The sequence below is a fragment of the Lathyrus oleraceus genome, chromosome 4 (assembly GCF_024323335.1).
Source record: "Lathyrus oleraceus cultivar Zhongwan6 chromosome 4, CAAS_Psat_ZW6_1.0, whole genome shotgun sequence".
NCBI classification, from domain to species: Eukaryota; Viridiplantae; Streptophyta; class Magnoliopsida; order Fabales; family Fabaceae; genus Lathyrus; species Lathyrus oleraceus.
The window spans coordinates 466,248,269-466,320,357 of record NC_066582.1 but is presented as its reverse complement, the minus strand read 5'-3'; the positions used below and the strand labels follow the sequence as shown (position 1 = coordinate 466,320,357).

Here is a 72,089-nt window from a genome sequence, read left to right as displayed (position 1 = left end):
AGCGAAACTTTACCTCGCCAAGCAAAATCAGGCGGCTAGAACCATTATAAAAAGGGACCAAGAGCAATGCAGAAGGAATCATCTTGTTTGATAAAAGTTTGTAATAGTTATTATATTCTGTCTAAAAGGGTTGTAATAGACACTTAGGGGAGGGAATCGAGGAATTAAGCTGGATACATATCAAGGATCGAGAAATCGTCATTGATGCTCATTCGTCTCCAATTCTTCCTTTTTGTACAAACTACCATGAAAATGGCTAACTAATCTCCTCTCTTACTGGGATTGGAAGAATCTAAAATAATCGTATGTATATTTACCGATTATATTTTTAATATAAACATGGTTTCATGATTATTGATTCTATCTTATTATTATTGCAAATTTTATGAATTTGATTGGTTAATGAAAATTGCTTTCGAACTTATAAATAAAAGATAACGAATTGATTAAACTCTAATTGCTAGACATAGAATTAGTTTTAATATCCACCTCAAATTACTTGATCTTCACTCAATTGGATTGTTTAATCGGTTGATACATCATTGATTCAACAAGCCGATTTGAATCTTGAAACTTTCATGTTGACATACATGTTGTTTTGAAAAGTATGCGGAAGTATGAATGAATACATGGTTATGCCAAAATTAATCAGTACATTGCATATGTAAATGGTAGAAGAAATCCAATCCCTACAAGATAATTTGTCATATTACAATTCCGCTTATTTTATTCTGTTTATCTTACGTTTCGCTATTACTTTCTACCTAAACTTTAAACTTTCCGAAAACTTGAACTTAAACTATATCAGTAATCTAAAATGTTGGTAATATTGCTTCTTTCTTAATGGATACGATAACAAAATACTTCTTTTGATTTACTCAACATCAAAATGGCACCGTCATCGGGGACTGGCGTGTAGATATTACGAACATAATGATTATTGTTATCTTTTAAGTTTGTATATTTGTTAAAAATACTGTATATATATTTACACCTATATTTTATCTTACTTTCTCCTAACATTTGTTGGTTAGAAATTGCAAAGCTTTGTGTATGCGAGGTACGAGCTCAAGGGAATTAGTACCTTTTGATCCCGAGATCGAAAGAACAGCCTGAAAGAACAAAACACGTACAAGGAAGAAAAAGCTATTAACCAAACAAAAGAAGAAGGAACCCACTTCCATTTTATCAACAACTCCTATCACATAAACCATGGCAAACGAGACTGTTAACGGTCCTTGCGCAAGCAGCCCAAGTTGATTGGCCCGTCTCACCAACAACCCAGCCACTAGACAATCTGAAATGAAAATAGGGCTGCTGCATATTATTTATGCTAACCCTTTTGCAAGTTTGGATCATGAATATCCATACACCCATCTCACAAAGTTCTATGAACTGGCGGGTATGTTAGGTGCACCCGAAGTTGAAGAAGAAGTTGATTTCATGAGATTGTTTTTGCATTCCTTAATCGGCAAAGTAAAGCATTTGTATCTTAACCAACCTACTGAAACCATGACCAATTCGAATGTATTGGAAGAGAATTTTCTTAATAGATTCTTCTCTCACAATCGGTTCATGGATGCTAAAACAACCATTATCGCGTTTGCTCAATCTGCAAATGAAACTCTATGTGAAGCTTAGAAACGTTACAAATTCATGCTACGAAAATGTCTAATCATGGTTTTGACAATCTAACACAAATCCACATCTTCCGTAACGGATTGCATCCCCAGCCAAAGCTCTTACTTGATGCAACAGCCAATGGTTCTTTATTAGCAAAAAATGCAGAAGAAGCAGTTTCAATTATCCACTAAATGGCTCTCACCGATCATCAAGTCCAATATAATAGAGGAACTGCACAAAAGAAGTATGGAATTCTAGAATTGGGTACGAACGATGCAATACTAGCACAAAATAAACTTCTCACTCAAACTGTAGAAGAGGTGGGGTAAGCGACGTTGTCCATTGGGGGACCTGCATCTGAACTAAACACTTTCTCTTCTTATCAAGCGACATACCAGTCATATTCGCTACAAAAAAGGGAATAGTATTATTACATAAAGTGATAAACAAGGGGTAATAACAAAAGGTTTTTATCATACCATAAAGCTTACCCAAGTACTTCTCTAACCCTATTACCATCCTTGTAGTCTTATTTAATTAGAGTACGAGAGCTCAAGGGCGAGAATATGAATCATTTCTTACTCTATGGGGAGAGAGTGTTGGTATCTATTCCCTTGATAAGTTGGGGATCTGGCGTCCACGACAGAGGAAAGCAATGGACGCTTGTTGCCCTGTGGTCAATAAAGAGGTGTCGCCCTTCCCCATTACTCGTACGTATCTATCTTTCTAATCCTCATATGGGCGAGCATACAGTTCTAGCAGATGTCTACCTGTTAGATCAAGTAAAGTTATACAACAGATGTTTGGAAGAATCTCCACGCTGAAGAAGGAGAAGAACACCCAAGCAATTTAAAGGACTCCTAGGTTACAACAAATTATTTGGAATGCACTTAACATGATTCGTACGTTAGGGATACTCTTGGAAGGGGCATCGTTAACGACCGTAAAAAATTCCGCCTCAAAGGGGGTAAAAGGTATTAGGACCCCCAAAACTCGTGAATAACATACAGCTGAAAGTAAAACATTCAAAGAAGGTCTCGCCAACATTGTTCATATTGACTCTCTCGATTTCTGAACAAGGCTCCAATATCACATCCTTTTTAGGTCCGATACTAAAAGCCTGAGGCCCCAACGAAATCTGTTAATCATGTTGGGATCAGAGTACAAGGACGTAATATCTCGAACATGAATATGTAATGTTCCTCTTACCCATTTTTTTTATTTCAGGTGTAAAAACAGGAATAACAGTGCTCTTGCCTTAGGAAAGAGAACAAATTGTTCACCCTCCTTGCCCTCATCCAAAGTTGTCTCAAGTCTAGGTATTCTTTTGAGTATGAGAAAAGAGGAAGGAGAAGAGGAAAATAGTTTTCAGAGAGGTGTAACGATTTCATTATAAAAATCCAATAGCACAAGTAATATAGTTTTTTTTACAACTACAAGTAATATACTTACTATCACAAGAATTGGAGAAGTTCTTAAATATGGAAGACACATGTGAGAGAATGAGGCTAAGGTGGTTTTCTCGAGGAGGCTATCATGAGTTGCATTACATGATGTCCACTCTCGTTTTTCACTATAACACTAAAACTTTCACAATTGATTGACATTTTTACGTCTTAAAGATCAATCAAAATAAATCTTAAAGGAACTCAAAAATTGTATTGGGTGAGGGGTTTGAAAGGTTTTGAATGACTTAAAAATAAATTTTCAATTATAATCTATTTAGATATAATATTTCAAAAATAAAAAAATTATTAATAATAAACATTCATTTTTTATTGTATATAAAATTATTCATTCAAAAAAATATTAAAAAATTATTTATTTATTCCAAATTTCTTTCACTCCCCTCCAAACTAAAAGAGAATGACATCCACCTAAATAATAGTTAAGCAATACAGACAGGTTCATCATACTGATAATAAATTGCGATTCAGTTCAGCATTCACTAAAATCTCTAAACCTTCAAATATTTAGAGTATTGATTGTTGGAAATAAACCTTTTTTGTGTTTAAGAAAAATATGTGGGAATATTTTAGGCTTGAATAGAAACTTGGTAGGTAGGAGAATTATTTATGGAAGAGAGAACTTTATATTTTTGCTTGATTCAAAAGTGTTGGATTACATCTCTATTTATAGTACTCTAAAGAGAACTCTAGACACATTAATTCTAGAGAGTTCTCAACTCTAGATATTCAAAGAGTATTCTAGAAAATATTACAATCTTAAAAACTATCTAGATACTCTAAATACTACAAAACTTTTCTAGAAACATTATCCAATATAAACTAAGCACAAATAACTAAGTCCAAAATCAAATAATAAAATTAGGCGCAAATCAAGTTTAATATTTCAACATTGATATCCAAATGAGTTTATGTAATTGAAGATGCAGATATTAAGGAGTCTCAATGGAATTGGGATTTGTTTCATTTGCTGTAGACTAGTTCCATCAAGTTCATTTTTGTCTCTTTTTTAGTCCAATACTAGAATAACATTTGAACTCTCAAACAATATTTAATCAATGTATAATATAACAATCAAATTTGAATATCAAATTTGGACAAATAAAAGTCTACCTGAAAAACAAAGTAAATAATACCTAGAACAGAATTCACCAGCAAAGAAAATTCATTCATATACTAATATTGATGTTCAAATATCATATATTATACCCATTATCAAATGTATAATCAAATCCTCTTACCTTTGAAAAAATTAGCTTTGATTTTTAATATAGTGATCTACAAATTGAAATTGGAAGTAGTTACCACAATAGGGCTCCTTACCACATGTTTCCCATCATTCCAAGTGAGATATCCATAAGATACTTCATTTTTCTTTGTCACTTTTTCGCCCTCAATCTTTAACTTGAAGCTTAATTTCATGTTCTTCTCCTTGAATACCAACTTATTTGGTACAACACTGATGTTAAACCCTTTAATTGGAGTAATGCTAGCAAAATAAGTTGATTTTCCTTCATAAACATTGGTAACTGTTCTGCCAAATTCATGTGTTGTCCTTACAGAAGAATTTCCAGCATTTATGAAAGCGATAAAAGAAGGATAGTTAAGATCTAAGGAAGGTTTAGAGCAATCACTAAAAGGGGTTCTAGTAATGGTAGTGATGTTTTTTTGTGTGAAGTTAAGTGCACATAGAAGATTAACATAATCTTGTACACCAACATCATAAACAAGACCAGGCTCAAGTGCTCTATTAGGGTTAACATGACCGGCCCCCAACGCTAATGGAGTTGCATCTTTGTTGTTATCAGTGTCTTTGATATGTTCCTTAGTATTATCAAATATGTCTGATGTTGTCATTATCGCAGACCTAATAGCCGCGGGGCTCCAATCAGGATGCGCTCCTTTTAAAAGCGCCGCTACGCCAGCAACATGAGGACATGACATAGATGTTCCGGATAAAACATTGAACTTGTTGTAGACTTTAGTTCCATAATCCAACACAGGAACATTTGGGGGCCATGCAGCTAAGATTGATGCACCAGGAGCTGTAATGTCAGGTTTCAACACATATGGACAAGTATTTGATGGCCCTCTTGAACTAAAAGAATCAACCCTAGGTGATGGTTTAACACCAAAGACAGTTATCTTGAAAGAGATGCTTGCTGTAGAACTAGAGTTTTTTGAGCTATAACTCTTTATGTAAGCTTTCACAATTTCTCCATTTATCGGATCAATAATGATGGATGGAAAACTACTGTCTGAATCATCTATGTTTGGGATCTTTGATATGAAAACACCTCCAACAATCTTTGCTTCAACTAGATTATATATTTGATCAGTAATAGTTCCATTATTGTCTTCGCAAACCACAATGTTAGTCTTCACTTTTTTTAATTCTTCAACATTGCCACACAGACCCATGAAAACAATTGGAAAATTGTTAGCAGAGAAATTTCCTATATAAGAAGACAAACCTGTGAGTGAGACTCCATTACCGAGTGTAATATTTCCATGAAACTCACGATCGATAGTACCAGCAGCAACAGTTATCACCCAAGGTGTTCCATTGTGAAGAGATTTAAAGGAAGGTCCATTATTACCTGCTGAAGTGGAAACAAAAATACCTTTTTCCATTGCTGCAAAAGTGGCTATTGCAATAGAATCTTGATATAAAGATACACTGTTATGGCCTAAAGATATCGAAAGAACGTGGACACCGTCCGATATTGCGGCATCAATTGCGGCTATTATATCAGATGAAACTGCATCTCCATTTATTCCCCATGCAGTCTTGTATGTAGCTACTCTAGACATTGAAGCTATTCCTCTTGCTGTTCCATTTGCGTAACCAAAGAAAGATGCACCATCAACTTTGCTTCCAGCTGCTGTGGTTGAAGTGTGGGTTCCATGACCGTCTGCATCACGCGTGCTGTTCATGATTGTTGAACTAATGTTGGAATGTTTCGCCAAGAACCCTTTGTTGAAGAATCTAGCTCCAATGAGTTTCTTATTGCAAAACGATGAATGGTTGGAATTATCAAATTGACATAATTTCCCTTTCCATTTTGAGGGTATTTCAGTCATTCCATCATCTTTGAAACTTTCACTTTCTGGCCAAACACCAGTGTCTATTACACCAACAATGACATCTTTGCCATACTCAGAAGCTGGCCATGCTCCTTTGTAAGGATTAAGGCCAAGGAACTGAGATGTGTGTGTTGTGTCTAGTTTCAAAGGTAAATCGGGTATGGAAGAAACGTAACCATGAGAGTTTTTGAGAGACTCATGATCTTGAGGTGATAGATTAGCACTAAAACCATTCATAACATTAGTGTATGTATAGATCATTCTAGAAGAAGGAGAATTGAGATTATTGTTAGTGGTAGTAACTTGAGAAAGAGTAGAATGATACCAACTATGTTGATCTGAGAATGCTTTTGGCATAGCTGATAAATCCATGTGAATGATATAATTATCAGATTGAGCAAATGTGAAAATAATAAAATGAAGGATTATTGTAAGATAGGAGAACAACGAAAGGAGAGAAATATTGGAAGCCATGATTGAAATGTGTTTGAATGGGATGGCTATCAAAACAATATGGGTGTATATATGAATACAAATTATAAAATTAATAGATAATAATTAATACTTTATTCTTACAGTTGTAAAATAATATTATCTAGAATAATTTTTTATTTATTACTTAGACTTCCTAGTAAAGATTGAATTAAATTATGAAAATTCTTAATATATCTCATATTAAAAATGAATATATATCAGTCAAAAGGTATAGTAATTTTGTTGTAAAATCCCAATAATTGATTTGTTATTAGAATTAAAAAGACTAAAATAACAGCAACTAGACAAAAAAAATGATGGGATAAGATCTCCTTATCAAAAGAAATCAGTCTTACGATTTTGGGTCATTTTGTTTCAGTTTTTTTTAAAGAATAATTTTTTTTATAGTGTTATATATTTTTATTAAAAAAAATTATATAGAAGTTTTTTATATAAGTTTTAGTAAATATTTGATTTGAAGAGTTGTCGTAGATATTTTATTATTTTATTGAATATAATTTTATATTATAATTTTAAAAACTCATTTAATTTTGAACTATTTCAAATAATTTTTTATAAAAATCATTTTGAAATATAGTTTTTTGAAAAAATTATAATTTCGACTATTTTTTTATCTTCAATAATGTATGTTTTATGTTATAAGATCTAACGTCTTTTAATTTAGAAAAAACGAATTTTAAAAAATTTATAATATTTTAAAAGACATTTTTTATATATTTTTTTAAATACAAAAAAAAAATAAATTCAAACAGACATGTTCTTTGTGTAATGTTTTTGACTTAACTTTTTTTTATCATAAAAATTATTAAAAGCTAAAGTTATAAATAATAAATTTAAAGGTAAATTAAAAGTCTTTGTTACTTATTTTTTTAAAATGAATATTATTACAAAAGCTAAAATTTAAAAAGAAAGAAAAAATTATTTTCAAAGTCATTATACTAAAATACATATTATTTTATAAAATGTATAATTTTTTTTAATAATTACATTGAGGAATAAAATATATTACAAAAGATAAATTATTTATAGACAATATAAATTATAGGCTTAAATAGTCTTTTCGTTCCCGTAAGTTTGTGTATTTTTTATTTTAGTCCTTCAATCTTTTTTTTATAGAGTCCTAAATGTTGATTATTTTTGGGGTTAATCCCTGATGTTAAACTTTTATTAAAAAAGATGATGTGGCTAATGATGTGGAATTATTTTTTATATTTTTATCTTCTGACTTTCTTTTATGATGTGGAAAGTACAGTATAATGGTTTTAAAATGGAAGACTAAATCCAAAATGAAAATGATATTTTAAATTGAACTTCTTCTTCGCCTGCTCAAATTCGTCTTTTTACAAGTTGTCATCCATTTCTACACAGTGAGGCATGGATATGACCTAAGTTAGAAACTCTACTTTGTTTCAAATCATAGTGTGTGATTGTAATAGATCAATGGGATGTACATTTAAAATTTCACTGAAAATATTAAAAGGAGATATTGGAAATGTGCAAATTCGGGGGTAATGTTCAATGTTGTCTGTTCATCTATTAATGTTAATGTTCATTGTTGATTTTTCATTATTTATCTTACTTTGTTCATTGTCCAATATTCGTAGGCATTGTCAAGTTGCAAGTTGTTCATATGTGATGATGAACTTGAACACAACATATCAAGTGAACCCATAAATTCAAGCGGTTACAATTGCTTATAGGTTGTAAAGAATTTATGTTGCATTATTAAAGAGATTGAGTTTAAGAAAAAAAATAAGATGAAGATGAAGTTGGAAAACAAAAGGAAAAAAACTAACTTGCTTAAGTTTTTGTTGATTGTTTCATGGAGTTTGTTTTTTACTTACCATAAATGGTTTTGAATATCGTTTTAATGATTCATGTAATTTTTTTATTTTCGTCCCTCTCACAAGGGAAATTTTTGATTTTCATCCCTATAATGGTTATTTAATGAATGAAGATGAAGTTTTGAATTTTATGATTTTCATCCATGTAAGTTTGTGATTTTTGTTTATGCTTTTCATCATTGCGTCTCAATGAACTAAAATCAAGACTTGAACAAACTGATAATGTATTAGATAACCATAATATGTATAGCCTTAAAGGCATATGAACATGTCTCAAGATACAAATTTGTGTTGTGTCAAAATACAACAAAAATACATCATATCTAAATTAATAGGATGGTTCCCGTCTACAAATCCCAAAGGCATAAAAAGGTCTCAAAATACATCATAACTAAATCATAATGAAAATTCACTAAAAAGTTCAATGTCTACAAATCCAAATGTTATGTTGGATCACTTCCTTCTTCCTTGAGGTTTTTACATTTAATGACCCTTGTTCAATCACCTCAACTTAACTCCAATTTCTATGCAACTTTTGGTTTCATTTTCTTTTTCTGCATAACACAAACATCATAATATTATAGGAACATTTTGAAATAATAAGTGTAAGAGTTCAATTTGTTTAAGAAATTCAAAAGGTTTAAGAGTTGTAGAAGTTGCAGAAACAACGACCTCAGGTACATCATGTGCAACATGTACCTCACTTGGAATAGGTGAAGAAAAAATATAACCAGGTGCATAAAGAGTTATACTAGAGTCATATATAGCAGTAGGAACATGTGCAGTTTGAGCAGTTGGAATAGGTGCAGTGTGAGCAGTTGGAATAGGTGCAATTTGAACAGTTAGGGATATACCATCATTCACAATTGGTTGAGGTTGTGTTATCTCAAATCTTGCTACAAGATTTGCAGTAAGCATTTTAAACTCAGGATCAATATAAGTTTGAGATTTAATAGGTTGAGGTTGTTCTTATTGAATAAGTGATTTCAATCATAAGAGGGGGAGAAGGGTGAATAGGTTGTGTGTGTGTGTGTGTGCACGCGTGTGTGTGTGTATGTGTGTATGTGTTCGCAAGTGTTTTTAGCAAATAATCACGAGTTTGAAAGTCTTTGAGGTTAACTTGAAAACCCTCGGGACCAATTTTGCATGAAAAATGTTACTGTGACATATGTGTAAGACATAACTAAAAGTGTCTGGTTGAAGACAATGCGTAAATAGACTTTAAAGACGATAAAGTTGAAATTAAAGTAAAAAGAACTTGAAATAAACGACATTAAATGAAACGAAGTAAATGACAAGAAAATAAAGATTTTCAATTAAAGAAACATAAAAGTACATGATAGAAACGAGACGCAGACTAACATAATTTCTCACAAAATATTTCACTCTTTGGATTGGATACTTCAATTCTAAAGAGAACATATGTGAAAATTTGTGAATCATTATTATAATACATGAGTCTGCTATAAATACCAACTAAGAATAACTGCCTTTGACAGTTTAATTCTATAGAAAATGACACGTCATTCAAATGCCTACAACTCCTGTCTTCACGTCCTCCCACGTTCTCAAGGCTTTGAAATGACTGAAAACCATTATCCTACATTCTCTAACTTCTTAGAGGCTAGTAAATGCTTGCTCATCGAAGACAGTTACTAAGCGCATAAAGCCCTTCATCTTTGGTTTCCTTAATCTTCTAAGTGTCCAAAGTCTTTCAGAGAGTCCTCCTTAAACATGGTGTCGAGTAATAACTTAAGTCTACTCCTGGGACTCCTTCAACTAATTTGTCAAGATATCTCCTTGAGATTTTTACAAACTAACATCTCAAGATGTCAGTCGAGAACATCTAGTCGACGTGCCATCATTGTCGACCCTTGTCTATCACTTGTTACACTTAGTATTTCACCAAATTCAGTATTGACTTGATTTTCCTATTAGACACAAAATCCCAAGTCAACAGATGATCCATTTTCGGTCATGATTGAATGGAAGAAATGTGGAATTTTTAAACTCTTCGACAATGTTCACCTTGTACACGTCACATCAATGAAACATCAATGGTAATTAGTTATTGATGTAGCCATTATGACCACTTTGCACAAAAATGTCATGTCACAAACGTGCGTGCAAATCCATGATGATTACCTCCAATTTTCTAGAAGCTTTAAATAAAATGGAATCATTAAAAATTTCTCTAAATTCCATTTCATCTTTCCCCATGGATGTTATGGTGCCATCAGACACGCCATGTGGCTGAATTCACTTGGGGAAAAAATGAACGGTTTTTCTTTTTGGCTTTTTAACGTGTTTGCTCAAACACTTTTCACTTCACTTCCATCCTTCTTCAACTCAAACACAGAAAGAGAGAAACCCTAACTTTTCTTCTCTTCCTTAAGCTCCTTACTATAACCCATTTATTTTAATGGCACTTCCAATCCAATACCATGCTGGTTTCGCAGTTGAAATCAACCTTTCTCTATTCATCAAGGACATAACTTACTTTCCTGAGCCACCTATGGAAGCTGGAAAAAGAAAAGTAAGGTATCACTTTGCTTTCATTCCATATATCCTCGCTGGTAAGGTGCATGCTTTTATGGGTCCCTTACCGAAATACAATAAGAAATCCCAAGTGCTTTAAGATTTCTTCCCCATTTATGCAGGTTATGAACAATTAGTGTTTCTTGAACCTTTCTATTTCAACTTTTTCAAGAACCGTGTTTTTCGTTCTTGTCCTCCAATTGAAGATGTTAAGTCTATGAAGTATCTTAATAGAGTTGAGAAAAAGAAGCAACACTTTTTGAGAGATTTAGGAATTTCTGACCTAATCCAACTGTCAAGAGTGAGCCTCTCTTGCAACCCTCACATTCTTATTTCTTCCGTATGTTTCTGGGACACATCTGCAAACACATTCCACCTACCTTGTTGGATGTTAACTCCTACCCTTTTCAATATAGCTGCTATAGTTGGCCTTCGACCAACTGAGGTGGATTTTGATCCCTTAAGGAAAACAAGGACCAATTTTGCCTTCAACGTTTCTAGGACTTCTTACAGTTCTTTTATGCAATACATTTGAGGTTCCTCAGATCGAGTCACTGATCAAGAACACATTTCCTTCTTCACCTACTGTCCGTCAAGGTATGTCTCCTGCTCTCGATCTGTTTAATTAGCAAATAAGTATGATCCTTTAGCTACTCAAATCCATGAAGGGAGAAATATTTTCCTGAGCAGATTGATCCTCATGGGCCTTTATGAATCCATGAGGTTGACTGTTGCATACATGACAAGGAAAGAAAACCTCTAGCAACCTTCAAATAGGTGGGTTTATCTAGCTCTTGCAAATGTGGCTTAATTCTACTTTTTAACCCTCTCTGAAAAGTAGAGTTTCTCTCAACCCAGAAGTGGGTGTCGAAGGGCTTAGGTTAGCTAAGCTTACCCCTAATGATGGGAAGGTGGTCTCCATAGAGACCTTTGAAAATTATTTACATATGTTCTACATGTGTAAAAATTTTACTAAGACGATGGCACCATTTTTCAGTCGATGGTGCGGTCCTGATTATTCAGAAACTTTACCCCAATCCTTTCTGACAAGAAGGGGATCAGAGATAAAACACTTTATTCTCCTGTTTCAACCCCACCGTTATGTGGACAAGAATTACTATTGCCAAGACATGTTTGAGGGTGGCTCCCTACCAGCCAAACTTGGTAGCCAGGCAGTTTGGATTGAGTCTGCTGCTTCCCAAATGCCTTATTCCTAAACGAGAATCCTTTTTCCGCTCCATTGACATTGCTAATGAGAGGTGGTTCAAGACAGCCACTCATTTTACCAAAATAAGAAAGGTTTCCTTCATGCCTTCTATTTATACCCTCTCATACCACTGCACTCAGGAATTTGAAGAGTGGTAGGTGCGACATTAGGCTATTGTGTGACCATACCTTGATAACTCAACGTTTGATTGATGTTTTTTCTTTCTTAAGGGAAAGAGGTACGTTTGTCAAATGTTCTAAAACTGATTTGTTTTTTTTACTTTGGATTTTCTTAGGGTAACATTCTTTCTACCCCCTGGTAGGTATTCCAAATAATTCAAAAGTTTTGACATGTGGTTCACAAGGCACCAATACTTTAAGGGGTGGAAGGCTTTATACTAACTCTTTAATTATTCCCTTTTATTTTATCAATAATTTTGTGGTTATATATATATATATATATATATATATATATATATATATATATATATATATATATATATATATATATATATATATATATATATATATATATATATATATATATATATATATATATATATATATATATATATTAATTTTAATTTCATAAAACTAAATGTAACAGTAAACTCATGTAAACCATTTTAAATATATATGTAAAATTAAACATAATATTAAAATGTCTTCAACACAGATATATAAATATTAAGCGAACGATAGAGTACTAGTAAACATCACTAGTACAAAAATAACATTAAAATTATTGATATAATACCTATTTTATTAAAAATATATTAAAATTTATAAATAATGACAATGTTGTAATTAAAATTTTAATTTTAATTTTAATTTTAATGTTAATCATTAATACCCCATTTAAAAAAAATCTAGTGTCTAATATATGTTACTTTTATTAAAAATAAATGTTTTAATGTAAGATAACTGCTTTTAATAAAAATAGGTATAAAATAATATATATATATATATATATATATATATATATATATATATATATATATATATATATATATATATATATATATATATATATATATATATATATATATATATATATATATATATATATATATTCATACCTTCTTTTAGAAATATTAAATATGATCCTAAAATTTAAGTTTGTACCTAATTTGGTTTGAAAAAATTATATACAAAATAAATAAATTATTAAAATTATATACACAATAAATAAATAACTAAAATTGCCACTAAAATTTAGAAAAGTCAGTTTGTAAAATACATTAGGATTTCACAACCATTGCATCTTCTCTCTCAATTCTTCTCTCAATCAATCAAATTTGAAAAGTTCTCTCAAAAAATGTTCTGAATCAATTTTTTTCTCTAAATCAATTTTGAATAATCACAAACGTAATCCTTTCTTTTAGGTTTCAATCGAATTAGAATCGGTGTTCCCTTCCACTTGCCACACGCCGTCGTGTCAAGATCCTTGTGGTATGTCCTTTGACTTATAATTATTTTTCTTAAACCCTCACTCTAATTTAGTTAATTTTGTTTAATTTGTGTTCTTTGAAAAAAAATTCATATCAGTTTGATTCAAAGTTATAACTCTATTATTTGATATTGACTATGTTATTTGATACTTGATTTCTAGGTATTCTTTGTTGGGATTAGTTCTTAAGCAAGGATAACGTATTTTAATTTTCATCATAATGTGTTTTAATAATTTGAAATCTATTTGTCATGGATTGTGATAATTATTTTATTTTGATTTGTTTTTGTAATGCAACTTCATTTCGTTTGCCATATATCTAAAGACGGTAGTATTCTAACGAAATCGAAGAAAGGAGTTGTCCATTTGAACCAACACGTAGGGTATGAAGTTTTAAACATGGTTATATAAAATATTCAGGTTTAGACCTCCTTTTCCAATTGACATATGATATTTAATAATTTAAGTTTTTTATTGGGTCAAATATATTTTTTTTTCAACCATTTCATATTTGTAGCAAAATATTGTATAGATAAAATGTTTACGAAATTCTTCGTCCTAATGTTGAGATTTTAAATATGGTTATGCTTTTAGATAAGGTACTTATAAAAATGTTTACGAAATCTCTCGTCCGGTTCATGTTGAGCTTTTAAATATGTTTACAAAAATTATATAAAAATAAGTTCCATAAATTTGTTTGACATATTATTATAAAAAATTGCAGTTATTAATAAAAAAATTATCAAAGCATTGAAATAAAATAAATTTTATACAAATAAGTTCCATAAATTTGTTTGAAATAAAATTATTAGTAAAAATTGTATAGAAATAAGTTCCATAAATTTGTTTGAAATAAAATTTTAACATGCAAAATTATTTATTAAATTAAAATTATCAAATGTACCCAAAAAAAAGTCATTATCAATCTACTTTTTAATATATAAAAGTTAATTACCACCATAATTACTTAATTACCCTAATTACAATCCATAATACAACTACTTTCATGTTCCTATAAGTTATTTCGTACTAAACTCTATTTAATACTCTAACTAACTCTACCATTTTACAATTTAATAAATTTGCCTCGACAACATAAAAATTGATTCAACTATATATTATATAAAATATAATTAAAAAATTGATTCAAATATATCAAAATACATTAAAAGAGAGTTTTTCATTGGGTAAGGTGATGTATGATATGAGTAATTTCCAATGGGTGAATTATTTTATGGATTTGGGATGAAAATTAGGTGATGTATGATATGAGTTTTTCAAATCGAGAATATGAAAAGAGGGAGAAGTAATATGAAACGGTTTGATGAGAATTAGGGTTTTATTTAATTGAATAAATTGATATTATTATTATTATTATTATTAATATTGTTATTTATTAATATTTATTATCATCATTATTAATCCCATTTACTCATTTAATAACTCAAAATATTCCAAAACCACTATTCCAAAACCACTGACAATATTATACCATTTTAACTAACTCTACCATTTTACAATTTAATAAAAATATATATTTAATTGTATAATTATATGTTATTAAATTATCACTTTAAATTAAAAATAACTATTTAATATAGTTGATTAATATTAATTGAGTAATTTAATATTATTGTTAATTTACCTACCAATTAATTATTATTATTGTTATTATTATTATTGATATTTACCCGCCATATATGATAGGAATATTTTTAAATTTTAAATAGTATATTTATTATTTGATTTGATTTGATTTAATTGAGATCCAAACTCTATAAATTAAAATCGCTTACTTATTATGAACAATAATATAGGGTCATTCCAATGTCAATCTATTATTAATTGAATTTTACATAGATGTAATTTTGCAATAACACGCTGGCATATTGAATCTTATACCGCTGTTATCTTTATAATAAAAGCAATAAAACTGTTTACAGTAAATAAAAATATAGAATAACATCTTAAAATTCTATTCTATATGATTATTCATTTACTTATTACTAATTTATTTATTATATAAAAATATATCAAATAAATATTTAAATATATGTTGTGCCATTAGCGTTTATTTCAACTTTTGATTTATTATTGATTTTTTATTTCAATGAATTTTTCTTTAAATATTTATGATCATGAAGAAATTAGACTATATTTTTATTTACTGTAAACAGTTTTATTGCTTTTGATTTTAATACATTTTTATTATAATTCGGTATACAGAATGTACGTATTTACTATAATTATTCTGTTGAAAGGATAAAATATGTTAGTGCAAAGATAACAGCGGTATAAGATTCAATATGCCAGCGTGTTATTGCAAAATCACATCTATGTAAAATTCAATTAATAATAGATTGAGATTGGAATGACCCTATATTATTGTTCATAATAAGTAACCGATTTTAATTTATAGAGTTTGGATCTCAATTAAATCAAATCAAATCAAATAATAAATATACTATTTAAATTTTAAAAATATTCTTATCATATATGGCGGGTAAATATCAATAATAATAATAATAACAATAATAATAATTAATTGGTAGGTAAATTAACAATAATATTAAATTACTCAATTAATATTAATCAACTATATTAAATAGTTATTTTTAATTTAAAGTTATAATTTAATAACATATAATTATACAATCAAAACGATGTTATATATGTGTAACATCAAAGGTTGGATCCTTTTTAGCATTTTACCACACACCTCTATCAGATTTATATACTCTTTTTTTTCCAGGTTATTAGGTTTGTAATTTTATAGTCATCTAAATTTGCAGTTACATTAATTTTTGAATTTTTTTTAGTGAAAATGAGTAGAAAGGTTGATTCTGTGAAAGACATCAATGACTCAAAAGAAACTTGGCGTCTTGCTGTTCGAATAATGGATGTTTGGAGTGTTGTGAATAATAAGGGTATTGAACATTTGGAGATTATTTTCATTTTGTTAGGGTGATCGGATTCAGGTCCTTATTCGTCATGACCATTTACTGAAATGGAAAGAGGTCATTAAGGAGAATATGACCTGCATTATAAACAATGGCAGTGTCTATAACAATGATTTTCAGTGGAAGGTATGTGATCATTCAAAAAAAATTGTGTTTCTTGGTGGTACCACAATGAAGGCAATCGAACTTCAAAATATTCCACCTAAAGGATATTTCTTTAAAGATTTTGGTGAGATACTTCAAGGCAAATGCAAAACTGATAGACTGGAAGGTAATTTAAATTCTATTATAACTTATATAACTTATATATTTGCAAACACATTCAATAATGAACCTTACTTTAATGTAGATATTATTGGTGCTGTTAGTGAGATAAACCATATCCAATCCAACACTCCGGGGAAGAAAGTTGTTGTTTCTGTTGTGCTGAAAGATTTGAAGTAATGCGCAATGTTTTCATAACTTATGTGTTTGATAAATTTATATATTTTACATTACTGAATTCCATCATATAATATTGTTTATTTATATTGCAAAATAGGGGTAATTGCATAAATTGCAATTTATGGGAAATCTATGGATCAAAATTTTTGGCTTACTACAATGATCCTAAAAACAATAGAGCTATTGTAATTCTGCTCACTCATGCAATGGTAAAAGATGGTCAAGGTATTACACTATCAGACTTTATAAATACATAGCTGATTTGTATTTTTCATTATACGTTCAATAATTTTTATATTAATTATACAATTTACAGTGTCAAATGCATGGAGTGGTTCCAAATTGTTGATAAATGAAGACATCCCTGAAATTCAAGATTTTATGTCTAAGTATGGATTTTATTTATTTATTTATATTCAGATTATTATACATAATTTTTAATTTCAAAAACAATCTTATTTCTATAGGTTGCCTACTAATGAACAGAAGGAGAAGCCTACTCAATCTGCAAAATCTCTTTCTAATTGGTCTAGTGGTTCTCAGTATTCGCCAGTAGAAAGGTTTGTTCATAATGCGAAATATATGTCCTTAAGTCAGTTCTGCAAAATCAAACATGTAAGTTGAATACTATAGAGCCGAATTTATCTTTACTATTACAATTATATTGTTTGCTTTTTGAAATTAATATCATTTTTGATTTGCTTTTAGGAAACTTTATGTGTTACTATAACAACCACATTGAAATTTGCTGTCTCAAAGTATGGATGGTTTTATTATGGCTGCACAAGGTGTTCTTCGAAGGCACCTAATCCTGAAAAAGCTTATGAATGTTCATGTGGGCAAAAAGTCGAACAGCCTATACCAAGGTACATATAATCTAGATGAATTGCAAATAAATTTGGTAATGGATTTGTTATTAATCATATTATTTTCTTCGTTTAAAATACTATAGGTACAAGATTGAGATATATGTTAGTAATGGTGAATCAAAATATCGATTTGTATTCTGGGATTCCGAATGTGCTGCTATACTTGGAATGACTGCTTAATTTATGCATAACTCTATGGTGGAGGTACATTGTTATACATAAGTTAAAATGTTAATAGTTTATCGAGTTGTAAAGTTCAGATTATCACTCATGGTTGATATTTTATTTTTCCATTAGAATGAAGAAGATGATCCAATGGTTTATCCTGATGAGCTTGAAATGCTGTTGAATAAGAAAATGACTTTTAGAGTTAAGGTGCAGCCAACGTTTTCCCAAGCGTCTGTTTGGAAGCTTTATGATGATGAAGCCTTTGTTAAAGAGATTGAAAATGACTACATAGTAGAAGACGTATAATATTCACTTAATTCATGTATTATTTAAACATTTAACAAGTATAATAAATATTCGATGTTTCAATGTGCAGAATCAGTCTAAAACTGAATATGCAAAGTTGGTCCCTAACAAAGAAAATTTGGAAACTTCCAGAGTAAGTATCTTCATTTGTTAACATAATAATTTTCTATGATAAATATTGTATTATTATAATTCATTTTATATCTGACAATTAATTTTTTATATTGCAAGCAAACATTATCTGCATCTGGTGAAAATGATCCAGAATCAATCATTCTAATGACTCCGGCTAAGGATGTTGTAATTGCTGACAAGGGTGAAGAAGTTGATTTTGAAGCGTATGGCGCTACGCAATTATCAGGCACCAAACCATCCAAGAAATTAAAGATAGAACCATCTTCTTAATTAGAATTTTCGGAAATTTGATATTGAAATATATTTTATGATAATGAGTATTTAATTCATGTGTGTGAAATTATTCAAAATCCTATGTTGTTATGTTGAACATTGTGTTTTGTGTGTTCTTTCAACTACAAAATTTATATGAGTATCATATCTTCAAATGTTAATAAGTATTTTAGATTGATAACAAAATACGTTGTCATCTTATGAAATATGTGTATACGACTAAATTATAAATAGATTATTGCATGTCATGTTTGGTTTCAGCATGCCTAATGGTGTTAGAAATTAAAAAAACAATTACATAAAAATTTATTATGAAATCCTTCAAAACTAATTATAGAAAACACATAGAAACACATTTTTTTACAATTTTTTTCAAAGTCTAATACATATGTTAAAATTGCAGGTAGTTCAGAAATGTTGGAGCAATGTTTGAATCTTGCATTCAACTGAATTAAGGATTTATAAAAAAAACAAGGTATAATTATCATATACAGTGAATTGTCTTTTGATTGGTAATGGAAAATCTACATTGTTTGTTTGAAATGATTAAGTTAAGCATGCAACTATACTTTTTACCAATCTCACGTCATCATATATAGTATTATAACTCAACATATTTAAATTATTTATTTGCCAAAATATAGTTGGGGGTTGAAATGAATAATTATGTCCACTGCCTCCTTTCTATTGGCTAGGTCAGTGGAGTATTAAAATAATTCAGCCGTAAGATAATTAATGTTATGCATGATTTGTAATAAATCAATAAGAATATCAATTCTTTATACATTTAGTTGTACAAGAAAATGATTGTAAATAATTAAAGTGGGCTAAGAAAATGGGCCCCACTAAATCCCACTATATATTATATAAAATATAATTAAAAAATTGAATCAGATATATCAAAATACATTAAAAGAGAGTTTTTCATTGGGTAAGGTGATGTATGATATGAGTAATTTCCAATGGGTGAATTATTTTATGGATTTGGGATAAAAAGAGAATTTTGAAATCTTGAATTATGGTATGGATTTGGAATAAGAGGTGGATTTCCAAAATATGGGGTGTTTTGTTGATTTGGGATACAAAGAGGACTTCCATCATTTTGCATAAAATTGGAGCATGTGTTATGTTGATTGAGGTTCATTTTCAAATGAAATGTGTACACACATAAATTAAAATTAAATAAAATAAATTGGTCAAATTTAGACTAGATGTGAGTGAAAAATGTGATAAAATAAATTACCTATTTATACTACTAAAATATATTACCGTTATTTTATTGTTGTTGCAATCTTATCATTTCAAAATGAAATCAATATCCTGAAATCAAATTAGTTATTATTGTAGTTTTTTAAGGTTGCGGGCAGGTTTTGAATCATCACTTCCTAAAAGGTTGCGGGCAGGTTTTGTATAAACCCAGTTTTTAAAGGACCAAAGAATTGTACGAAGTTAAATCATTTTTGTTGCTGGACTTATTTCTCACAATTTTAACTAAAATTGTGAACCTTTTGTTTCAATATCTTTTGTTGCATTAAACCTTACTGTATCAATTGCAATTAATTTCAACATTTGGTAGTATTCATTACTATATTTTAAAACAAATGAGGTTATGGTATTTCTTTTACATGGTTTATGTATTTTGGTTAAATAATCATTTATTATGAAGGTTAATATTTGCGCTTTTATACCTCAAATTAGTAACAGATTGGAAAATTTCATCCATTACTAAATAAATATATTTTTATTTCTTATGTCCAAAATCTCAATGATAAATGGAATGTTTATTCATAACATTAACAATGGAATGTTTATTATATATCAATATATCAATAAATTGTAAAAATATTTTTGTATTATATTTTTTTATTATTTCCTTAATATAGTATACAAAAAAATTAAGCAAATTATATTACTATAAATTAATAATGTTTTACTTTATTATGTCCCAGACTGGAAAAAGTTATTTGTGGAAATTTTTTGAACCCATTTATTGATCATTTAACATCCATTACATTAAAAAAAAACTCTTATGCAATAAATTTGTGTACGTTGATCCAACTATATATATATATATATATATATATATATATATATATATATATATATATATATATATATATATATATATATATATATATATATATATATATATATATATATATATATAAACAAAAAAATATATTATATTTTAATTTTTATTGCACTTGCGCGACCCGTGCGAACGCACGGGTCCTTTACTAGTTTGTTATAAAATTTAATCAATTTTAACATGAGAAATTCAATCAATTTGCTATAAAAGTTACCAAATAAGTTATCATTATAAATTTATTATAAATTTTTAACATGCAAAATTATTTTTTAAAAAGTTATTGATGTTAAATAAAATTTAATCAACTAATTGTTATGCAATAACATTAATTGTTATACAATTAATGAGAAGATAATATTATTCTATGAATACTACTTAAAATTCTTATTAATAGAAAGATAATAGAATTCTTACTAATAAGCTAATATTTAGATTTTATTCTTATTATCAATTTCTACTAATAAATTATTATTTTTATTTCTATTTGTATCTATACTTGTTAATTTCTACACTTTTAACTTATTTATTAGGAAAAAAATTATTTAAATTTTTAAATATCTTTTTACATTTATTTTTAATAAATTTATCTAAAGTTCTCTTTTTATGGTTTAATAAAACTTCAACTCTTTTATTTATTTAGTTTCAAATTTTATATACAAAATTTTGAGTTGATATGATCCTTAATAAAAAAAAATCATATAATAAATAAAAATTCACAAATAATTCAATTAAACAAATAAAAATAATTTAAATTAAAATTGTGAGGTTAAATAAATAATTTCTAATTGTCTTTTCCAATAATTAATTAATTTTTCACATTTATTTTATATATAGTTGTGGATTCTACCTACAAAGAAAAATATAAAAGCATGGAACATTGAACTTACACACTATTTAATATAACAATGATTAATTTCATGTTTTAACTAACCACACATATTTAATTTTAAGGATTATATGAGATAATAACAAAAGATTTCAATGTTTAATAGGTAAACCACATCACCACGGATGGAGCCACATTAAGTGGTAAGGGGGCATGTGTCCCCATTAACTTTTATAAAAAAAATTAATATTATTATGTATTTATATAATAATTGATAAATAAATATTTATTTTAAAAATATTTATTTATCAAATAATTGAAATAGTATTTTGTTATGAATTTATAATTTAAAATTAAATGTAAAATTATATGATATATAGGCAAAATTAAATCAAAAGTCTTTTAAATTATTTTTGTGTAATAGATTTGTCATTTAAATGATTATGTGTAACAACTCGGTCCGTTACACTCGGTCCTTTAAGTTATCAAGTGCATCATTAGTCTTTTTAAATTGTGGATGTAATTAATTTGAGTGGTTATGAAAATAATGAAGTGTAATGAGAAATCTCTAAATGTTCTAAACATGAAGAAAAAGATTTGAAATTAATCTAAATGACCAATTTGTTATAAAAAAACTTTAATGACCAATTTATTACTCAAAAATATTTTAAAAGGATATAAATATATGAATAATTGTTTAGGGTTTCTTTTGTGAATTATTTATTTTAAAAATTAATTTTGAATTTAAAATATATTCAATTAAAATATAGTTAAATTGATTTTTTATTTAATTTTAAAATAATATTTTACTAAAAGTTTTTAAAAAAAAAATCTTTATATATTTTTATTTTAATACTAAGATGTCACTATGTAAAATTACGATCAACTACTCATATCATCGTCAATTACTCATACATAAAAGTAGATAGACAAATATTGTTGTTGATAATAAAGTTAAAAAATTACATAAATAAAAAAATTAAATTTTTTTAAAGATTAATTTTATAATATGATATATATTTATAATTTTTAATTCTATTTGTCGTAGTTATTTATGCTACAAATTCATAAATTAATATATTGCTCCCAGAACATAAAATTTCAGGCTCCGTCCCTGCACATCACTTCATGTTTTAACATGTTTTCATTTAATTTATTTTATTATTTGCATTTGTAGATATATGATGATCCATTATTATATGACAAGGATGTTATTGATAATATTCGCAACTTTAGACTTAATTCTTTTTGCAAATAGTTGAAGAACAACATCATCTTGAAGATAAAGAAACATGGAATTCGGTAAAAGATGACGTTTTATAATAATTAATATTGAATTATTAATTAAAATTGTTTTTTAGTATAACTTTGTTTTTGAATATTGATTTACACTTTTTTTGTATAATTTTTTAAATTTAAACTAAAATTTGTGAGTTTAGTGTTGATCCGTTCAAACAATAATAAATTTTTTGCAGATGTCATATGTGACCTCAACTTGATTTATGATTAAAAAGTTATGTTATGTTTTTTTTCTCATACATGTTAGAGAATAATATTTGTTGATGGTTCATTTAAAATCAAATCACACTCTATATCATTTATAACATTAACTTTAGTAAAGAATAGGTGTGATACATTCGCTATACAAATATTATAAGAAAAGTTTATACACCTAATTTTAGAAAAAGAGTAGGTGTGAAAGGTTGGTTTCTGACCAAATAACTCCGGTAAACTTATAACACCAAATTTTGAAGAAAAATGATATGATATATATGTTCTACATTTTTTTTAATGTAAAAACAAATGTCTTAAGTTGGTTTCTAATCAAACTACTCTTCATTAAACTTTAACACCATTTTTTGGAAAAAGTAAGTACGATTTATAAGTGTTTACACCTCTTTGAAGGAGAAAAAATATGTCAAATTTTAGTTTTAACACCAATATGTAACACTTGTTTATCACCGGTGTTAAATAGATTTACCATACATTTTTTTAAATCGATGTCAAAATCATACTTACAATACCGGTAGCAACAAAACCAAAAAAAATAAGGTATTATATCTCTAAAAAAATTGGTGTTAAATCCCTTATTTACACTAGTGCATGTATAGAGAGAAAAAATGAATCGGTAGAGAAAGAGAATAGAAAAAGGTGTAGTAAAAATGACAGAGGAAAATAATGTAGAAAAGTTGCATTTAAAGGTTCACAATATTTTTAGATACAAAATTTGATTTTTTTAAAAAAAAATTAATATACTTTTCAGTCTCATGTCTTAACTTCAGGGTTCATTTTGGTCTCTTACTTAAAAATATCCGTATTCGTCCCTTAACTCTTGAAAACGTACAATATTAGTCATTTTTATCTAATTAATGACGAATTTAACGATCGATTATTGAAATTTTTTATTGCTAATAAGACAAAAAAGAATAATATAATATATTTTGAAGAGTTAAATGATCAATATAAATCTTTTTTTAAATTAAAGGATAAAAATAAACTCCGAACTTAAGATATAGAAAAAAATGATATTAAATCAAATAGAGAGTTTTTTATTGATATGAACTAAAAAGATAAAAAGCTAAAAGCTAATTTTGTAATATTACTTAAAATAGATTTTATATCTATAAAGATAATGGGTAGGAATATGGATGTATTTGGATCAACTATTTTTAAGTTCAAATTAAAAATAGGTTTAAATAGTCTTTTGATGTTGGTATATTTTTTATTTTCGTTTCTATATGTTTTTTTTTAGAAATAATTCTTAAATGCTAAAATCCTTTTATTTTTAGTCCCTGAATTCAGAGGAATATCCGCATAAATCTCCGGATTTTCCTTTGAATATTTACTTAAGGGATTAAAATTAAATGAAATATAATATTTAATGACTTTATTCAGAGAAAAAAAATATAAGGACGAAAAACAAAAACAAAATAACGTAGAGGAATCAAAAGACTATTTAAACCTTAAAAATAATACAAAGTTTTAGTTTTTTGACATAAATATATTTTTAATACCTATATAAAGACCATAACTCAATTTTAGTCCCAAAATAAAATTCAATCGAATAATACTTCTCATAATATTTTCCAATAATGCTTTTCGACAATTACATTAACTTTCCTTAAAGGAAGCTGATGAGGCATGCTACTAGTTGAAAATTTTGATGATTGGGTGTATGGGTGGCAATGACAACATGGCAAATGTGCTGACATGGCATTTTGCATGGAAATTTTTACTATTTTAGATTTTTAACATTAATTAAGTATATAAGGACGGTAAATCAGTCGTTAAATATGTCGCTAACATAAACATCATACTTAAACTCAGAAATGATAGCTAATCTGCCGCAATTATTAGCAAACACTATTTCTTAAATTTTTAATTTTTTTCAGACTAAAGAGATACTTGTAATTATCTTTTTTTTCATTCAACTTTATCACTTTATAAAGATCTCTTATATAAAAATTAGAGTTTTTTTTTAATAAGACATGAATTAAATATGGATTTTTTTAACGTTAATTTTCTATGAAATTGAAATAATTAAAATTTTGACTTAGGATTGAATTTTGAATAAATATTTTTGCAATCTAAAAACTTTAGTGGCATTTCTACAAAGTCTAATTTTTTTTATCCAAACACATATAAGTGAATGGTTTTTACATGGAAATAAATAAAGAAAATTAAAGTATCCTCATAATGTTACGAAAATTTACATTTCCGAGAAAAAAAATACGCATATTTTTCATGTTGTTTATGTCTTTTAAACACTTGGCACTCAGAAAATCACAATAGATTGAGACATATCACCTATGTTTATGTTGTTTCTGCCTTGTGAAACAATCTCATTGATATGTATTTCAATAGAAAAATCAAAATAAATTGAAGTTTTCTAAAATAGCACGAAACTTTGCATATCATTTCTATGTTTTATATGACAAAATTTGCAAAATACTAGCTAAAAAATCAATCATAGGCTAGAGTTTTAATTATTTATATAGCATAGAAAATCAACAGTTAAAAATTTGTATTTTATTCGTATTTATCATTGCAATATTCTTATTTAATACTAATATATAAAATAGTCAAACTTGCCACAAACTGTACTAAATTTTAATTATGGAATCAATGATTAAATTGGCCTGGAATTGATTCGCATATGAATGCACTATATTTCTTAAAAAATAGTGAATGGTTGATTACATGATTTTGTTCTTAGAGAAATATAAAGATAGTACAACAATACTTGAAGTTTTAAATGTAAAAAGAAAACATTAAGAACCTGAAAGTTTAAAGTGATGAGAGTCATAAATATCATTGTATTGTTTTATTAGTTTTGATTTGATATAATGATCTACCAACTGAACTTTGGTTTAGTTACCTTACCACTATAGGGCTTCTCACCACATGCTTCCCATCCTCCCAAGTGAGGTACCCAAAAACTACTTCTTCATCATCATCAGTTTGTGTTATTGAGCCTTCAATCTTCAACTTAAAGCTTATCTTCTCATTCTTCTTATTGAATACCAACTTATTTGGAATAACACTTACGTTGAACCCTTTCATTGGTGTAATGTTAGCAACGTAAGTTGTTTGTCCTTCACCAACATTGGTAACTGTTCTGTAAAACTGTTGTATTATCCTTGAAGAAGAATTTCTACTATCGCTGAGAGCAATAAAAGAAGGGTAGTTGAGATCCAATGAAGGTTTAGAGCAATTATTAGAAGTGGATCTTGTAATGACAGCAATGTTTTTCTGAGTGTAGTTAAGTGCACAAAGAAGATTAACATAATCTTGAACACCAACATCATAAACAAGACCAGGATCAAGTGCTCTATTAGGATCAACATGACCGGCCCCCAACACTAATGGAGATGCTACTTTGTTATCATTTCCAATGTCTTTGATTGGCTCCTTAGTATTATCCAAAATGTACGACGTCGTCATAATTGCCGACCGAATAGCCGCCGGACTCCAATCATCATGTGCTCCTTTTAAAAGTGCTCCTACACCAGCAACATGAGGACATGCCATAGATGTTCCACTTTTAATATTAAACTTGTTGAAGAGATCACGATCCTCAAAATCGCCCACAGGGATATTTAAGGGCCATGACGCTAAGATATGACTGCCCGGAGCAGTGATATCCGGTTTCAACACATATGGACAACTCTCTGAAGGCCCTCTTGAACTATAAGAATCAACACTTGGTGCTGGTTTAACACCAAGACCGGTTGCCTTGAAAGAGATGCTTGCTATAGAGCTAGAGTTTTTCGAGCTATGACTCTTTAGGTAAGATTGTACAATTTTTCCATTTACTAGATTAGTAATGATAGATGGAATTCTATTGTCTGAATCATCTAGGCGTGGGATATTTGTTATGAAAACACCTGCAGCAACTTCTGCTCTAACCATATTAAAAATTTGATAACTAAGAAGAGTTCCATTCTTATCTTCACAAACTACAATATTGTTCTTCACTTTGTTTAATTCTGTAATATCCTCACACGAACCCATGAAAACAATTGGAGAATTGGTAGCAGTAAAGTTTCCGGGATACAAAGACAAACCAGTGACTGAGACTCCATTACCAAGTGTAAGAACTCCCTGAAGTTCACGATCCAAAGTACCAGCAGCAACAGATGTCACCCAAGGTGCTCCATTCTGAATACTTCGAAAGTACGGTCCTTGATTACCTGCTGATACAGAAACAAAAATACCTTTTTCCATGGCTGCAAATGTTGCTATTGCAATAGTATCAGAATAGAAAGGCGTTTCTACGCCGCCCATTGATATTGAAAGAACATCGACACCGTCTGATATTGCAGCATCAATTGCTGCCAATATATCAGACGGTACTGCTCTTCCATCTGGCCCTGTAGTTTTGTACATGGCTACTCTCGACATTGAAGCTATTCCTCTTGCTGTTCCATTCGCATAACCAAAGAAAGATGCACCATCCACTTTTCTTCCAGCTGCCGTTGTTGAAGTATGCGTTCCATGACCTACTGTGTCACGTGAGCCACCCAAAATGGTTGTACTAAGATGGGAATATTTCGCTAACAACCCTTTGTTGAAGTATCTAGCTCCAATGAGTTTCTTGTTGCACAAAGATGAATGGTCGGAATTATCAAATTGACATAATTTCCCTTTCCATTTTGAGGGTATTTCAGTCATTCCATCATCTTTGAGACTTTCACTTTCTGGCCAAACACCTGTGTCTATTAAACCAACAATAACATCTTTACCATACTCAGAAGCTGGCCATGCTCCTTTGTTAGGATTAAGGCCAAGGAACTGAGGTGTGTGTGTTGTGTGAAGTTTCAAGGGTAAATCAGGTATAGAAGAAACATAACCAGGAGAGTTTTTAAGAGATTCATGATCTTGAGGGGATAGATTAGCACTAAAACCATTCATAACATTACTGTATGTATAAATCATTTTAGAAGAAGGAGAATTGAGATTACTGTTAGTAGTAGTAACTTGAGAAAGAGTAGAATGATACCAACTATGTTGATCTGAGAATGCTTTAGGCATAGCTGATAAATCCATGTGAATGATGTAATTATCAGATTGAGCAAATGTGAAAATAATAAAATGAAGGATTGTTGTAAAATAGGAGAACAACAAAAGAAGAGAAATATTGGAAGCCATGATTGAAATGTGTTTGAATGGGATGGCTATCAAAACAATATATATATATATATATATATATATATATATATATATATATATATATATATATATATATATATATATATATATATATATATATATATATATATATATATATATATATATATATATATATATATATATATATATATATATATATATATATATATATATATATATATATATATATATATATATGAATACAAATTATAAAATTAATAGATAGTAATTAATATTTTATTCTTAAAGTTGGAAAATGATATTACCTAGAATAAAATTTTCATAATAAAAGTAAATATATTTCAGTTATTCTCTTTCCTTATATATAATTCATATTGAAAGTAAATATATATATATATATCAGTTAAAATTACTAAAATAACAGCCACTAGAGAAAAAATAGGATGGGATAAAATCTTCTTATCAAAAGAAATTAGTCTTATAACTTTGGGTCTGGTTCAGATTGTTTTTTTAAATGACTTTTATAATATTACATATTTTTTGTGGAAAAAATTTTACATGAAATTTTTTCAAAAGTTTCAAATTAAAATTCGGTATAAATAATTAGTTTTAAAATGTTTTATTTTAGGTATTTAATTATTTTATTGCATTTTTTTAGATATCAAAATTTCAAAAAATTACTTAATTTTGAAAGTATTTTAAATTATTTTTCATAAAAATATTTTTGAGATATAACTTTTTCAAAAAATTGTGATTTGATGTATTTATAAAATATCAAAATTTGTCTTTCATTTTGGAAAAAATGAATTTAAAAAAAATTGTAATAATTTGAAAAATCCTTTTTGAAAATACAAAGAATGTAATTTTTTAATCATAAAAACTATTAAAAGCTAAAGTTATAAATAATAACTTTAAAGGGAAAGTAATTCGTTAATTATCTTTTAAAAAAATGAAATTATTATCAAAGCTAAAAATTAAAATGAAAGAAATAATTATTTTCAAATTTATTATACTAAAATACATATTATTTTATAAAATGTATAACAAAATTTATAATTCCATTAAGAAATAAAATATATTACAAAAGATAAATTATTTAGAGAGAATATAAATTATAGATTTAAATAATTTTTTTGTCTCTCTAAGTTGGGACGTTTTTTATTTTAGTCCCGGTATAATTTTCTTTTTTTGATGGAGTCTTTAGCTATTGATTTTCTTTTGGAGTTAGTCTCAAACGTTAAACTTCTATTAAAAAAAGATGATGTGGCTAACGTTGATGTGTAATTATTTTTTACATCTTCGTCTTCTGACACTCTTTTACGACATGGAAAGTACAAGATAGTGGTTTTAAAAAGGAGGACTAAATCTAAAATGGAAATGATATTTCAAACTGAACTTCTTTTTATGTCTCTGCTCAAGTGTGTCTTGATACATATCTCCATCCATTTTTGCACAGGGAAGCATGGCTACGTCTGTAAGAACAAAAATTGTTCTACAACAGATTCCTTGATTTTGATGATAACAAAGGATGAAACCAAAAATGGCACCCTAACGAAAAGTTTCTAAGTGTGTAGGGTTCTAAAGAAAGAAGTAAGAAATCTGATGATGTCATCAGATAGAGTATCAGATCAGAAGCATATTATCAAATGATCAGAAGCTCTGAAGAAGAAACAAGCTCAAGAAAGTCTAACTCTGAACTTAACTCAAGTATCAGAAGCATCTGAACAAGAAGTAAGTCCTAGAACCTCTGACTCTGAACAACGCTTTCTGAAGAATCTATTTAGATCAACATCAGAAGCAAGATTCCAAGGTTCTCCAGAAACACAAATACTTTGATTATGGATTTGCTAATCATGAAAGAGTAACGTTGAAGACAAGTAAAGATTTTCAAATGGATTTCCTAATTGAGAAAGAGACGTTAATCTCCAATCTCAATAAAGAAAATACTACTTGTGGTAAGTAGTCATTTCAAGAAGAAAAAGTCATCCTGCATTAGCTAATTATGTGATGGCGTAACTTCATCTCAATATCCACCAGTTTCAACTACTACTTCAACTGATCTATATAAAGGATTGCAAATCAACTTTCAGCAATACACGAGAGAACAATCAGCAAGCCAATAAGCCAAAACTATACTGAAACATCAACATTCAAGAAAAACACTCTTGCTCTCAAACATTCACGAAGCTTTTGCTTATTACGTGAAAAACTTTTGTTCTTAACACTGTAATATTTGCTTTCTTAGAAGCACTCTAGATTACAATTTATCTTTCATCTTTTGTTTGTTGATTTCCTCAAGTGACTTAGTGTAGTCTGTAGACTTGAGAGGACTAAGAGATTTTTCTCTTAGGCGTTGTTTGTAATCTTTCAAGATTAGTGGATTAAGTCCTTGTTGAAGGCGAAATCACCTTGGCCGGGTGGACTGGAGTAGCTTTGTGTTATAAGCGAACCAGTATAAAATCCTTGTGTGATTTTCAATTTGAAAAGCGCTTATTTTTCAAAACAATTCAAACCCCCCCTTTCTTGTTTTTCTCACCTTCAACGTCCTCATTTAGAAACTCTACTCTATTTCAAATTTCAGTGTGTGGTTGCAATAGATCAATGAAGATGTACATTTCAAATTCTACTGACAACCCTAAAAGAAAATATTGTAAATGTGCAAATTTGGGGATACTATTCAATGTTGGTTGTTCATCAGTTAATGGTAATGTTTTTTTTTTGTTGATTTTTTATTATTTATCTGATTTTGTTCATTGTCCAACATCCGTAGGCATTATCGAGTTGCAATTTATTCATATGGGATGATGAACTTGAACAACACGACATTTCAAGTGAACCTAGAAGGTGTCATGCACCCTCTACCATATAAAGCCTCAAAAGGTGTCATCCAAATACTATAATGGAAATTATTGTTGTAAGTGAACTCAACCAATAGTAAGTAATTGTCCCAGTTACCTCCTTGCTCCAAAACACAAGCTCTCGGCAAATTCTCCAAATACTAGATAGTCCTCTCTGTCTGACCGTCCGTCTACGGATGATAAGCAAAACTCAATTCACCTTAGTACTCATGGCTTCTTGTAAACTCCCCCAGAACCTCTATGTTAATCTTGGATCTCTCTATTAGAACCGATACTCGAAGGAATACCATGCAAGCTCACAACCTTCTCAATATACACTTCAGCCAACTTCGACAATGAATAACTGATCTTAATCAAAATGAAATGAGTTAATTTAGTCGATCTATCCACTATAACCCAAACTGAATCATTCCCTTCAAATGTCTTAGGCAAACTTGTCACAAAATCCATAGAAACACCATCCCACTTTCATTCAGGAATATCCAATGGTTGGATCAAACCCAACAGTTTCTAATGTTCAATATTCAACTTCTGACAAGTCAAACACGCATAAACGAACTCGGTTATACCCTTCTTCATTCATGGCCACCAACACATTTTCTTCAAGTCTTAATACATTTTAGTAGCACCGAGATGGACACTCAAACTACTCTGGTGGTCTTCTTCAAGAATACTCTTCTTAAGTTCTGGCACATCAGGTACAAAAACTCTGTCAGAAACGCATAACATCATTCTCATTCATTTTGAAATCACCTCCTTTACCTTGATTGATTAACACTAGTCGGTCAATCAATCCCAAATCCAATATCTGACCTTCTCTAATCTCTTCGAGAATACAACCAGTCAGCTTCAACATATCCAACTTTGCACTGTTAGGAGTCCTTTCGCACAACAAACTCAAATCTTTGAATTGCTCGATTAACTCCAATTCTCTTACCATAAGCATTGACATATGCAACGACTTTCTGCTCAAAGCATCAACTACGACATTGGCTTTACCAGGATGATAACTCAAACCAAAATCATAATCCTTCCGAAATTTAAGCCACCTCCTCTAACTCATATTCAACTCCTTTTGATCGAACAAACACCTTAAACTCTTGTGGTCACTAAACACTTCAGAAAACTCATACACAACAGGTAGATTCGTAGTCATCGGACTTTTTTTATTCCCGAAGGAAAGAGAAAACATCGATAAAACTCAGGGGAAGAGAAATGAGTAAGGAAGTCGGTTATGCAAGGGGGAGATATTAGGACATATCACATCTGTTGTACTCAATGAGAACCATTTTGCTTGTTGTTTTCTCATATGAGTGTTACTATCTAAAGGTTACTTGCAAATGATCTAAATAAAGGGGAAAAAAGGTTTGATATTTAGTATGTTCGCCAAGGATTTGAACCATTGTGCATACGTATCCTCATGGTGCAATAAGGAAATCAGAGCTCTGTAGTTCGTGGAACTAAGGATGAAAAAAAAGGAAAGAATGGATTAGGTTGTCGAAAGGTGAAGAAAATTGCTTGAATAGAAAGAGTGTGGCATTAACCAATTGATGGTGATTAGGAAAAGAGAGCAAAGGAGCGTGGCATTAACCAATAGATGGTGATTAGACAAAAAGAGTAAAGAAGTGTGTTTACCTAAGCACGAGAGGACTAACAAGGCAAACATAAAAGAGAGAAAGGGTTCGCTTAAGCACGGGAGGACTGATAAGGCGAACATAAATGAGAAATGATTTATCTAAGCACGAGAGGATTGATAAGAAGAACAAGAAAGAAAGAGATTTTTTCTGTAAGTTGCAAGGTAGATTTCTATAGGGAATAAACTAGTGTGGTTAAAAACAGATGCTAATATTTAAATAAAGAAAAATTTAAATTTATTTATTTTTGGAAATTAGCGTCAACTACAATAGACGCTAATAATTTAATATAAAATTAAAATAAATTGTGTGTTGGTGAAAAAATATTAATGTCAGATATGATAACATAATCAGTACTCGGATACCGATCCGAACCCGTCCCAAAATTGATGGAAAAAATCTACTTTGATAGAGTTTGAGTTTAGATTTGAGCTTTTTCGATTATAAAATATGAGAACGGTTCGGATAATGGAGACATTTGTATCCGCTCCATTTATTTTGTTATGAATATTATTATTTGATTTTGATAATATAGAATATTAAATATGTAGGCAGGGTTGTGATATTTTGATTTGTATTTATTATTTAAAATATTTGAAATGTATATTTAAATTTTTTTGAGATTATTTTATTTTATTATTTATAATGTAATTTGATTTTGAAAAAAATAAATATTTTTATTATAAAAATTAATTTTAATAAATTAATGGTGGCAGGATGAGGATACTCAAACCTAACCTGAATCCGTTGAATCCGTTTGAGATGGATTTGAATTTTAATTCTGAAGATTCAAGTTTGGGTTTGAAAAAGATAAAATCCGTGTCCGATCCACCGCGTTGTCTAGCCTAAGTCAGCTAAACCGATGCTAACAATAAAGTCATTTCTAAAAAATAATATATGCATTAGACTCTGCATTTATGACGTAAAATCGATGTTACTAGTGTCGGAGTCGGTGTTGACGTTAAATTTTTAAAACTAAATCATATTTTTCTTGCAGTGGGTAGTGTACTTCAAACCGAAAACATAATGCCATTTAATTTTCATATTTAATTATTTAATAAACTGTTTAAATTTTGATATTTAATTATTTAATAAATTGTTTATATTTGAGAGATTCTCAAGACAATTTATTTTATGTGCATCTCTATTCAACTGTTTGTGATAGGTAGATAAGAATTTTTCATAAATCATCTCGTATTATTTAAAACATAAAAATTGGAGAAAGATATCGAAACTAAAGAATTTTAAAATGTGATGATAAGTTAGGCAAGTGTTTAAAAATAAAATGAAAGACCAAAATGGTAGTTATATCAATACTTTAATTCTTGTAATCTAAACACTTAAATGTACTAATGAAAAAGGGAAAAAAATTAAATATAAGAGATTTTGTTTCAAAAGTTAAATGTACTTGATGCAAAATTTGAACCAAATATGTTTTACAAGAAAATCACATTAAATACAATATTTTACACACAACTTTAATCAAGTCTATATAATTAGACACACGTCTTTTTCTTACCATCCTCATTTAAAACACATTTTAATAATGGCTTCCAATATGTGTATTTATTTGTTGTTCTCCTGTATTATAACAAGCCTTCATTTTATTATTTGCTCGATGTGATAATTATATCATTCACGTGGATTTATCATTCTCAAATCAACATACTTGATATATTCTACTCTTTCTCAAGTTACTACTACCAACAATAATCTCAATTATGTTTCTTCTAAAATGATTTATAACCGGTTTGTTTTAGCTTTAAAAAAAATAGATTTTTTTTGTATTTTTAAAAATGAATTCTACAAAAATATTTTTCAAAATATTATAAGTTTTTCTAAATTTGTTTTTTTATAAATTAAAAGATTGAATTGTTCATTCTATAATATAAATATACATTATTTAAGATCAAAATATAGTCAAAATCACAAATTTTTCAAAAAGTTGTATCTTAAAAGATATTTTTATAAAAAGCTATTTGAAATAGCTTCAAAATTAAGTGATTTTTTAAAAATTTGATATCCAAAAAAAGTTTCGATAAAATGATGAAATACCTAAAATAACATTTTAAGAATAACTATTCAAACCAAATTTTCATTTGAAACTTTTATGAAAAGTTTCTTTGTAATTTTTTTTACACTAAAATATGTAACATTTTAAAAATCAATTTTAAAAAAAGACAAAACAAACTGGTCCAATATTATGAATGGTTTTAGTGCTAATCTATCACCTCAAGATCATGAATCTCTCAAAAACTCTCATGGTTACATTTCTTCAATACCTGATTTACCCTTGAAACTTCACACAACACAGTCGACTCAATTCCTCGAATACGACTCAATTCCTCGAATAAGTAACTGTTATATAACTTATCGTAACCCTTAGAAATACTCTCTAATTCACACTTGTGTCATTATAGATAGATGTTACGGATGAGCTACTGAAATGACCGTTGAGATCCTCAAATATTGATAATTAAAAATATAATAATTTCAAGGAAGCATCACACATATATTGTAACTGATTTAATGTCATTCGCATATCTCCATTAACTCTAATGTCATTCGCATATCTCCATTAACTCTTTCTGCTAAATTTCTCAAGAGGAACCTAAAACAAACCTGGTGAATGATTCAAAACAGTTTTTTTTTCAATATGAACTTAAAAAAATGTGAGATTCTTGATCCACTCTAGTTTATCATTAACATCCTTCCAAAACAATATTGAATTCAACACAAACTCATATCTTTGAAGCTTTCTTGGCAAAACAGTTGCTCCGTCATCAAATGTAAATTTCATTTTTCCCGATTTCTTAACAAATTAAAAATGTGTTACCCAACCAACTTAACTATGTATGAAGTTAATAAAAATTAGAGACCAACTTCTTGTTTTATCAACACAAAAACTCACTGTTTCATATGATCCTGAATCATTAATTGCTAAAACCAACTTGACCAATGAATATAATAGAGACTCATATTTGTTCATCCTACCATGGTTTTAAATTGCGGTCCGCAATCGCAATTGCACCCGCAATATTCTGGATGCGGTAGTCTCCGCAACCGCATCATCAATATTCTAGATACAGTGTGATTTTAAAATTACATCTCCAGCTGTATTAGAAACCATATCAAACAGTTTCAATCATGATTCTTCAAGTATTTTAATATAAAAAGTTAAATATTAGAATCATAAAACTCAATTTAGGTAATTAAAAAAGTTAACATTAAGTGTTTTTCAACATTGTATTTCAAACACCTACCTATAAAAATTCACACCGCAACGGCCGCAATGCGTATCGCAACAAGCACAATGACCTCAATCGTAACACATGTAACCGCAACCGCATCCGCAACCGGAATTTAAAGCCATACATCATACCATAAATTTTTAACTAAGTCTAAGAAATTACAATAAATTAGATATTTGGCCAATCAACAATTTAGCTTTTTTTAAGAGACTTCTTCATATCATTAAGCAATTTAGCACGAAAGTTTCTTTGATCAAATGTTGAAAATCAAGTGTTAGGATTCACATGAGTTAACATTCGCAGGGCAGCTTATAAGAATGAACTATTTATCTTGGAATTCCGAGAAAAAAATGTTCATTCTTCTAAAAGGAAAACACATCAAGTCTTCTTAATTTGAGGTTTGTTGCTAGCTAATATTATTTATGGGAATTTGATAAAACTAAGGTCGTAGCATGTGAAAACTTTAGTGTTTCCTGATACTTCTTTTTTCTTGAATTTCCATTTTATGATGTTGATGATGTTTGATTTTGTGAAATGTTTTCTAGACTATACATGAAGGATCATTGTTGCTTAGTTGGATTTCAGCCTATAAGTTACAAGTCTCAAATTGTGCAAAAAGAAGCCCAAATTCAACAATCACCTAAGCATTTAACTAATTCACATTATGAGTTTCGTGTTTATCCATAAGATATTTGCTTAGCAGCCAAACACTTTAAATTTAGATCGGTCAAATGAGAGTTTTCTTGCAACTGACAAGCAGATTGCAACTGACAAGCAGAGCTTGACATATAATAATTAGTGTCGATCGAAGTCGAAGCTAACTATTCTGCATATTAGAAAAATAGTGTCTCCATCAAGAGACGTTAATAGATAGTGTCCGCCTAAATCGAAGCTCATGATTAAAACACATTAACGTGGTATCGTCACACTCAACTGACGTTATAGCATAGACTTTTCAACCATGTCTTAGCTTCACTATAGAGTCTCATAGAACCGACGCTCGCTAGGGTAGACTAAACACTAATGTTAGCTTCAAGAATGGAGGGGTCCGTCCCGACTACAACGCTTGGCCAACGCCAATAACCTAATAACATCTGATTTTGACTCACACTTTTCAGCAATTTTCTAGTAGTGCCAACTTTAAGAGATGGACAAAGAAATGGTAATCAACAGTAAAAAATTACATAATCGCCCTAAATATAATTAACAACATATAAATAATTATTAACTTTGATGATTTTACATCACCATTTTTTATCTAAAAAATTTAGGAAGAAATCAAAACTTGATAACCATAAAGTAAGAGGAGAGGTTTCGTGAGCAAGTAAAAACAACCTAATCAAAATAGTAAATAAATTAACTTAAAATATAGTTATTCCAATTAAGTTTAATACTTTTATGTACAAAATATTAATTAATTATCAATAATTTTAAATTTTTATTTAATTATACTATAAGTTTTAAAATATTATAAATATAGTTATTCCAAATAAGCATAATACTAAAAATTTAACACTAATTGTATAGTTCATTCCATGAATTATCAATAATTTTAAAAATTTATTTAATAATATTTATTGCGATGATTAAATTTTTATTAAAATATTAGTAGTCTTATTTGATTTTAAAAGTAAGTCTAAAACAATTTATTTGCCAAAATAAATTGTGAAAAGATATAATGTAATAAAATGAGAGATACAACATTAAAATATTATTTTAAAATTAAATTAATTTTCTAAGAGTTGCGATTTTTAAATAAATTTTATAAAATAATTTTATTTAAAAATAATTTTAATATTACGAAGATGACTAAAAATATATGTTTTTCGATTATTTTAAATTAATTAATATTTTTTCAGAAGTTTCATTTTGAAAATTTTCTTTTAGTCTTGAAAAATATTTTTAGTTTGGATAATTTTAATTTTAAAAATATTAAATACATTTAAATTATAATTTAAATTCAAATCCTAACTAAATATTAAATATCTTTATAATAAATATTTTGGGAATATTTTAATAATAATTCAATCATCAAATTAAAAATATTTTTGGTAAAAATCTATTTTTTATATAATTTTAAAATATTAAGCGTGATGGGAAAATTCAATAAGATACTTATATTTAATTTTTAAATCTTAAATGATTGATATAGATAGTTCTCACCAAATATGTGTAGAACTTATATATTAATTTATTATAAAATTTATAAATAATTTAATTTAAGAAATAAATATATATATTTTTTATTTTCTACTAAACTTTTTTAATTATGAAATTTCTTTTTATATATCTATAAAGAGTAATTAAATCAATGGAAAATACAATATTTTTTAAAATATTTTCTATAATACCATTTTTTTTTAATTCTTAGATTTATAAAACCTTTAAAAATTAAACTCTAAATCAATAATATACATTCATTTAACTCAATTAAAATTTATCATCTGAGTTACCACTTACTTATCCTTTTTTTATTGTCATTTAACGTATTTAAATCGTAAGTGAATATGAAAAGAAAATATAGATGGGAGATGTCATGCTTCATAATATTCTTCAGAGTTGTACACAGTTTCACAGTTGTGCATAGTGATGAGTTTAAAAGTTATTTTAAAGCAAAAAATATAAATAACAACTTTAAAATTAAAGTTTAAGTTATTTGGTATTATGATCTTATAAAAATTAAAATATAACTTGAAGTTAAATTAATTGATAAAATATTTTAATAACATCTTTGATTTACAAAGTAATAGTAATATTACCATTAAAAGAATAAAATACTTTATAAAGTAAAAGACAACTTATTTGGAAATTAAAATACTCGAATAAAATATTATTAATAAAATGTACAAAATTTTTATATAATTAAATTAAGTTTATTTAGACACTTATTATTAATAGTTAATAAAATATTCGAAAAAATAAAAAATATTTAACAAAATTATAGATTATACTATAAGAGTAGAATAAATAATTCATGATTATAAATGTTTTTAAATAAAAACTAAAAATATAAACATATTTATGTGAATTAATAATAATTGAGATCCCAACAATCTTACCATTATCTACAAAAGAAATTAAATAATTATATTTTCCAACAAAAAAATTCAAATAACCATTTTTTTGCATTAATTTTCAAAGTACCCGTGTTTCAAACAAAAAAATTTATAATACATAGCACATGTCAATCTAATTGACGATTCCATTGAATAAATAAAAGGCATAGCCAATTGAGTTGGAGATTGCATCATGCCTAGCCAATTGGATAGACGACTAAGTACATGCCATAAGAGCACTCATGAATTCATATATGTGTTGGATACTTTTTTTTAATACAATTAATTAATTAAAAATTGAATAAAAACTATTAATATTTAATTTAAATAGGATTATATACAAGAATATTTTTCATACTGACGACGACGATCCACTTGATCATACATGTCATCGGTTTCACACCCTCTTGATACCATTTTTCATACCGGTCTCTGGTGATTTACCTCTGGTGTTTGATACGGATTCCCTGGAACATCACCATCACCAAATTTCCTAATAAGTTCTTGTAAGTCTACGTAGTCTTGCGTATACATTAACGAGTTGTTGTAATTGAGTTTGTTACCCATGATGACTACCTAAACGAACTTAATTACGATTGTGCGTCAATGCATACACAAGACTATATAGAATTATAATAACTTATTAGAAAATCTGGTGATGGTGATGTTTCAGGGAACTCACTACACCAAAAACTGGAATAGACAGCGCACCTTAGAGGGCGCTATTACAAAAGCGCACTCCAAAGTGAAGCGAAAAAATAAGGAGCGAACAACTGGAATAGACAGCGCACTTTAGAGGGCGCTTTTGTAATAAAGCGCCCTCTAAGGTGAAGCGAAAAAATAAGGAGGAGATAGAGGGACAACAATACAGGGTGCTTTTTAGAAAGCGCCCTCTAAGGTTACCCTTAGAGGGCGCTTTTAAAAAAGCGCTCTATAAGTCCATGTGCATTTCCAGTTTATAAAGCGCTTTTGGAAAGCCTTAGAGAGCGCTTTCATAAGCGCCCTCTTAGGCCCCCTTTAGAGGGCGCTTTTTTTCCACAAGCGCCCTCTAAGGCCCCCTTTAGTAAACATTAAAATTATAACATACTGCGCGTTTTGTTATTTCACTCTCTGTTATTTTCGTTCTTTTTCATGTTAGGGTTCTCACTGCTACGATTTTCGCTACTTCTAAGGCGTTCTCCTTCCACCTCTGTTAGATCTACGACGTTTCCTCCTTCTATTAATTCGTTGTTAGCTGTTCGATTTTGACACCATAGGTATTTTTCTAATCTTCATATTACTTGGTTTCTCTTCTGACGTTTGCTATTGTTCATTTTTTGTTTCATTTTTCTTGGTTCATACATTTATTGAGTATTCTCAACAATAATTATTGTGTTGCAATGCTAGCAATGGAGACTAGGCATTATGGGTTAAATTTCACCAACTGTTCCATTTGTTTCTCGATGTAGAAAAAGGAGGCAGCAATATCTAAAACACCTTCTACCAATCAAAGGTACACTATGCAGCTTATGAGTGTATTTATTCTAGCATACATAGCGTAGCTAGTAACTTAAGAAGTTTAGGTATGGATGTTATTTGATAGAGTAAATTAGAGTCGACTATTCTTCTGTTAGCTTTCAGTTAGACCATTATACAATTCTACATATATATTTTCTAGTCAATGTTTATCTTTTGTAAAAACTATATGATGATATATAACTATGCTACAAATTAGTGCATACCACTAATGCTTAATGCATGATTCATACATTCTCATGCTATTGAAGTCAGAGATATCTGAAAATTTTGAGAAACTAACTCAATAAACCGAAATTGTTTTGGTTTTGGATTGTTGTTGGAGACATGAATGCCCTGCACAGAGACTAACTCAATAAAGCGAAATTGTTTTGTCTCATCCCATTTTTGGTTTCTCTTCTGAAATTGTTTTTTGTTTATTCTAATTAGTAATGGATAATACATGGATGTCTTCCAATCGATTGTCGAGAGAGTACGAGAATGGGGTATCAGAATTCGTTAAGTTTGCCGTTGCGCACGCCGAAGACCCCAGTAGAATGATATGTCCTTGCTTGGGTTGTTGTTATGGGAAATGGGTTGACGCAGTTCAGTTGACATCGCATCTAATGAGGCATGGAATTGATCGAAGTTATACATGTTGGAATTTGCATGGTGAGAAAAGTAACGAGAATGTTGAACCGGGGGATAGTACGACCTATGCCTCAAACTATAGTGGCGCAGATACATACGATTGTGATCGAGTTGAAGAGATTGCAGAAGCACTTGAAGGAGATCTTAAGGATTGTCCCGAAATGTTTGAGAGGTTGGTAAGTGATGCAGAGAAACCTTTGTATGATGGTTGCACTAAATTCACAAGATTGTCTGCGGTATTAAAGTTGTACAACTTAAAGGCGGGCAATGGATGGTCGGATAAAAGTTTCACAGAGTTATTAGCCCTTTTGAAAGATATGCTTCCTGAGGATAATGTTCTTCCCAATCGAACATATGAGACCAAAAAGATGTTGTGCTCTATTGGCATGAGCTATGATAAGATACATGCATGTCCAAACGATTGCATTTTGTTTCGAAATGAGTATGCATCGTTAAATGAGTGTCCTAAATGCGGTGTCTCGCGATATAAGAACAAGTTGTCTCCAGCAAAAGTCTTGTGGTATTTTCCTGTTATTCCGAGATTTAGACGCATGTTTCGTAGTGAAACCGATTCAAGACACTTGACCTGGCATGCAGATGAAAGAATTATAGATGGAAAGTATCGACATCCGGCAGATTCACCACAGTGGTTGAAAATTGATAATGATTATCCTGAATTTGGAGAAGAATCAAGAAACCCTCGCTTGGCATTATCTACTGATGGAATGAACCCACACGGTATCCAGAGTATCTCACACAGTACATGGCCTGTGATTATTATGATTTATAACCTACCTCCATGGCTATGTATGAAGCGTAAGTACATGATGTTGTCTATGTTGATTTCTGGACCTAAACAACCAGGGAATGACATAGACGTGTACTTGAAGCCCTTAATCGAAGATTTAAAGATTTTGTGGGAGACCGGTGTGGAGGTTTATGATGGATATAGGAAAGAAAGTTTCAACTTGAGGGCGATGTTGTTTGGCACAATTAATGATTTTCCAGCATACGGAAATCTATCAGGGTATAGCATAAAAGGTCAATGTGCGTGTCCTATTTGTGAAGATAAAACAGATTGGAAGCGCTTGGAGTTTGGTCAGAAGAATGTCTTTCTCGGTCATCGGAGATTCTTAAATTCAAATCATCACTACCGTGGATGGAGAAAGGCGTTCAATGGAGAGACAGAACAAGGCAGAGCTCCACCTATATTGACGGGTGATCAAATTTTTGAAAAGGTGAAAGATTTGGATACTCAGTTTGGCAAGCCTTTTGCCCACACACTTGTCAAAAGTGGGTGGAAGAAGAGGTCAGTTTTTTTTAATTGTCGTATTGGAAGTCCTTGTATGTGAGACATTTTCTTGATGTTATGCATATTGAAAAAAATGTATTTGAAAGTGTTATTGACACGTTACTCAATATACAAGGAAAGTCTAAGGATGGCCTTAAGGCAAGAAAGGACTTGATAGCGATGGGAATAAGAACTGAATTAGGACCCTTGAAGAAAGGAAAACGAACATATCTACCGTTTGCTGCTTATACTCTATCTAGAAAGGAGAAAAAAACATTGTGTAAGTTTCTAAGTGAAGTTAAAGTTCCAGAAGGGTACTCTTCAGATATTAGAAGACTTGTGTCTATGAAAGACCTCAAGTTAAAGAGTTTAAAGACCCATGATTGCCATGTTATAATGGAACATTTTCTCCCAATAGGTATACGTTCTATTCTTCCAGAAAAAGTAAGAAGCTCTATAACTAAGTTGTGTTCTTTCTTCAAGTCAATTTGCAGTAAGGTGATCGATCCTGCGATCTTACCAATGTTGCAAAAAGAAATCGTTATTACTTTGTGTGAGCTTGAAATGTTTTTTCCTCCATCATTTTTTGACATAATGGTACATCTAGTTGTTCATCTTGTGAAAGAGACACAATTGTGTGGACCAGCTTATATGAGATGGATGTACCCTGTTGAACGTTATATGAAAATATTAAAAGGGTATGTGAAGAACCGAAGTCGACCAGAAGGTTGTATGGTTGAAAGATACATTGTTGAAGAAGCGATTGAGTTTTGTACTGAATATTTGTCTAATGTTCAGTCAATCGGACTCCTCAAGTCTCAGCTTGTCGAAAAGAAAGAAGGAAAAAATCTAATTGGAAATAAAATCGTGGCAGTATCAAGGGTCGAACGGGATCAAGTGCATTTGTATGTTCTGCACAATGAGAATGAGGTTGAGCCGTATGTTGAAATTCACAAGGATGTTCTCCGAGGTTTAAATCCCAATAGAAATGAAAATTGGATAGTACGAGAGCACAATCGATGTTTTATACCTTGGTTTAAGGATCATATTTATTCAAAGTATTATTCAGATCCCGCTTCAATAACAGAAAGGTTGAGATGCTTAGCATATGGTCCAAGTTTCCATGTTTTTTCTTATAGCGCATACGCGATTAATGGATACACATTTTATACCAAAGAACGAGATGATAAAAGTACTATGCAGAATAGTGGTGTCACCGTGGTAGCTGAAGCAATGCACATATCAAGTGTGAAGGACTTAAACCCCAAATTTGCAAATCTGTCGTATTTTGGTGTTATCGAGCGCATTTGGGTGTTTGATTATGAGAAGTTTCAAATTCCTATATTTGGTTGCAAGTGGGTTGAAAATAATAACGGCATTCGAATGGATAAGTCAGGATTTTTGCAAGTGGATCTTAATAGGGTGGGATACAAAGATGAGTCTTTTATTCTAGCCTCTCAAGCTAGACAAGTGTTCTATGTCAATGATCCGAAAAGTACGAAATGGTCTATAGTTCTTTTTTCCAACAAAGTAATTGATGAAAACACTGGAGATCAATGGGATATTGATGTTGAATTGAATCGTTTACCAGAAATGATCAAGATGAGAATATTATATCAAATGATTCATATATTAGAAATGATCATAATGAGGGTATTTGGATCAATCCAACCGTCCGTGTTGTTAAGAGACATGTAGAACATATTCCAACCAAGAAAAGAAAGAGAACTTAGTGAAAAAGGTACAGGTCAAATGATTTTAATTGTTTTCTTTATTACAGGTAAAATGGCTTTTATTACAGCAAATCGAGTCGGTTGCATAAAAAAAAAGGTATAAACACAATTATATGATATTTATGCATAGAAAATGTTAATTCTTGATCTTATACTTCACCTAACTAATTTTATGATATTTTAGGTTCATGCTATTGATATTGAACAAAAAGAGGTTGTTGCTAAGAAGACTGCGGCTAGCAAAAAAAACATACATCTCAGAGATGCTTTTGCTACTTAGTTTTATTTCTTTTTAAGTTATGAATTGGTTGTATATTTAGAATCTTTAGAAGTTAAACGATTATATATCAGTGGATTGTTGTATATGTATGGATTGTTGTATATAAGACTTGTTGAATGCAATGTGTGAAAAAGGGCTTCAAATTATACAGTTTTAGGTGTACTGCTTCAATATACAGGTTGTCTAAAATAAATAAAAAAATATAGCGCTTTTTTAAAAAAAAAATTAAATAACCACCCACTTTAGAGGGCGCTTTCCAAAATAAGCGCCCTCTAAACCCTTTAAATTTCCACTTTAGAGGGCGCTTTCCAGTAAAAGCGCCCTCTAAACCCTTAAAAGTTTCCACTTTAGAGGGCGCTTTCCAGTAAAAGCGCCCTCTAAACCCTTAAAAGTTTCCACTTTAGAGGGCGCTTTCTTTAAAAAGCGCCCTCTAAAGTGGCCCTTAAAGGGCTTAAAGAGCCACTTTAGAGAGCGCTTTCACCAGGATAAAAAACGTTGTCTTTACCTATGCCAGCGCCAGATTAGAGGGCGCTTTAAAGCGCTGTTATAGGCCAAAAAAAGTGCCCTCTTTTCCCTTATTTGGCCTAGTGACTCGTATCAAACATATTGGATGAATCAATATACTGGTACGAGAAAGGGCACGCAAGGGTGTGGAATTGGTGGCATGTATGATCAAGCGGGTCGGCGTCGTTAGTGTAAAAATTATTCTCATATGTAATCCTATTTAAATTAAATATTAATAGTTTTTATTTAATTTTTATTTTTATTAATTAATTGTATTTACAAAATGTATTCAACACATATGAGTCAGATGAATTGGCGATTATTCACATGTCTTGTACATTGTCGCTAGCTCAAATGGCTAGGCCTGTTATTTGTTCAATAGAGTCATCAATTAAATTAGCTTGTGCTCTGCGTTGCAAATTATTTTTGTTTGAAACATATGTATTTTGAAAATTAATGGGGATAGATGATTATTTGGAGAATTTTGTTGGAAAACATAGTTATTTTGAAGAAAAAAATTTCATTATCCGCAACACACCCATAAATGTATATATTCATAAAAAGGACAACTAAAAGCATTTGGTTTATATTATCCAAATGCCAAAAAAATGTGGAAGTCGTGATTGGAATGTGTTTTACATGTGTATGGTGAAATTACGTTTGATTAGTCACAAGATGTCTGATACAAAGTTGAAACAATGTGTGAGGTAAAATGATATGTAAATAATTGATGAACAAATAAAAGAATAAAAATAAGAGACATAAATAATTAATAACTTTGTTCGATGCAATCGTCACATATGTCTATAGGATTATAGCCCACAAGAAAGGAAATTAACTAATTATAAATAGTTAATATTACATGACAATCTGATATGAAATCTCATAGTTAAATATTTTTTTCATATTATTACATATGAAATTCAACTTAGACTTTCCCAGAATCTGAATTTTACTCATTTTCACTCAAATATTCTCTCAAGTGTTTGTAAAAACCAACTATTTAGGATGTGAACATTTCACAATTTAATACCAAACTCTCTCTCTCTCTCTCTCTCTCTCTCTCTCTCTCTCTCTCTCTCTCTCTCTCTCTCTCTCTCTCTCTCTCTCTCTCTCTCTCTCTCTCTCTCTCTCTCTCTCTCTCTCTCTCTCTCTCTCTCTCTCTCTCTCTCTCTCTCTCTCTCTCTCTCTCTCTCTCAGAAAAGACTAACAAATATATAGTTTTAAGAAACACAATATAAAAGACTTAACTTTAAAATCTTATACTGCCTAGGAACTCTCTCTTCAAGTATATCTTCAAATAAGGAGAAAAATCTCTTTATATAGAGATTACGATCCAACCAAAAGCCAATTAAGGTACAACCAATAATCAACTGAATTTAATCTAATATTCAACAAACCAAATCTTTTATTTAAACCAAATTAAATTAAACTTCTTCATACAACCCTAAAAGTCATACAAATAATCACGATCAAGGGCTCATCATCATGTCCTAATATTCAACATCAAGTAATCGTTATGTTTCTCGCTCAAATAATGGTGAATACAAATGTGGTCTTCCATCTCCATTGATGACTGCTTGGACGAATTTAAACATAGGTCCTCGTTTTTTGGATGTGGGATGTATAAGGTATTACTTTATAAACGTAATATCCATGAGCTATTTTATTTTGTGATTTTCAGAAAATCTCTCTTTCGTTGTTCTTCTCTAATTCCCTCTTTTATTGTTCTTCTCTAATTTTAGATGCAGAGATATAAGAGGTGTAGTCACTTTGTGTGGTATGATGAAGAGATGTCTCAAAGAGTCAAGGAAGTAATGTCTTCACTCCACCAAAAATTAAATCAAGGAAAGGTCGATCTTAATTATGCCATAATCAAAGAGGATGAATTGAAGTTGAAGATAAAGTTCTTGAATATGATGAATAAGTTTACCATGGGAATGACATTTGTATTGTTAATAGGATTAGTTATATCTAATATAATTAATTAGTACCAATTTATTTGATTAGCTTAAATTGATTAATAATAAATTCATGGATTTGTTCAGATTAAGATGATTAGGTATGTTATGTTCAATTGTTGTGTGCAATTTTATGTGTAACACCCTAAACCCCTAAACTTATATTAAAAGAATTATTCGACAATTTAAGGTGTCACTTCGACAACCAACCAACAAAACTTTCAAAAACATTTAACAACATACAGTAGAAATTAACATAATAACAACTTCAAATTGAACTTCTCAAATAAAGTATTAAACTTTAACATCACAATTCGACACCAACACAAAACATAACAAGAATGTTTCGTCCCCGATGTTACAAGATCAGAGCATTAAACCACTATAATATAATAGAACGATAGATAAATGAAGGTAAGCTTCGAGAGGATATCTTCCATTCACAACAACAAAACTCTACTCCTGCTTATCTACAAGATGTCCATGATGGACAACATAGAGCAAAATGGGTGAGAATAAACTTCGATATAAAATGGCGTAAATAATGTGAGGGTCGATAAACACACAACACATCACATATTCAATACACAAACCACCCATTATAATCCCACATATTTTCCATCATAATATATACATATGCATGCAATGTGACTCACAACATCAACACTATGCATGTAGTACCAATCAAGGATAGTTCTTCATACGAATTGGGTTCACCTTTTTAAACCCCGAGTACACCCTTCTAGACTCAAACAAGTTACTTGTCCACCCTTTTAGACTTGTAACTCGCTTATTTCACAACAAGGACACAAATGATGTATGACATACAATTTATACAATAATAACAACCACATGTTTATCACCCCCCATTTGAACCATAAACAACATTCAACATAGCAACAATGTAGTCCCCCCCCCCCTTTAAAACTATCACCACAATAAACAATGATTATGTATTATCCATATAATTAATCATCAATCAACATAACAATTCTCGTTATCAATGAGTTGAACACCACTTAACATAACTCAACGAATTCATGCATAATCATTATCAATTTAATAAAATGCACCAATTCTCAGCAAACAGAAACACATAGTCCCAAACAGTACATGATAATATCCATTAATCGCCATAACAACACACTGCCACAAAATTAACTTGAAACGACTCAGTTCTGCATTGTCACCCTTGTCGGGCGACCTACAGCTTGTTGGGTGAGCCCTCGCTAGGCGAGCTCTTCTATCGCTGGGCGCACATCACAAAACCTAGAACCCCTCATTCTTCATATCTCGTCGGGATAGACATTGCTCACTAGGCGAGCTCTCGTTGGGCAAAGTTCACCCTCGCTTGGCGAGATTGCTCAAACCAAAACTTAGAAAACATGATTTTCCATCATTTGAGCCCTATCAAAGTTTCAATTTCGACCCTAATCGATCCCAAGCGCATGAAATTTAGTCATACACGCTAATACAGTATTAAAACACTCAAATAGGCACAGATTAACATATATTGCATTGATTTGATTCAACATCATCATCATCACCTTCAACAATTACAACACATATCATAAGAACACCGAATTTCAGAATTCAATCAAATAGATTCACACAAAATTGACATAAAATTAGTACACAAAAATTACTATAAAAACATATAGATCGTGAAAGAGTTCTACGAAACTCATCTGAAGCCCTAAACCATTCATCAATGGTGAAAAGGGAAAATCCCAAAGGAGGAGGGTAAGATACCCTCTCTATCCTTCATACATTATAACAATATATGAAGTAGCCCCCCCCCCCCCCCCAACACACACACACATATACCTGAATTTTTAGTAATCTCTAAGCTTCGGCTATGGTGATTTTCCTTCCAAAACCCATGCTCTTGCTCTTTCTGACTTTGCCTCTCAATTTCCAAAGTATTTTCACTTACTGTAAAACGTTTCAACTCTCACATTTTCTATTTAAACCAAAATTTAATTCTCTTTAGTTATTCCTGATCCTCCTTTACCCCTAACTTACTCACATATTCTCTATATTACCCTTACTCCTCATACTAACTCGAACTTCTTTTATTTTAATTTTAAATCTAAATTTCCTTCCAATAACATTATTTTTAATTTTTCCTCTCAAATTAAATTAATTAAAATTAATATAATTAATTTCTACCATTCCCTTAACTCTCTCCAATACCCTCCAAGACACGTATATTCACCAATTATCAACCAAAAACATATAATTCACTAAATAATTCAAATAAAATGCAACTAAATTCAATTAATTAAAGTAATTGAATTCTTGGTGTTACATTATGTGCAATGTAATGTTATGTTCAATGTTATGTCAAATGAAATTGATTATGTTAAGTTGAATGAAATGAAATTGATTATGTATTGTTCAAAAGTTTAATAGACTTAATGTACAAAATGGAAATGAATAAATAACAGGCATGTAATTTTCACAAGTTTGAACAGAGTTAGAAACCTTGTAATGTTTATGACAAGTGAACAAAGAACAAGCCTTGTAAGTTTGAACACAGTTTGATCACAAGTTCAGGACAGTTGAATAAACCTATAACATTAGTTTGTAACAATGTAATATAAATTGTAACAGACCCTAAACATAGTTTGTAACCTTGTAATGATTATGACAGACTTGTAATGTTTATGATAGGTTAATTATTGACATATAACCTTGCTCATTAGTTGATAGTTGAATTATAAACATTGAAATTTCATAACACAAATTAATAGTGAAATTTCATAGCACAAATTAACAATGAAATTTCATAACACAAACTAAGATTGAAATTTCATAAACTTGTCCATCAAAGTTACAACTTTGTTCATGACATACCAAAATACAACTTTGTTCATACATACCAAAATACGACTTTGTTCATACTTGTTTATACATACCAAAACATTACAACTTTGTTCATGATAGTTTGTAACTTTGCTCATGACACCAAAATACAAATACAAATACAAAACATAAATCTTATTCTTGAGTAGGTTGTGGTCCTTGTGAGAAAGATCCAATTTCTTGAGTAGGTTGTGTTGTACTCTTTGACTTCTTTTTATTCTCACTTTATAGTTTTTGACTTCTTTGTCTTATTACCACCTTTTGGCATTGCCTTATCCGCTGTCATCTTTCCTTTACATGTTCTTATGTTATGTTCCATGGACCCACATTTGTAACATGTAACAGTTGCAAGCTTCATTGGCAGAACATTTGGGTGTTTGAGTTCATCATTGATTTTGTTCGTCATATTCTTGGGATGTTTAATTGCCCTTCTCATCAATGGTGGACTGGCCATTAATTCACCATCTACATGACATTATTGGGACCATTTGTGGGGTAGCTGATGTGTGAGTATTTTTTGTTGAAAAGTTGAGTTCCTGCACACAATACCAATACTTAATATTAGAGTCATATCCTACACATAATAACATGACATAATATGATACTCAGTTCATACAAGCATCTAATATTCATAAACAAATTTTTCATGTTGTTTCTTATTATGCCATATGCATGTTATGGCATGGCTGCAAGGGATCCCAGATAAGTCACATTTCCTACAAACATAAGTTTCTTCTTTGATGTTCATATAGTAGGTTTCAATACCATTTGTTACAATAAATATACCCATACCATCATCATCGTGCCATGTTAGAGTCCAGCCTTCTGCAAATTTCTTATTCTTTTCAAACACTAATCGGATTCTAGGACACACATTTCCAGCATATTTAATCATACATCATTTACGTTTAGTAATCTTATTAGTTAACTAATGTTTAATCCCTTCTAAAAGGGTTATAATTGGTTTGTACCTATAGTATAGGATTTCCCTATTAAATGTTTCACACATATTGTTTACCTGAAGGTCACATTTAGAGAAGGTCTTAAAGTGTGACCTGCTTCAATATTGTGTTGGAAACTCCTTCATTTTCTTCTAAGCAGCTTCATTCAAACCTTTAATCCTTAACATTACCCTCTCTCATCCTTGAATAGTTGTATCCCTTGCAGCACTCCACAAACTTTCCTTCAATTCCATCCCAGGGTGCTTCTTTTTTCAATTACCATACAAATGCTTCACACATAGACGTTGTTCCACATGATCACTCAAACCTTGAACAGATGGGAGAAGACCCTGTAAAATATAAGTAACAAAATATAATTCACATTTATACATGAAATAAAAACCTAAGTAAGAAAAATATAATACATTAATGTTTGACCATGATAACGGTGAGGATTATAACCAACTTCATAGACCACCTGAAAGTGAAGATGATGAAGAGTATGAGATATTTCTAACCTATAAGGTTGGTGGGGCAACCAAGTTTCAGTTGTGAAGAATTTATCAAAAAGGAGTTGGTAAGGGATGCTATAAAGGAATATGCCATGCAGAAGAAAAAATGTATACCTAAAGATGAATGATGGAAAGAAGATGATTGTTAGGTGTATGGATGAATGCAAGTTTTACATGAGAATTGGTAAAATGGTTGGTTGTAACACCCTGAATTCAATTAATTTACTTAATTGAATTTTGTTGCTTTTATTTAATTGTTTAAGTGATTTAAAATGGTTTTAAATATTTATTTCAGTGAGAATATGTGATCATTTGGAAAATTGTGAGTGATTTTATGGGAATGATAGAGAGTAGTATAAATTAATTAGAATTTTAGTTAATTTTAAATGATTGAAATAATAAAATAATAATAAAAATAGGAGGAATAGTAATATTAGGGTAGAAATAGTAATTATTAGAAAATTAAGGGAAAGTGGTAAAAGTAAATATGAATGGAGAAGAAAAGTGTGAGAGAGGTTAGAAATCTCTCATTCTCTTTGTCATCTTCACTTTCAAGTGGTGTATGAAGTTGCTCATAATCCTCACCATTATTATGGTCAAACATTAATGTATTATAGTTTTCTTACTTGTATTTTATTTCTTGTATAAATGTGACTTAGATTTTGTTACTTATATTTTATATTTTACAGGGTCTTGTCCCAGTTGTTCAAGGTTTGAGTGAGAATGTGGAATAACATCTATGTTTGAAGTATTTCTATGATAAATGGAAAAATAAGTACCCTGGGATGGAATTGAATCAAGGTTTATGGAGTGATGCAAGGGCCACAATTATTCCAGGATGGGAGAGGGCAATCTTAAGGATCAAAGATTTGAATGAAGTTGCTTAGAAGGAAATGAATGAGGTGCCAACACAATATTGGAGTAGGTCACACTTTAAGACTTACTCTAAATGTGACATTCAGGTAAACAATATTTGTGAAGCGTTTAATATGGAAATCCAAGAATATAGGGATAAACCAATTATCACCATTTCAAAATAGATTAAACATTACTTGATTAATATGATTGCTAATCCGGAAAGGCTTATGATTAAATATGGAGGAAATGTGTGCCCTAATATCCAATTAGTGCTTGAAAAGAATAAGAAATTTATAGAAGATTGGACTCCAACATGGCATGGTGATGATGACATGGCTATATTTGATGTAACAAATGGTATTGAAACCTACTACGTCAATGTCAAAGAAGAAAATTGTGCTTATAGAAAATGAGACTTATTTGGTACCCTTGAAACTATGATGTAACATGCATATGGCATAACAAGAAACAACCTGAAAAATTTGTTTCTGAGTATCACAGGTTTGTATGAACTAAATATTATATTATGCCATGCTATTGTGTGCAGGATATGACTCTTATATTAAGTATTGGTATTGTATGCAGGAAATCAACTTTTCAAAATATATACTCACATATTATCTATCCCACAAATGGTCCTTAACTATGGCTTGTAGATGGTGAATTAATGGTCAATCCAGCATTGAGAAAAAGGGCATTTGGACGTCCCAAGAAGATGAGGAAAAAAACCAATGATGAACCCAAAAGCCCACATGTTATGCCGAGGAAGCTTGTAACTATTACATGTCACAAATGTGGATCTATGGGGCATAACATGAGAACACGTAAAGGAAAGAGTGCAACAGATAGGGACATGCCAAAGGATGGCAATAAGACCAAAAAGTTAAAAACTACAAAGGTAAAGAAAAAGAAATCAAAGAGTGCAACACAACCTACCCAAAAAATTGGATGTTGCTCACAAGGACCACAACCTACTCAAGAATAAGATTTATGTTTTATCTTTGTATTTGTATTTTCGTGTCATGAACAAAGTTGTAATGTGTTGGTATGCATGAACAAGTATGAACAAAGTCGTATTTTGGTATGTATGAACAAAGTTGTATTTTGGCATGTCATGAACAAAGTTGTAATTGTCATGAATAAGTTTATGAAATTTCAATGATAACTTTTGTTATGAAATTTCAATGATAACTTTTGTTATGAAATTTCAATGTTGATTTGTGTTATGAAATTTCAATATTTATAATTCAATTGTCAACTAATAAACAAGGTTATATGTAAATAATTCAACTATTAAAAACATTACAGGTTTGTCATAAACATTATAAGGTTAGAAACTTTGTTTAAGGTCTGTTACAAATTGTATTACATTGTTACCAACTAATGTTACAGGTAGGTTCAACTTTCATGAGCTTATGGGCAAATTGTGTCAAAGTCACAAGGCTTGTTCTTTTTTTCAAATGTCATAAACATTACCGGTCTTTCATAAACGTTACTAATTGTGTTCAAACTTGTGAAAATTACATGCTGCTATTTTTTCATTTCCATAGTGTACATTAAGTCTGTTAAACTTATGAACAATACATAATCAATTTCATTTCATTCACCTTAACATAATCAATTTCTTTGCACATAATGTTGAACATAACATTACATTGGACATAACATTGCACACACCAGGTCAACATAACATACCTAATCAAGTTAGCCTAAACAGATCCATGAATTTGTTACTAATCATTTTAACCTAATCAAACAAATTTGTACTAATTGATTACATTTGATATAAATAATCCTATTAACAACACAAATGTCATTCCTATGGTAAACTTATTCATCATCTTCATGAACTTTATCTTTAACTTCAACTAATCCTTTCTGATTATGGCATCATTCAACTTGACCTTTTCTTTGTTTAATTTTTGATGCAGTGAATATGCCTCCTTGAGATATTTCTTCATCATACCAGACAAAGTGAGTACACCTCTTATATCCCTGCATCTAGAATTAGAGAAGAACAATGAAAGAGGAAATTAAAGAAGGGCAATGAAAGAGGGATTTTTTTGAAATTACAAAATAAATTAGTTCATAGATATTACGTTTACAAATTAATACCTTGTACATCCCACAGCAAAAAAAAAAACTATGACTTAGGTTCAAATCCGTCCATGCAGTCACCAAGGAAGATGGAAATCCACATTTGCATTCGTCATTATTTAAGCGAGAAACATAATAATTACTTGATGTTGAATATTGAGACCTGGTGATAAGCATTGGATCGTGATCATTTGTACGATTTTTAGGGTTTTCTAGGGAAGGTGAAGCAGAAAGATGCGATGAGAATGAAAGGAGGTAGAAGACGATGACTAGGGTTCTTCACCAATGGTTTTATAAATAAAATGAATTAAATTAAATTATCGTTTAATTTAAAATATTTTTAAATGGCGTGACAACAAATTTTTTCATATTTGCTCAACATATCTTTTGTCACGTCATAAATGAAATGGTCACATATCCAATTTTGAGAGGGGATAAAAAAATTCAAAAATATTTAAAACAAGGATCTAAAATCTGATTTTTTTAAGGGACTAAAAATTTATAAAAATTAAAAAAGAGAGACCAAATCTCTATTTAAGTTGTTAATTTATTAACATTTACTAATGGATTCTCTTGAATCATTATCTTCCACTTCCGTTTCTTCTAATTTATATACTCCCTCCGTTCCTTTTTAAGTGTCTCTTTCTTAAAAAAAAAATTGTTTCTTTTTAATTGTCAATTACAAATTTTAAGGTAGTATTAAATGCACTTTTGTCAAAATTACCTCTAGATAATTATTATAGAGAGAGAAAAAATAAAATGAAATTAATAAATAGTTAAGGGTATTATAGGTAAAAGAAGAATTATAGTTTGAAAAGTAACAATAATTATTAGTTTTCTTGGTATATGTAAAAAGTAAAAAAAATGACACTTCAAAAAAAATGGAGTGAGTATTTCTTTAGTTTGCTGCGACTACCACCTGTGCTATTTTCTACATTTATTCAGTTTGTTGCGACTTCCACTTCTTCTATTTTCTATTTCTTTGATTTGCTGCATGTTGTTTTATAAAGAAATATAGAACATGGGATTGTAGGACAAAAAGGGCCAATAAACTAGATTATCTTATGGTAGAATGAGTAAGAAGAATGGTAAAATATAACATCAAATAAAACACAAACATGGAGAACATATGGATAATAAAAAAAGAAGAATAAGTAACTGAAACATGAAATGTTTAAGAAGAATTGTTAACATATGGTTGTGTGATTTGAGTGGCTTCCTTCAAATGCACTTGGCTCTCACAAATTTCTGCATTATGTCTTGAGCTTTAACATTGTTTATACTTTATAGTGAATCCAAAATATTTTGCATTAAGTTCATTCAAATTGAAATTTTATTGTACAGTCAAAATCTAAAGAAGTATAGCTAATAGTGAATGCTTGATATTCTAAAGTTGTTGCATGTGTGTGTTTCAATTGAGTAATTATTGGATAATATGTGATTAATATTTCAATGTTATTAAAAATGTTGTAACTTATTCTCTATAAAAGATAGTTATAAGAAGTATTGAACTATGATCCTACTCCGTGCATTCCTAATCAAGACCCCTATAGTATAAAACTTTTATTTTGCAAATTATATATAATAATTCAAATAATTTATTCTCTAAAAAATAAATTATTTTACAATTTTATTAAGATTTATTATTAAGTTTTTATATTTATATTTTAATAAATATAATAATTTATATTATTATTAAAATAAAAAAATAATCATAAATAATTTCATTCTTCCGCATAATCTATCACCTCGTCAATTCAATTATCACATTATCAGAAAATGAGACACGGGACTAAATTCATAAAAAATTGAAATAAAATGATAAAAAATTAAATTTTAAATTGAAATGAATCAAAATTAAAATTAAAAAAAAAACTAAATATAGAAGAACCAAAATTGAAATTAAACATTTTTTTATAAGTTCATGTTATGTTATTTTTAAAAATTTTCTGAGACGTATTATAATTTGTTAAGGAAAAAAATACATTAATGATAATAACAAATGCCTTGCTGAGAATCATAAAATAAAATATCAATGGGTAATGCTAATATGTGCAGGCACAAATTAAAAACTAAATTTATAATTTTTTTTATATATTGGTTTTATTAAAATTTATAATTAATTCTTTTATTATTTAATATAAATTAAAAATTCTTATTTGTGGATTTCTTAACCTCCACCCTAAATACAAAAGTTATCATTACCTAATATTTAATTAAATATTCTAATTTACAATGATGTAATCATTTTTTATTTGTATTACCATTATTATAAAAAATCATATTTTTTAGAAAATCTTTAACATAAAAAACCTTTAAAATGAAATCAATATTTTATTCTTATTTCATATAAAGAAATTTCATATCTTTTAGAAACTTTTTACGATGCATAATAATTAATCTCTTTTAATTAATTACTTATTAATTATATTTGACGGTTTATTTTTATAATTATGAAACAACTCACCATTATGGTGTTGCCTTTTCAGTTTTTAGCACTTATTTGAATGTATTAAAATTAGTTCGATGATGGATATATATTTTTTTTAACTTTTGCAAAAATCTATAATTTCCAAATATACCATCCAATTGAATGTATAATTTTTATTTTTATATTGAATCAGACAACAAAGTGACTGCACTTTTCTGTGCTCTTGTAAGATTTTATATATATATATATATATATATATATATATTATATATATATATATATATATATATATATATATATATATATATATATATATATTGTTTTCATAGCTATCCAAATTCAAAACACCTTTCAATCATGGCTTCGAAAATTTGTCTCTATTTACAATTCTTCTATATTACAAGCATTCACTTTGTTATTTTTACATTGGCTCAGTCTGATAATTATATCATTCACATGGATTCATCAGCTATGCCTAAAGCATTCTCAGATCAACATAGTTGGTATCATTCTACTCTTTCTCAAGTTACTACCACTAACAATTATCTCAATTCTCCTTCTTCTAGAATGATCTATACATACACTAATGTTATGAATGGTTTTAGTGCTAATCTATCACCTCAAGATCATGAATCTCTCAAAAACTCTCATGGTTACGTTTCTTCGATACCCGATTTACCTTTGAAACTAGACACAACACACACATCTCAGTTCCTTGGCCTTAATCCTTACAAAGGAGCATGGCCAGCTTCTGAGTATGGCAAAGATATCATTGTTGGTGTAATAGACACTGGTGTTTGGCCAGAAAGTGAAAGTTTCAAAGACGATGGAATGACTGAAATACCCTCAAAATGGAAAGGGAAATTATGTCAATTTGAAAACTCCAACCATTCATCTTTTTGCAACAAGAAACTCATTGGAGCTAGATTCTTCAACAAAGGGTTCTTAGCAAAATATCCCGACCTTAGTAAAACCATTGCGAACGACTCACGCGACACAATAGGTCATGGAACGCATACTTCAACAACGGCAGCTGGAAGCAAAGTGGATGGTGCATCTTTCTTTGGTTATGCGAATGGAACTGCAAGAGGAATAGCTTCATTGTCTAGAGTAGCCATATACAAGACTGTGTGGGGAACAGAGGGAGATGCACTTTCATCTGATATAATAGCTGCAATTGACGCCGCATTATCAGACGGTGTCGATGTTCTTTCCATGTCAATAGGCTATAACAATGTATCATTGTACGAAGATCCAGTTGCAATAGCCACATTTGCAGCTATGGAAAAAGGTGTCTTTGCGTCTACTTCAGCTGGTAATAGTGGACCTTACTCTCACACCCTTCACAATGGAGTACCTTGGGTGATAAACGTTGCTGCCGGTACTTCGGATCGCGAATTCCGTGGAAATCTTACACTCGGTAATGGAGTTTCACTCACTGGCTTATCTTCTTATGTAGGAAATTTCTCTGCTACCAATATCCCGGTTGTGTTCGTGGATATGTGTGAAAATCCTGAAGAACTAATCAAATTTAAGAACAAGATTGTAGTTTGTGAAGACAAAACAGGATTTCTTTCTACACAATTTTATAATGCGTTTTCCGCCAAAGTTGTTGGAGGTGTTTTCATTTCAAACGCATCACAACAAGATCTATCACAATTCTTATGGTATCCGCTTCCGTCCATCGTCATTAATCAGAAAGACGGAGAAATTGTCAAAGATTACATACTGAGAAACTCTAACTCTAGTAAAATACAAAACATGTCTTTCAAGAAAACAGGTTTTGGTGCTAAACCATCACCTAGTGTTGATTCTTATAGTTCAAGAGGGCCATCCAATAGTTGTCCATATGTGTTGAAACCCGACATTACAGCTCCTGGTACATCAATCTTAGCTGCATGGCCTGCAAATATTCCTGTGTTGGATTTTGGAACCAAAGTCTACAACAACTTCAAGTTTTTATCAGGAACATCTATGTCATGTCCTCATGTTGCTGGCGTGGCCGCACTTTTAAAAGGCGCGCGTCCGGATTGGAGCCCCGCAGCTATTAGATCAGCAATGATGACAACATCAGACATATTTGATAATACTAAGAAACCCATCAAAGACATTGGAAATGATAACAAAGATGCAACCCCTTTAGCATTGGGAGCTGGTCATGTTAACCCTAATAGAGCACTTGATCCTGGTCTTGTTTATGATGCTGGTGTACAAGATTACGTTAATCTTCTTTGTGCACTTAACTTCACTCAACAAAACATCACTGCCATTACAAGATCCTCTTCCAACGATTGCTCTAAACCTTCCTTAGATCTTAACTACCCTTCTTTTATTGCTTTCATAAAAGCTGGAAATACTTCTGTAAGGACAACTCATAACTTTCGCAGAACAGTTACCAACGTTGATGAAGCACAATCAACTTATTTTGCTAGCATTAGTCCTATTAAAGGGTTTAACATCAGTGTTGTACCAAACAAGTTGGTATTCAAGGAGAAGAACATGAAATTAAGCTTCAAGTTAAAGATTGAGGGCGAAAAAGTGACAAAGAAAAATGAAGTATCTTATGGATATCTCACTTGGAATGATGGGAAACATGTGGTAAGGAGCCCTATTGTGGTAACAACCCCCAATTTCTAGAAATAAAAATTAATAGATTAGTGCAAATTGAATAAAAAATCAGCACCTATTACAGTTTGATATTATATAATTGATATTTATGTTCTTAAAATGCCACCACCACTTAATCTGTCCTTTATACTACAATCTATAATATTTGGGCATCAAGATTAATAGTTTATGCTTGAATTAAATATTATTTGAGAGTTAGTTGAAGAACTAATTTAACTGAACACTTCAAATTTAATCAAGAAAGTTATCCACAATTAGCTACAACCAAAGAATCAACAATAATTCTTTAGTTTCAGTTTCAATTTTTCATTTTTTTTTGTAAGATTGAAACTTGAACGAGTGTGAGATTGAAACTTGAAAGTATCGTGTTATTTTGCCAATAACTTGTTTAGTGGTGATGAGGGGAAATAGAAGATGAAGAAAGGAAAAAGGAAAAATAAAACTTTTTAAACAAAAAATTCACATGTGCGGCATCTCATGGGTGAAAGATTTAATTGTAAATGTGCTTGTTTATTGAGTTGTCAACTAGTATTTTTTTTCTGATCTATGTGTCGACCCATGTTTGGTGAGAGATTCAAAATTAAATCACTTTTTATCAAACTAATAAAATGAACATCATTAGCGTGGGAAGAAAATAGTAATAACAATAAAAAAAAAATTGGAAACTCCGAACAAATAGGATTTTTTTTAGAATTTGTTACGAAAAAAAAGAAGGTTTGAAAATTTCGAACAAATATATATTTTTCCTCTCTTGGGAGGATTTGTCATCAGAAGAAGACTTTAAGGTTGACCTTGTTGTATTTTGGGATAGTTTAAGCTTCGAGGAGGTGGCCACTCCTTCTGATGTACCTCTGTCTCGACAAAAATGGTGGTATATTGAAACACAATTGCTAGTGGAGGTCGATGAAGAACAAGAAATGAGGGAAATCTTTGGTGAGGGGAGGGAACTAATTTTTAATATATGTGTTCATTGATCCTTTATTACTTGTTAGATCCATCCTCCTTACTCTATTTTGTAGACAACATGGGTGTCATTCATGAAATATTCAAGAAGAAGAAGGCATTAATGAAGAATACCCCTACACCCCATCCTCCGATTCTGGCCTCAGATATGGATGGATTAGCAAAAGAAATGAACCAACGTGAAAATAATACCTCACATCTTGAACAACTGTATCCCGGACATGAGGGAACGATGGGTCAAAACAAAGCTTCTTTCGATGCTCGGAGCAAGAAGTCCAATGAAAGGAAGGGCCATTGGGTTTTAGATCGGTCGAAGGGAGTCAATGAAGACTCCTCGAAGAGGGACATTTGAAAGGATTCAAACCATGAACAACCTCTGTATGTAGCATGATACTTTTGTTGGGTAATAATATAGTGGTATGATGTGTATGACTTAAGATATGTCTTAGTTAATATATGTCCTTCTCCTTTGTGGGAGAGGTATTTATTAAGACTTTTGGACCAAGGGTTTAGGAAACCCATATGGGCGGCAACCGCTCCCTCATGACTAGGGGAGATTGTTAGCCCCATATTCTCAAGGGAATCGTGGTGGACTTTTTCTCTTTTGGATAACAAGAGACAACGATATTATACATGTCATCAGCCTCAAAGGAGAGCCCCATAATCTATGAGGATGTCGCCTAGGTGATACTACTCTTAGGTGAGGACGCACGAGCTGCCCTTGTTTAGAAATATCACAAATATAACACTACATAGTCCGTCAAGCATAAGGGCTTTGGTAAGTGAGAAGTGTTTTCAAGGAATCTTTCATTTGCGAGGTACGTCCCTCATCTTGGGACGAGTCCCTCAGTTGAAGCCGAATTTTTACTAAGAGGCGAATCCCTCGTCTTGGGACGAATCCCTCATCTAAAGACGACTTTTTATTAAGAGATGAGTCCCTTAATTGAAGGTTGTCTTTTTATTTTCGTGATCTTTTAATTGTGTAAACCCTTAATTAAGGGATGAGTCATCTGCTAGATGTCTCTTGATTAGCTAAAAGTGTTAGTTGGGAATGTCAATCAATCATTTAGATGGTCACGCTTACTTTCATTTAACATAGTTAATGATGGTTTGTTTTTTCTAGATATTGAACGCTAGTGGCACGTGTCAGAAACGTGCTTCGTCTTTTCAAAATTATGGGGGAGCCTAAAGGATCCCTCATGGTTCCAACTCCCTTATAAAATCTTTCTTCTTTTATCTCACTTGATCCATTTTTCTCCCTACTTCTGAAAGCTCATATGAACTTCCCAACTCCTCATCTTTCTTATTTCCTCACTCACAACCTTTTTTCAGGTATGAATTCCCCTTTCTCTCACTTTCTATGGTGATTATGCTTTATGAATAAATATTTAAAATAAGGCTTAAGTTAAGTGTAAGGTTATAGACTTTGAGGGTATTAGTTGCCCACGTTGACGATTGCGACGATGGTGGTGATTTCTTTTTGTCATATTCTTTTCTCATGAACAAAGAGACAATATCTACCCCCTCAGTCGTGTACAAGAAAAAAAATTTATATTCTATCTTTCCAGTAATGAATTTTTTCTCCATACAAAATTATATATATATATATATATATATATATATATATATATATATATATATATATATATATAAGATCCTAATTTTGATCCTAAGATCCCTCATGGCATCATATTCATTGCACATTGCATTTGCCTCAAGGATCATAGCATCTTGACTCCTTAACCCTTGGGTTGGGACTTGTGTGAGTTGGTTTGAGACCACCAAGCATGCTTGAATTTTATATTATTGCTTTTCTTATTTTTTCTACTAACCAAAAGCACAAAAATATGTCACTAACATCTTTTGTTTTGTAGCTTGAGCAATCATAAGATCTAAAGCTCCTAGGAGGCCCTATGCTCAAAGAATGGCCAGGTGAAGGTGAAAGCAAGCATGACAATGGTCCACAAAGCTCTCATTCATCATATATGCCTCCCAAGTATCTAAATTTGTCAATTTGATCAAGATAAACCAAAGGGCTTGAGACTTGTTTCCCAAGGAAACCCTAATTCAATTGTGCATTAATTGTGCCTTGCCCATGAAACAACCTCAACCCATGATCAAATATAATCAAGGGAAGTTCTTTCATTCATCATTTCATGTATATTTGAGCTTATTTGAGTGTCCTCAATCATCAATTCATCAAGATTTGAAGTTTGGACTTGAGAAGTTGATCAGTCAATTCATCTGACTATTTTGAAATCCACTGAGACCTAACTTTTGATGTGTTTGTCAAATGAAGATGACCCCAAGCTAAACAATGTTATTCAGAACCATATGAACAACTTTCATGTTCATCAAAAATTTATTTGAAGCTTGGAAGGTCATCATCCATTTCAAAATATTATAGGTCATTTTGACTGAAACCCTAATTTTGGGTCAACTTCCCAAGGACCTAATTCACTCATTTTTCATGATTTTGAGGTGGGATCAAATGAATTATAAAGTTTAATATGTCTACTTCATTTGTTAAGTTGAACAAATTTTCATAATCCTAAAATAAACACATGTGATAATGCAAAATATTATAGGTCACTTTGGACCAAAGTCATTGAAATGTGAAAAAGTCCAAATTCAAGTGCCCATAACTTTCTCATCAAAAATCCAAATGATGCAAAATTTAAGTCCAAATTGATTGTCTTGAAAATATATACAACTTTTATGTTGAAGGTTTAGTCATTTGAGGCTTGTAGCATTGAAACAGAAGGGTTTGAAGTTGGTCCATTTTGGAAAAATTCACATGCACATGTTTTGCACCTTGAACTTTATGACCAGTTTTCATTAATTTACCAATCCCAAATGGATTTTTGTTCAACATAACAATTGTTCCTCATGTTAAGACCTTTCCAACCATTGCCTACATGACCATGTTTCAATTTGGCAAAGTGCATTTTCGAAGAGGTAAAGATTTTGGTTCATTTATGCATAACACATCAAAACTCATGGCACAAGCTTGCACACTTCAACTTGCACGTCCAAAACACCTCAATTATACTTCAGCATGCCAAATCAAAAGCATTTGGGCCTCCCATGCGCATGTACAGGCCCATGCATGGAGGCCCTCATTTCATGCACACCTGAATTTCACCTTGCTTGCATCATGCTTCACTATAAATACATGTGCTCAGCTTCATTTACAATCAACCTTAAGGCGCCTTACATGCTGCAGAACTGAATCCCCACCTCACTCAAAGGAATTTTTGCATTTCTCTTTCAATTTTTCAGTCTCAATTCTCAACTTCCTTGGTTGATTATTGAGCTCTAATTCCTTAGCCTCACTTCCTTTCCATCTCAAGAACAAGTTGCATAAGAGAATTGGAGTGGATCAAGTGTTTGAAAGTTGCTCTTCAAAGGTTTTCCCTCAAACTGTTTTGATTCGAAACTCCAAATATATTGCTCATTTCTTGTGTTTGTTGGTTCCTCTGAAATCCTCTCATAAGAGGCAATTGATTGGTGTATTTAATTTCACGAATTCATCAAGTTCAGATTGAACACCATAATTTTCTCTCTCAGATTTCTCCTTCTATGAGAGTCTAGAGGAGAAACCAATGGCAAAGGGGTGATTTACATCACCCTAGCTTTCCAATGATATGAGGATCGTGTGTTTTCATCAAGTTTTCATAACCTGCAACTTCCACCGGAGCTAATATGCTCGCCGGAAAAAACGGTGGTGTATGTTAGAACAGGGATAGAGTATCGGGATTTGTTATCGTCTCCACAGGGATTATGTGATATTGCCGCCGTTCGACAATGGTTAACTTCTTAACTTATAGTAACAAGGGGGTTTTAGTTTTCGGTTACGGTAGCTTGCATAAAAAGTAAGAAATTGTGGTAAAAGTTTTGGTTTTACGATTTGAGAAAGATTGTCAAAATTAGGGTTCGACGATCACTTTGTATGCATATGTTCGATCAAACAAAACTCATAAACTCCATTAGATGATAAACACATTCACAAAATCCTCCCAATGTGTTTATTTCTAACACACATTGTGGGTTTTTCCCATTTTGATCCATTGTTGATTTCTCACACAATCTATCAAAATGACAACTTTTAGGTTTAACTTTTTAGTGAACAAACTCATTCAAAACTATCTCTAGCTAAAGAACAAGGATGGATGAAAACCTAGGTCAAGAGTTGGAAAAGACCTTTCAATAATAAACCAACACAAAGAGTTATCAATAAAACAAGGTTTTCACCATACATTCATCATCAAAGAGTTTACAAATTAAGATCAACCCATATACATACAAAGCTTATGATCATCTACATCTAACCTTGACAAAATGAAAGACTTAGCTACTCATTTTCATGGTAGCTTGAACAACAAGTTTCGGAAGAAGGTTGATCAACATCTGAGTCGAAGAATCGAGATTGGATGGGAATCCACCTTCTTTTTGTAAAATATTGTCAAGAGAAGAAGAAGAATGAGAAATGGGGTTTCTAGGGCACAAAAATCACCTCTCAGCAAAAAACAAGTAAAAAGATGATCCAAAAAGATGTGTTCCAAAAAGTAGCCCATACTACTTATAGAAATGGTTGTTGAGTTGTCATGCTCGCTAGGCGAGCAGAATGGTTCGCCTAGCGAGCCCCAAAATAAGTCACCAGAAGAGCCTGCGTCCAGAGGAATCATCCGAGACAAGTTTGCATCTGTTTGCTAGGCGAACAATCCTTCGCTAGGCGAAGCCCTCGCTTCTCTCATTCGCTCCAGCGAGTCTTGATGTTTTTGCTACTGGAAGTGTTCGCTACTTGCTCGCTGGATGCTCGCCTAGCGAATACTTCGCTACTTCCCTCGCCACAACGAGTTTTGATCTTTTTGGTTCTGTCCAAGTCTGGGAGTGTTCGCTGGCATCTCGTTGCGTGCTCGCCTAGCGAATACTTCGCTACCTCACTCGCCTAGCGAGCTTGCTTATGTTTGCTTTCTTTCTTGGTTCCTTTGCCATCTTTCTTGTGCCTTAGTTTTCTACTCTTTCATGCCTAATTCCTGCACAATAACACATAAATTAAAGGTACCAAGATCATTTCACATAGTATTGCAAATCAACAAAAGCAAGGGCGATTTCGAACACTTTTTCGACAAAAAGGAGTGAAAGATGCCCACATTTGATAGCTCAAATAAGCAAACTTGGGCATCTAACAACTCTCCCCAACTAGATTCTTGCTTGCCCTCAAGCAAAGTATGCCTCTTAAAGGACAAGAGGATTTGCTTAAAGAAAAAGATTTCTCCGAAATCGGATAAAATGGCTCAAACACAAGAGAATCAACCAGACACAAGTTCCCAATGGTTATAATAACACAATACACAAGAACTAAAGCCTTATAGCAATGCAAAACATGTATCAATCCACAACAATGTTATCCTGAATGAATCACCCTATCTCTCCTCTTCAAATAAGGATTGAAGAAATTACGCATTTACAACCGCGGGGACAATTTCACTCTCCAACAAACAATGCAAAAGTCAGTTCAATTCATACAATGTCTAACAATTATAAATGAAAATGCGGAAGCACGAAGATCACTAAGGTCTTTTTCGGTTGTAGCTTGGTCAGGTTTACAAATAAGGGTCATATCTAAGGCCATTGAAAACGAACTTGCCGACGCAAAAGAGACATTCACTGTACAAGCTATTCACACATCTCAACTTCGTTCCACTTGTTTCTCATTTGAAACCTTCATAACTCTTATTTCACAACTCAATTTTTTTTTCACTATTTTTCTTCCAAACAAGCATTCATTTTCATTTTTTTTTCACATCGTATTCACAAAACAAATGTTTCTCTTTTCTAATTTTTTTTCAATGCTTGCTCGGTTATTCAAGAGTTGTGGCACCTACCGATTCTCATTTTCGTTCTCCCCAACTTATCTTTTACTCACCCCAAGTGAATGTTCTTGACTTTTTACGGCAAAAGAACAATTATCAAAAATTTCAGGGTTTCAAGAAAAAAGATTTTGACGTCTCGCCTTATTTCAAGCTGAGATTCAACTATTTAAGCTCAAAGGGGTTCACGAATACTCTCTGCTCACGGGTAACTTGTATTTGGAACTGGTTGTGCTCGAAAGAAAACAAGTTGCCTTGATCATTTCTAATTGCTTCCACAAATTCACAATAATAAAAGACAAAGCATGAATCAAATGAATCAACACAGTTTATTAGAATCCAGCATTTTAGTGTACAATGGAGGTTTCCTCACAATTTGTGGTTCTAAGCCCTAGGTGAATCATTCATTCAATTATGTTGCAAAAAGAACAATATTCAATTACGAAAAGAGTAAAGTTCTTAATGCATTCTAAAATTCTAACCGGAGGTAACCATGTACCTTAGCATTATTCGCTTGTTTATTTTTATCATCGCCATCCAAGCTCGGATGCACCTTCATTGGATACTTCTTTGAGGAGCAACCAATCTAGAAGGTTTGACCCTCAACAACCAAAAATTTATTAAGCAAAAGAAATTCAAACCAAACACAATAATTTAAAACATAAACAGCAACCATCACTTCAAAATGTTAAAATGTGCGTGGGGGACAAAAACCCCAAAAAGTACATAACCAAAATACCAAATATCTGAAAATACAAGAAAATAAAACATAACATAAAAAAAACTTAGTCCTCATAGGACTCAGAACCCTCTTCACTACCGGCCTCAGAACCGGAACCATCATCATCACCATCATCATCATCAGCATCATCATCAGCAGCATCATCAGCGCCACCAGAACCATCAGCACCAAAAGCACCAGCACCCGCCCCTCTCCGAAAATAGGCCTGTCCTCAGGCCAGCTAGCATATTGCAGGAACTGCTCACGCGTCATCATAGGATGCTCTCTAGAAGGGTCACATACCTGCAACTGTAATACGTGCATAGAGTCATGTATATCAATCGTGGCGCATTGAGTCGCCGCCATCCAATCCCAATTGTAATTGCAAACAGCCTGCTGGAAAGGATCAAACCCCTGAGAAAAAGCACCAGGACCATCAGCATCCCCGGTATCATCAGCAGTTGTACTACCTCGGAAGTTCTTCGGCTTACAGTACTTGTCCACATATCGATCGTCGATTGCGGACGAAATCTCTACCTGACTGCGGGAGGGTAGCTTCACCCTTGACTGTAGGCACAAAGCCACGATGAGACAAGGAAAAGCAAGGGGGCAGTTAACTCACGCCCCCGACTTCAGTCCGCTCTCAACCACGGACTTCATCTCAATCGCAATGATTCGCGCCACATCGATCTGTACATTAGTTAGAATACAGTGGACCAAGTGTGCCACTGGAATCGGCACGGTCGACGTGTGTGACTTGGGCTTAATGTTAGTTAGAACCAGCATCAAGATCAGCTGAGCTAAGGGTATCATATCCTACCGATGGTACCTCACAGGAACCCCAGATGGGTTCACCTCAACTGACTTTCCCTCAAACAACAGGGCCGTAGAAATAGTATCAGTGTTCCCGTGGAGCCTCAGATCTCTGTGGTATGCATCCCTCTCATTAACTCCCAAATGGAACAGTTCACCAAGCACTCGGTTAATAGCACCCCTATCAAAAGCGACCTGACGTCCTGACACTCTTGTAGTCCAAGTGAAAGGCTCGTCGTCATTTGGCAGCGCGTTCGCATAGAACTCGCGCACTATATCAATATCATAGCTTTCGGGTGGAGAGATCAACTTGTCCCATTTCTTGCTATTTTATCAACCCTGCAAATGTCTGATAATCGCCTTGTGCGTTGATCAAAAACCTCTTCTCAGGTAAGATTTTCTTTTTCTCCAACGCCACATAACGTGCGGCTTGCTTCGCCCCAACGAATTTATCGGTGTCAAATTGAATTGGCACAGTGCGGGAAGTGCTCCCGACCTTTCTCTTTTTTGCAGTACTTGACCTGGATGCCATCTGTAAAATCATAGAAAAGAAACAGCACACAACCACAAAACAGATTAGAGATCAAAACAGAAAAACCAGATACTGTCATGGTCGCTACAGCTTCGCTTAGCGAGGACCCAGCAAAGATTTGCTACGGGTTCGCTTAGCGAAGTGACAGCGAATGCTCGCCACAGATTCGCCTAGCGAAGATGCTAGCGAATGTTACGGGATTCTGAGTTCTCCGCTGTTAACAATCCAATTTCAGAAAACCCAAAGTCTAATGATACCCATTCCAGAAACAAAGTAATTTAACATGCTAGGAATCGTTCTAAACATACATGCAAACCTAAATCTCCCAATCTCCCAAATTCAACCCTAATGACTCATTCTTCAAAATTTACAACATTGAAAGCACAAAGGAATGGAGACAGAACAAACCTGATTGAAGAGGATGATTGATTCTGAAATGCAATAGTTAAGGTTTGCACAAGGATGATTCTCAAAGTTTTTGTGTGAGATAGAAGTGAAAAGTGTGAAAGTGAGAGTGAGTTCGTGACCCTATGTTCAGACTAAAACAAAATAAATGGGTTTTGGGCCCAAATGAGTGGCCCTCTAAAAAATAAAATAAAGTTTTGTCACGCAACGTTCGCCTAGCGAAGAGCTAGCGAACGTCTCGCTACTGTCTTCGCCTAGCGAGCAACTAGTGAACATGACAGGATCTTGTTTTTTTCAAAACAGCACTGCACAGCATAATTCAGCAAGGTTCCACCAATTTGAATACCAATACCACACAACACAAAGCTGTAAATACTTACAATGTTGGGGTGCCTCCCAACAAGCGTTTGTTTAACGTTGGATAAGCTCGACGGTTCGAGATGCTCACAGAGGAGCATCCAAGCAGATTGCACAGCTCTCGCGATCCACAAGACCGCCAAGGAAAATCTTCAAACGTTGGTCGTTAACCGTCCAACTATCTTTCTTCTCCAAGTCCTCAATGACAACAGCTCCATACTCTTTGACTTCTTTGACACGAAATGGCCCGGACCATTTAAATTTCAATTTTCCGGGGAATAGCCTCAACCTAGAATTGAACAAAAGGACCAACTGTCCGGGCACAAATTCCTTCTTCCTAAGCTTTTTGTCATGATACTCTTTCACCTTTTCTTTGTACAACCAACTCGAGTGATATGCGGCATTGCACATTTCTTCCAACTCAAGCAATTGCACTTTTCTTTTTTCACCGGCCAAATCCTTATCAAAGTTCAATAATTTCAGAGCCCACAAAGCTTTGTGCTCTAATTCGACCGGAAAATGGCAAGTCTTACCAAATACCAATTGAAAAGGAGTTAGCCCAATTGGAGCTTTAAAAGCGGTACGATATGCCCATAAAGCTTCATCCAACTTTTGCGACCATTCTTTTTTAGAATTCGACACGGTTTTCTCAAGAATTCTCTTAATCTCACGATTAGAGACTTCGGCTTGACCGTTTGCTTGTGGGTGATACGGAGTCGCCACTCTATGTGATACACCGTAATGTTTCAAAATTCTTTCTAACGATGCATTACAAAAATGCGACACTCCATCACTAATCAACACACGGGGGGTTCCAAAACGGGAAAAGATGTTTTTCTTCAAAAAATTTATTACCGTTTTAGCATCCGCCCGAGGTGAGGCAATCGCCTCAACCCACTTAGAAACATAGTCAACCGCCACAAGCATATATTCATTACCATATGAGGGTGGGAATGTTCCAACAAAGTCGATACCCCAACAATCGAATACTTCAACCTCTTGGATGTTTTGGAGAGGCATCTCGTCTCTCTTACCAATCCCACCACTTCTTTGGCAACTATCACAACTTTGCGCATGGGCATTTGCGTCTTTGAAAATAGTAGGCCAATAAAATCCTGACTGAAGGACTTTAGTGGCTGTTCTTGCCCCATTGTAGTGTCCGCCGTAAGACGAGTTGTGACAATGCCAAAGAATGCTTTGCGCTTCATCGCCAGTAACACACCTCCTCAAAAGGTTATCACCACCCAATTTAAACAAGTATGGGTCATCCCACACGTAGTACTTAGCATCCGAGAGAAATTTCCTTTTTTGGTTCGAAGTTAGGTCGGGAGGAACCAAACCACTAGCCTTATGGTTCGCAAAGTCCACAAACCACGACCTAACTTGAACTTTGAAAAGTTTTTCATCAGGAAACTCTTCCCGGATTTCCTTCTCGGAAGCGGTAACCTCCACATTGACTAAGCGAGATAAATGATCCGCCACCAAATTTTCCGATCCTTTCTTGTCTTTGATTTCAACATCAAATTCTTGCAACAAGAGGATCCAACGGATGATCCTTTGCTTCGAGTCCGGTTTGGTGAGCAAATATTTAATCGTCGAGTGGTCGGTATACACTATGACCTTGGAACCAATAAGATAGGACCTAAACTTTTCAAACGCATACACTATCGCAAGTAATTCTTTTTCAGTGGTGGCATAGTTAACTTGAGCCTCATTAAGAACTTTACTTGCGTAGTGTATCGCATGAAATTTTTTCTCTTTTCTTTGGCCTAATACCGCTCCGATTGCATAGTCGCTGGCATCACACATGAGCTCAAAATTTAAATTCCAATTTGGAGCGACTATAATTGGAGCGGTAACCAATTTTTCCTTTAAAATTTCAAAAGCTTGTAAACACTCATCAGTTAAAAGAAATACCTGATCCTTAGCTAGCAAGTTACTCAAAGGCCTGGCTACCTTTGAGAAGTCTTTGATAAAGCGCCGATAGAAACCGGCGTGCCCCAGAAAGCTTCGGACTCCCTTCAAATTCACCGGAGGAGGCAACTTTTCAATCACTTCAACTTTAGCACGATCAACTTCAAGCCCTCTTGAAGAGACTTTATGGCCAAGCACTATCCCCTCGGTCACCATGAAGTGGCACTTTTCCCAATTAAGAACAAGATTTGTCTTCACACATCTTTCAAGAACTGTTTCCAAGTTGTCCAAGCATAGACCAAAGGAACCACCAAATACGGAGAAGTCGTCCATAAAGACTTCCATTGTTTTCTCGATAAGGTCGGCAAAAATAGCTTGCACACATCTTTGGAAAGTCGCTGGTGCATTGCACAACCCAAAGGGCATTTTACGGTATGCGAAAATTCCAAAAAGACATGTGAAAGCCTTCTTTTCATGATCGGCCGGGTCAACCGCAATTTGGTTATACCCGGAATAGCCATCTAAGAAACAATAGTATTGTTGTCCAGAAAGTCTTTCTAGCATTTGATCCATGAACAGGAGTGGAAAGTGATCTTTTCAAGTTGCGGTATTCAACCGCCTATAATCAATGCACATACGCCACCCCGTTGCCACTTTTGTCGGGATCAACTCATCCTTTTCATTTCGAATCACGGTAATGCCACCTTTCTTCGAAACCACATGTACAGGACTAACCCATGGGCTATCCGAAATCGGGTAAATCATTCCCGCATCCAACAACTTAACAACCTCCTTTCTAAAAACTTCCTTCATAGTAGGATTTAAGCGGCGTTGCGGTTGAGCTACCGGCTTAAAGTCCTCTTCCATTAAGATCTTGTGCATGCAATAGGAAGGACTAATTCCTTTGAGATCGGAAAGAGTCCAACCCATGGCTTCTTGATTCTTTTTCAAAACATTGATCAAACGGGCTTCTTCATTCTTTGACAAAAGATTGCTTATGATAACCGGCTTTGCTTCGGTCTCGTCGAGGAATGCATACTTCAAATTA

The 72,089-nt window shown here is 31.5% G+C and overlaps 3 protein-coding genes across 4 annotated transcripts; 1 reads left to right on the top strand and 2 right to left on the bottom strand.

Annotated features, from left to right (window-relative positions):
• Nucleotides 1–4,236: 4,236 nt before the first annotated feature.
• LOC127076140 (subtilisin-like protease SBT3) lies at nt 4,237–6,665 on the bottom strand. Its single transcript, XM_051017705.1, has one exon. The coding sequence runs from the start codon at nt 6,648–6,650 to the stop codon at nt 4,368–4,370; it is 2,283 nt and encodes a 760-aa protein (XP_050873662.1). The 5' UTR covers nt 6,651–6,665; the 3' UTR covers nt 4,237–4,367.
• Nucleotides 6,666–25,883: 19,218 nt separating this feature from the next.
• Nucleotides 25,884–28,444, bottom strand: LOC127076139 (subtilisin-like protease SBT3). Its single transcript, XM_051017703.1, has one exon. It carries the CDS (start codon nt 28,428–28,430, stop codon nt 26,154–26,156), a length of 2,277 nt encoding a protein of 758 aa, XP_050873660.1. The 5' UTR covers nt 28,431–28,444; the 3' UTR covers nt 25,884–26,153.
• Nucleotides 28,445–57,177: 28,733 nt separating this feature from the next.
• LOC127076138 (subtilisin-like protease SBT3) lies at nt 57,178–59,576 on the top strand. 2 transcript variants are annotated; one of them, XM_051017702.1, is made up of 2 exons: nt 57,178–57,335; nt 57,438–59,576. In XM_051017702.1, exons 1-2 carry the CDS (start codon nt 57,190–57,192, stop codon nt 59,467–59,469), a joined length of 2,178 nt encoding a protein of 725 aa, XP_050873659.1. In that variant the 5' UTR covers nt 57,178–57,189; the 3' UTR covers nt 59,470–59,576. The 2 variants fall into 2 exon arrangements, with proteins under 2 accessions (XP_050873659.1, XP_050873658.1); XM_051017701.1 differs by having other exon boundaries at nt 57,178–59,576.
• Nucleotides 59,577–72,089: the final 12,513 nt, after the last annotated feature.

Bases quoted from the DNA above. Each gene is read 5' to 3' on its own strand.
- LOC127076139 (XM_051017703.1), bottom strand. From the start codon at position 28,430: ATGGCTTCCAATATTTCTCTTCTTTTGTTGTTCTCCTATTTTACAACA.
- LOC127076140 (XM_051017705.1), bottom strand. From the start codon at position 6,650: ATGGCTTCCAATATTTCTCTCCTTTCGTTGTTCTCCTATCTTACAATA.
- LOC127076138 (XM_051017701.1), top strand. From the start codon at position 57,190: ATGGCTTCGAAAATTTGTCTCTATTTACAATTCTTCTATATTACAAGC.